Source organism: Podarcis filfolensis (assembly GCF_964270895.1).
Source record: "Podarcis filfolensis genome assembly, chromosome: 13".
NCBI lineage: Eukaryota > Metazoa > Chordata > Lepidosauria > Squamata > Lacertidae > Podarcis > Podarcis filfolensis.
In genome coordinates this window covers 47,728,925-47,801,013 of record NC_139615.1, presented here as the reverse complement: position 1 = coordinate 47,801,013, position 72,089 = coordinate 47,728,925, and the positions used below count along the sequence as shown (strand labels likewise).

Below are 72,089 nucleotides of genomic sequence, written 5' to 3'. Positions count from 1 at the left end.
ACCCAGGGGGGTGGAGTCAGAGGGACTATAAAACCAGCTCTGGGAGGGGCAAAAGGGGAGTTCATTGAGAGTTGGGTGGTTGGTTGGAGTGGGAGTGAATTGGGATAGTCTGTGGGTAGGTTGAGTTCCTGTAGCGAAATAAGCTGAGTCAGGAACAGTTAGGGGAAGACAAGTAAATATCTGAGAGGTGGTTTAGTGAGTGAGAGCAGGTAGCGGAAGTTATAGGTCTGGATAGGCACCCCATGATTGTAATTGACTGATACCATTTATGAAACCACACGCTTGTTAAACTGCAATAAATAAACAGAAGTTTATGTTCCAATTTAACCCTGACTGGACTCAGTATTGTACCAGGTAGGGCCTGGGTGGTGGCAGCGAGAAATAAAGTGGTGGCACAGGGATCAATAGATGGTGAAACGTCCGGGGACCCTGTGTGATCGCCACACCCATCTGCCCACCACCTTACTGGCTTAGATAGATAGATAGATAGATAGATAGATTTATTGCAGCCATTGGCCCATATCAGAAACAATACATCAAAATTTATCCATAAACAATACAATTTAAACAGTTCCAAAATTAAAACACCCATATAAAACCAATTTTACTTCAGTTAAGTAAACACTATACACAATAAGCTCCCTCTATGTAAACTGCAATTCAAATCCATCAGATTTTGGGGGGTATGCGTCTTGGTTCTGGCACTTATTGATGGTACTTAAGTTTAGCTAAGCTGTCAGAGTCATACAGAGATCCATTTCTCCTCTTTTGAAATAAAACATTAATCAGGTATCTAGCGACTGCAAGGGATCTACTTGTATCTTCGTCGTTTAATAAGTATATTATTTGGGCTTCCTGAGGTCTATCAGCTATTCTCGATAAATATGGGGCCAAAAACTTGGACCGTGAAGCCGAATGTAGTGGACAACAGAAGATTATATGGTATAACGATTCTATAGATCCACTTTTACAGTCACAGAGGAGTGAGATCTGTCCTTTGGAGAGTCTGTTACCCAACACGTTTGATGGGAAAACATTGAATCTAGCCTTTATAAAGGCATACCTGTGCGTCACCACAGATAAGGTAGTTAAATAAGATGGAAGTTTCGTAGGAGGTGTTAAGCCAAGGTTTATCGGCGAACAGGTGCCACCACCTGTCGCAATATTAAATTGTAAATCCATCTCCTCTAATTTGTGAGTTATAATTCTCTTGGCAGAAATTAAATCCAATTTTAATAGTTCAGATGGAGATAGTCCTAGGGACACAAGTTTCCCATGTAATATTTTTGCCCAGGGGCTAGGGAAGTCATCTCTCCAGAGACACTGTATCAAGAGGAGATTTGGAAGTTTATGCCATAATGCCAACCAGTAACAAAGGATGCATTTCCATAATGTGGTTTCTAGAGATGTAACATTTAGTTCCAGACGTATAGCAGTATTGCTTACACACCTGGGTAATTTTAGCAACCTTCTTAGAAGCTGGTTTTGGATTACCTCCAAATGGGTTAGATTAACAAAGGGCCCCCATATTGGGATTGCATATGCTATTGTTGCGATCACCTTTGCCTTGAAAACTGGCTTGTGTGTGTGCCCACCACTGCATGTCACCGCACACCACTGCCTCTTCCAAACAAAAACACTCACACAGAGGGCAGTGCTATACTTCAGGAATCTGTGGTTCTCCTCCTGCATGTGGGGCATGTGGCAGCTAGCCATTAAGGTGCGGAACCCAAAGATGTGTGTGGAACCAAAAGATATGTGTTTTTTTGGTCCCGTGTTCTTTTGGTCCCCCTTGGCTGAAATCCTGGGACATCCTAGGATGGAATCATAAGCCAGAGGGGGTTCTGTCATTCCAGGATGTGCCAGTAAAAATTAGACAGTTGGAGGGTCTGCATTTTCCTCTTCAGCACTCCCCTCTTCTCTTCTCTTCTCTTCTCTTCTCTTCTCTTCCCAACGTGGTTTAGGTAGGGGCATGTCAGGATGCTGCCAGCAGCTCCCGGCTGGTTGCCCAGCCTGTGAATTGCACAGTTTCGCTGGAATATGGTGCAAAAACCAATGTCTTGCCATGCAATCCATTCCTAGCCAGGACTGGCCCAAGACATTTTGCTGCCTGAGGGGAATGACAACCTGATGTGCTCCCCTCATTCCATGCACACAGAAGTCAACTTGGAAGATTTGCACCCTGCCTTACTGGCCCTTTCCCATCTGGACTGGGAGAGTGGAGTGCTGACTGACTCCAGCTACAAAAGCTGAGGCTGTTGAACAGATTCTTGGGCTGGAGTATTGTTTACAGGGGATTCAGAGAGCTGCTGCTGTTATTGATATTATTGTTGTATCTTTAGTTTTAGATCATGGGTAGGCAAACTAAGGCCCGGGGGCCGGATCCGGCCCAATCGCCTTCTAAATCTGGCCCGCAGACGGTCGTGGTTTTATATGAGTAGAATGTGTCCTTTTAATTAAAATGCATCTCTGAGTTATTTGTGGGGCCTGCCTGGTGTTTTTACATGAGCAGAATGTGTGCTTTTATTTAAAATGCAACTCTGGGCTATTTGTGGAGCATAGGAATTTCTTCGTTTTTTATTCCTTCAAAATATAGTCCACCCCCCCCACAAGGTCTGAGGGACAGTGGACCGGCCCCCCGCTGAAAAAGTTTGCTGACCCCGTTTTAGATCTTATGATTTATGTGGGAAATGTTTCCATTAGGTTGTGTACTTTTTGATGTGTTTTATTTATTGTTTATGACTTCTGTCATGTTTGTGATTATGTAAATCTTGTCACGTTGTAAGTCGCTGTGGCGTTTGCCCTCCTAGGTGTGTGACATCATACGGGGTTCATAAGGAAAGGGTTAACTAATTGTAAAATGACTAACCAAGGGGAACCCAAAGGGAGGAGTTAGAGTTAGAGTTGTTAAGAAGTCAGTCTGGAGTTAGAGAAGAGATGGAGAGGATAAGTCTGTGGGTTGGGCTAGTCTGATGTGAGAGAGTGAGAGAATCTCTTAAGAGGAGTCAGTCAAACTGTTGATATAATCAGTCAGAAGGTATTAGGAAGGTATAGGCTGGTAAAGAAACTAAAGTTAAGATACTGACAGGAATATTATCTGAGAAACCATAAACTTGTTAATGCTTATAAAATAAGCTTCTTTATTTGGTTCAGTTTTAACAACTGTCTTGACTCAGTGTTTTACCCGAGAGTATGGGGTTGGTGGCAGTGGGGAAGCGAGCACAGTGGTGGCACAGGGATCAATAGACTGTTAAACGTCCAGGGACCCTGTGTGATTGCCGCAGTCGCCTTGAGCATAGTTTCAACTATGGAATGGTGGCATACAAATGCATACATACATATATATGATACATCTTTTGATGACGGGGACCGGCACTTCAATGTTATTTCAGATAATGGAAGAGGAATAAAGTTCAATGGGTGGGTGGATCATTTCACGTTAAGAAGGCATCTCTTTTGCTGGCTGTGGTGATATTTAAACTGTTTCCCACAAATCAGATTGTTGCCATGTATCAGCATTGCCATCTAGTGATTCTGAAAAGCTTTTGCAACTTCAAGCTGGTTGGTGAGTGGAAGAGAATCATGAATTTGCCTACTTTGTTTCAGTATCCCGATCAATTTTTTTTTTTTTTAATATGGCCAAATGGAAAGAGATAACGTATTAAATTAATGTGATTCCTGCTTGTTGCCAGAGGTGTAGCGATAATAATATAAAATAGACCCACTACAGCAGACTACTAGAGTTTCTCTTGTTCCTGTGTCATCTGTTGCTGGAATAGGGAACTTCAACAATAATGTAAATTTCCCATATTTTCCCAGGAGGCAGGACAGCAGCATTTCCTTAAAAACCTTTTATTCCAAAGTGATTGCTTTTTTTAAAAAAAAAGGTCAGCCAGGATGTACTCCCTTACTAGTTGTTCTCCGCACACAGCCTTTGCATAAGAATCAAGACTTAGCCACTCATCTCATGTTCTTCTTACATTTTTAGAAATGCCAGATTTTCAGAAAGTATTGACCTGTTCCCTTCTCCCTGGCTCATGCAACAAGATAGCTCAGTCAGTAGAACACAAGAATCTTAATTTGAGGGTTATGGGTTTGAGCCCCATGTTGGGCAATTTCCTTTTTAAAAAAATCATTTTTATTTGATAAATATAAATTTATAACAATCCAAATACATATCTGTATATAGAGATTACTCTGAAACTCTAGACTTTCCCTGCATCCCCTCCATAGGTCCTATTGTCAAACCTTTACAACTTGATATTATTCCATAAGCTATATTTTGTATCCATCCATATTATCCATAGTTTTTGTTACATTACAAGTGGGATTAAAATCCTGCTAATGTTTTCATCTGCTTACAATGATCTCTTAAATAAATTATAATTTTTTCCCTTTCTTTTTAAGAAAAGTTTTTGTCATCTTGTTTCCTGAGCTTTCCAGTCAGTTTTGTCATTTCGGCGTAGTCCATCAGCTAAGCTTGCCATTCCTCTCTGGTAGGGACCCCTTCTTCTTTCCATCTCTTGGCTAGTAGCATCCGTGCTGCTGTTGTCGCATACATAAAAAGTCCTTTCTGCTCCTTTGGAATGTCATTACCTATAATTCCTAGTAGAAAAGCTTCTGGGTTTTTTTAAAAAACAAAAGTTATCTTAAACATTTTTTTCATTTCATTATATATCATCTCCCAGAGAGCTTTTATCACCTTACACAACCACCACATATAATATAATTCTTTTTCTTTACTTTTCTTTTCTTTTTTCTTCTTCATATAATTCTTTTTCTTTACATTTCCAGCAGGTATTTGTACTTGTTCTATACATTTTTGCTAACTTAAAGGTAAAGGGAGCCCTGACCATTAGGTCCAGTTGTGGCCGATTCTGGGGTTGTGGCGCTCATCTCGCTTTACTGGCCGAGGGATCCAGCGTACAGCTTCTGAGTCATGTGGCCAGCATGACTAAGCCACTTCTGGTGAACCAGAGCAGCGCACGGAAATGCCGTTTACCTTCCCGCCGGAGCAGTACCTATTTATCTACTTGCACTTTGACGTGCTTTCGAACTGCTAGGTTGGTGGGAGCTGGGACTGAGCAACAGGAGCTCACCCCGTCACGGGGATTCGAACCACCGACCTTCTGATTGGCAAGTGCTAGGCTCTGTGGTTTAACCCCAGTGCCACCCGCACCCCTTTTGCTAACTTACAAGGAGGCAAATACTACCGGTACATCATTTTCGTATAATTTTCTTTCAGCATACAACACGCCTTGACTTTCAGATCTGTTTTCCATGACCTTTCCCATTCTGCCATCTGGATAATATGTCCCAGATCCTTTGCCCAGCGTATCATTACAGATTTAACCTGTTCATCTCTTGTATGCCATTCCAAGAGCAATTTATACATTTTTGACAGTACAGTGGTACCCCGGGTTACAGACGCTTCAGGTTACAGACGCTTCAGGTTACAGACTCTGCTAACCCAGAAATAGTACCTTGGGTTAAGAACTTTGCTTCAGGATGAGAACAGAAATTGTGCAGCAGCGGCAGGAGGCCCCATTAGCTAAAGTGAAACCTCAGGTTAAGAACAGTTTCAGGTTAAGAATGGACCTCCAGAACGAATTAAGTTCTTAACCTGAGGTACCACTGTAATTTAATATTGCTTTCTCACAGATCTCACAGGATTGAAATTTAAGGTTTATAAACAGGAAATGAACTACCACAGGGGCCAGATTGGGTCAGATTAGGCCCCCGAAATGGACTTTGGACACGCCTGAAAGTCTATCAAAATTCGTAAATCCACAGCAGTACTGCATGGAACCTTACTACAGTGGGTTGACTGAGTAAATCTGGAAACTGAAAGTCCATTCGAAACAAAAGTGTTTTTGTACTGAGGAGGAAACTATTATTAGAACTCTTTGGCCAGATTTTTGAGGAGTCAAAATCTATTTTGTTCCTGTATTTGGCTTTTGTTCAAATTGCACGCATGTTTCACCCTTGGCAGTTCACTGAGTGTGAGCGTCCCTCATTCCTTGTCATGCCAAATCATGCAGCTTTTTTTAAAAAAAGGGGGGGGGAGATCTGCATCAGTGGATACGAGAATGAGTTCATGCAGTCCATTCTAAATGTAAACCAGGACTTAAGGTCATGGGCTTCAGAGATTCAATCAGCTGCCTATTCGGCGATATCTTGCAATCAGATAATTTAGTGGAAAGGGGGCACACAAACAGCTTAATTGCTGTCTGACGGCCTGCATGGAATAAGAAAATGGCCTCAAGTGCATTAGCATTTCGAAGACCAAAACACAAAATATTATTACATATAAAACCCTCCTAATGCACTAAGTGCTGCACAGCAATAAAATTTGTTTCTGTGTCTCAGTATGTGCATGTTTATGCCTAGAATATAGTTAGCAGACCCCTTAATATTTGTCTGAGCCTTTGTTAACTGCATGTGAACAGAAGCAGCCCTGGATGAAATCAGTACTTTCTGTAAGATTTTTCAAGTTTAATATAGATACAGTGGTAGCTTGGTTCTCAAATTTAATCTGTTCCAGAAGTCTGTTCCAAAAGCTGATGAGATGAGATGAGAGTTTGTTTGCTGCAAATTAGACCTCATATAAATTAGGCTACCCAGCAAAAGCAAACTCACACCTCTTGTTGAGTTTGCATATATACTTAAGGTACATATGTAAGAATCTTGTTTATAATTATATTTTGAGAAAGATTCGTGTTCTTATGTAGCTGCACTGTTTTACACTTTCTGGACGTCCCCTGATCATATTATAAAGCAGTTGTGTTCTATGGTATAAATCAAGCACTGCTAGGAGTTGCCTCTTTTTGTTTTCCAGTGTATTTCTTATCAATAAGATACTGGTGTACTAGTGTGGCATGAACGAGTTTTTATTCTGAAAAATAAAAAAACGTTTGAGAACCACTGATCTAGAGTCTGGTAGGCTGAATTGGTTTGGTAGGTCTCAAGTTATTTCACATTACTATGTGAGATTTGCCCTTCTCTAGATTCCAAGCTCTGCAGCACCCTGGGCTCCCCCATCCCCACCATAGCTGTCAACTTTTCCCTTTTCTTGCAAGGAATCCTATTCGGAATAAGGGAATTTCCCTTTAAAAAATGGAAACGTTGACAGAGCGTGTTCTCCTTCATGGAGAGCATGTGTTGCGGTGGGGGCCGACAGGACGCTCCAAAGTTGTGGGGCGGGATAATTGATCATTGGCCACTGTTGTGATTGGGCTTCCCTTGTTGTTGGGAAGATGTTAATGTTGCCATTTGATGATTGACAGCCAGAAATGTTAAAACTCCCTGCATGAGGCGTAGAGCTTCCTCTTTTTGCTCCGTGCATCGGATTGCCCGTCCCACCCTCCTATATTTAGGGTTGTTCGCTTTGACTTTGCTATGCCTGTCATGGGGTCGTCTGCTCTTGGGGCAGGGGCCCGGTAGGAATTTTGTCCATCTGGCTGATTGGCTGGGGCCATTTGGTTTTTGCCTACTGCGTAGCAAATCGTCTCAATTTGTAAGGTTGCGGTTAGGCATTGGTTTATGGTTTGGTTGGTTGAGGGGCATGGATTGGCTGTGCCTGCCCCTCTAATGCTGCTGCTGCAAGGGATTCCGTTAAAGGAATACAGGGGCTCACCATTGCTTTTGTCCAAACCCCGTCAAGGGGCTAGGGCCACACAAGAGCCCCTGGTTGCATTTGGGGAAGGCTGAGGGCAGGTTCCCTGCTCCGTTGCTACCCCCAAATGTACCCTTTTCTGACTTTCGCAGGCATGCGAAATGTCAGTCTGTCCCCCACTGGGGGGCAGATAATCGCAACCAATGCCTAAGCAACCACTCACATTTTTTGTATTTTAATAAAGTTGTGGCCAAAATTATGCCCAAAACCTTAAACAAAAATTCTGTGTGTTGTGTGAGTTATTTGGGGTGGCCCTGGGGACTTCGACACGCAACTATGATCCCCACTGGCCAACTGCAGACTTTGGTCTTTGCTGAATCTCTTTGCAGATTCAAAAGACATCATACACAAATTCTTCCATCTTCAGTGGAGGGTTACTGCTGCCTTAGAATCATAGAATCATAGAATCATAGAGTTGGAAGAGACCACAAGGGCCATCGAGTCCAACCCCCTGCCAAGCAGGAAACACCATCAGAGCACTCCTGACATATGGTTGTCAAGCCTCTGCTTAAAGACCTCCAAAGAAGGAGACTCCACCACACTCCTTGGCAGCAAATTCCACTGTCGAACAGCTCTTACTGTCAGGAAGTTCTTCCTAATGTTTAGGCGGAATCTTCTTTCTTGTAGTTTGGATCCATTGCTCCGTGTGCGCTTCTCTGGAGCAGCAGAAAACAACCTTTCTCCCTCCTCTATGTGACATCCTTTTATATATTTGAACATGGCTATCATATCACCCCTTAACCTCCTCTTCTCCAGGCTAAACATGCCCAGCTCCCTTAGCCGTTCCTCATAAGGCATCATTTCCAGGCCTTTGACCATTTTGGTTGCCCTCCTCTGGACACGTTCCAGTTTGTCAGTGTCCTTCTTGAACTGTGGTGCCCAGAACTGGACACAGTATTCCAGGTGAGGTCTGACCAGAGCAGAATACAGTGGCACTATTACTTCCCTTGATCTAGATGCTATACTCCTATTGATGCAGCCCAGAATTGCATTGGCTTTTTTAGCTGCCGCGTCACACTGTTGGCTCATGTCAAGTTTGTGGTCAACCAAGACTCCTAGATCCTTTTCACATGTAGTGCTCTCAAGCCAGGTGTCACCCATCTTGTATTTGTGCCTCTCATTTTTTTTGCCCAAGTGCAATACTTTACATTTCTCCCTGTTAAAATTCATCTTGTTTGTTTTGGCCCAGTTCTCTAATCTGTCAAGGTCGTTTTGAAGTGTGATCCTGTCCTCTGGGGTGTTAGCCACCCCTCCCAGTTTGGTGTCATCTGCAAATTTGATCAGGATGCCCTTGAGTCCATCATCCAAGTCGTTGATAAAGATGTTGAATAAGACCGGGCCCAAGACAGAAACCTGTGGCACCCCACTAGTCACTCTTCTCCAGGATGAAGAGGAACCATTGATGAGCACCCTTTGGGTTCGGTCAGTCAGCCAGTTACAAATCCACTGAGTGGTAGCATAGTCAAGACCGCATTTTACCAGCTTCTTTACAAGAATATCACGGGGCACCTTGTCAAATGCCTTGCTGAAATCAAGGTAGGCTACATCCACTGCATTCCCTTCATCTACCAGGCTTGTAATTCTGTCAAAAAACGAGATCAGGTTAGTCTGACATGACTTATTTTTCAGAAATCCATGCTGACTATTGGTGATCACAGCATTCCTTTCTAGGTGCTCACAGACTGTTTGCTTAATGATCTGCTCCAGAATCTTCCCTGGTATTGATGTCAGACTGACTGGGCGGCCTTACTCTTGGCAGTGTATTTACGAAGAAATAGACAGCTCTGTGCTCCTAGTTTATCGATTCTGCTTGCATAAAATAGCAGCTTTTCTCGCAAAAGCCATCTTCTTTCAGAAATTCAAAGTTACTGGGTGGGTTTGAGCTCTATGAGAGCATAATCACACAGCCTTCCTTCTTCGAGCCCTATTTATTTGGGGAAATGGAACCAACCATCCAGCATTTGTGTTGCTTTGAGGCTGCCAAGATCATTCATGCAAAAGAAGAAGAACCATTTGACTTCCAAAATGGTTCAATATTCAGACTGTCAGCGCTGTACAGTAATTTTCTGCGCGTGGACCATAAAATATTTTGATTCAACAATTATCACAAAAATGTTATAAAATGATGGGAGCAGGACATCACTGTCATTTGAATGAAGAAACCAATGAATTTCCCCCCTAATGGCAGCGCTATATTGCTGTGCATGGCTGTTCTATTGGCCTTGTTTGTTTAGCGGTTTTATTTCACGATTTTGATACATATTTTAATGCAAATTGTACTTCTTCGAATTGTGGCATTCTTGTAACACATTTGGTGAAGGGTGGGCTAGAAGCACACATAAGAAAGGAAACAAATAAGTCATGCTTAAAAGGTAAAGGTAAAGGTACCCCTGACTGTTAGGTCCAGTTGCGGATGACTCTGGGGTTGCGGCGCTCATCTCGCTTTACTGGGTACAGCTTCCGGGTCATGTGGCCAGCATGACTAAGCCGCTTCTGGCGAACCAGAGCAGCGCACTGAAACGCCGTTTACCTTCCCGCCGGAGCGGTACCTATTTATCTACTTGCACTTGACGTGCTTTCGAACTGCTAGGTGGGCAGGAGCTGGGATCGAACAACGGGAGCTCACCCCATCGTGGGGATTCGAACCGCCAACCTTCTGATTGGCAGGCCGTAGGCTCTGTGGTTTAGACCACAGTGCCACCCGTGTCCCATGTCGTGCAATGGATCTACTGGTCCTTGTAATCCAAAATCTGTTTTGCTTTCTCTCTTTCTTTTCTAGGGTTGTCATGCAACAAATATTTGCAAATCACATGGCCATCTCAAATCCCTTTGAAAGTCATGTGCATTGCGGGGAGTTCTTCAGTTTCAGTTTTGAGCTGTGGAGGTGGTGAGTGAGTGATAGTCAGCCACCCAAATGTTTAGAGTGATGAGTATTCTCTATTGGCAGTGTGAGATTGCAGCCATGTCCTGCCAAGTTTTCAGTCTCTCCTGCAGCCGTGGTTTGCCTTGCCACATGCTCACCCGAATCAACTAGGAGAGGCACGTCCAACTCCCAAGAGACTGCGATCTACTCTCAGTATAAAAAAACTGGCAGTGATCTACACATTGTCATTGGAGAAAGGAGGTGTGTGTGTGGGTTGGGTGGATTGTTGAGCCCAGAGTTGTTGAGCCCAGAGTTGTTGAGTTTTTTGGGGGTAGGATTGCCCAGAGTTCTTCAGCTTTTATTTGTTAACTTTCAGTAAACTTTATTTAATCCCATGATCGATAAGGGTCCTGCGATATACCGGGATCAGCCAGGGATCTACCAGTAGATTGCAATCTACTGGTTGTACATGCCTGAACTAGGAGACTCCCTTCTCCTTTATGTGATTGGCCATCTTCTTTGCTAGATACTTCCTCACTCTTTTTATAACACAAATTGTTTCCAGATCAAAGCTTTGTATCATAGTTGTTCTGCATCCTGTAAACAGATCAAGGAAGCAGGTGGTTGGCAGACAGACATTTAAAAAGGCCACATTTTATATTGTGCTGCCCTGGTTGTAGTTTAATTTCTATATCTTTTAAAATTGCAGTATACAGTGGTACCTTGGTTTTCGAATGTCTCAGAAGTTGAACGTTTCGGTTTTCGAATGCTGAAAACCTGGAAATTACTGCTTCAGTTTTCAAACGCTTTCCGGAAATTGAACGTGCCATGTGGCTTCCATATTGAGTTTTCCAGAAGCCAATGCTTTGGTTTTCGAATGTTTCGGAAGTCAAATGGTCTTCCGGAATGGATTACGTTCAAAAACCAAGGTACCACTGTATAGAGCTTATGTTTAAATAGATATAACAGCAGTTTGACTAATTGAATAAAAATTGTTGCTAAGGGATATATTTGCTACATATCTTCACCCATCTCTGTATATAATGTGGGTGAAATGATTTACAAAGTCACCTGCTTGGGTTTTTGAAAGGTGAGCATGCCACTTCACAGTGAGATTGCAACATTTGGGCTCAATTGCTCTCTCCTAGCCATGCTGGATAGCTCAGTCTGCAAAGCATGAGACTGTTAGGGCCATGGCTTCAAGCCCCACATTGGGCAAAAGATCCCTGCATTGCCTAGATAACACTTGCGATCCCTTCCAACTCTAGAATTCTATGATCCTGTGATTCAACACATGCTTCTCACAATGCTGTGCTGAAGAAGCGTTGCAAAGTGACACAACATCTCTCATTTAAGAAGGATTGAAGAGTGCAGCACAAACTCTGCGCAACTTGTGTGACCCACCAGACCAAAGGCAGCCCTACGGTCACTGTTTGTCAGGAAAACTGCAAAAACAGGAATGTTGTCAAGGTATTGGCAGCCCACGCTACAATGGCTAATGGGATGCAATAAACTTGGTGGATCAAAAGTTTTCAGGCCTGGTGTAATATTATCATCACATGTAACATAGACATTGCTGGAGGCTGACACTAACTTTTTGAATGTTCAGGAATAACTTAATGCCTTTCCCCTTCCCACATGTTTCTCAGTCATAAGATTACAGTGAGGGGGGAGGGGCATTCAAATTTCTGACTCTTTTGAAATTATGCAATTACATTGACCTGGATTATTCCCAAACAGAGCCACAGAAAATCTTGCCTCCAAACTCTGGGGGCAAAGGTTGCATCCCTACGCACACTTTCTTAGGCAATGAAACTTAACTTCAGAGTAGGGGTGCAAGAGAAATTCACTTAAGTTTGCATTCAAAAGCAAATGACCTAATTCATGCTTTCTGAAACAGAAAACCAAAGCACAGCCATCCTTTGAAATTTGTGCTTTTCCAGTTTTTTCAATGCATCTAAGTAACGTGTAAGGGACACGGGTGGCACTGTGGTCTATACCACTGAGCCTAGGGCTTGCCGATTGGAAGGTCGGTGGTTCGAATCCTCGCGATGGGTGAGCTCCTGTACCACTTTGGATTGCTGGTGGGACCTCATGCAACTAAGTTCTCCTCCATACAATAAATAAATATAAATATAAATATCTGCACATAGAAAGCTTGATTTCAGGGAGAAGGTTAGACTAGAACTCTTCTTCCATATACACTACTTTACTATCTTCAGGGAATTTTTCTTATATGGTAAAGGTAAAGGGACCCCTGACCATTATGTCACAGATGACTCTGGGGTTGTGGCGCTCATCTCCCTTTACTGGCCGAGGGAGCCAGCGTACAGCTTCCGGGTCATGTGGCCAGCATGACTAAGCCGCTTCTGGCGAACCAGAGCAGTGCACGGAAACACTGTTTACCTTCCCGCCAGAGTGGTACCTATTTATCTACTTGCACTTTGACGTGCTTTCAAACTGCTAGCTTGGCAAGGAGCAGGGAACAAGCAACGGGAGCTCACCCCATCACGGGGATTCGAACCGCCGACTTTCTGATCGGCAAGCCCTAGGCTCTGTGGTTTAGACCACAGCCCCACCCGCGTCCCATTTTTTTTTTTTCTTATATGGAGGAGCATTCAAATATGTTTGTTTGTTCCTGCAAGCAGAAGTGGTTGCAGCCCGGGCACAAGTTTATCACTTTGGCAAGAACTGGAGCTTCCAATCGACATCATCATGTCTTGTGATTAAGACATGCCAGAATTTATTGCTCTTAATAATCAGCCAAGACACTCACTTTTAGCAAGCCACAATGATAGCCATATCAGCACATTCTTTAAAGATCAGTGGAAATGCTTCAGTAAGCTTACTCCTGCTCATGCCAAAAAACAGATCTGAGGACAAGTGCATGACACAGCTATTAAAATGCAAGAAGTAAATTAACTTCTCAAAATTATTAAACATTAGAGCTACCCTTGGGGAAAACCAGGGGGTTTGGGCATGCCTTGTGTGAATTTTGACTTTCCCCCTTCTAGTGAAAATCTTCCTGATGCTATACATATACCATGGAGAGCTATTGTTTGAGAAAAAAGCACAAATCCCCCTTGGAGCACATGGAACCAGTTGTGTTGTTCACTAAATCCTGCTCATGTCTTTTTTTTCCCATAGGCACAATTTCTATAGCAAACGATTCGTCCCAACTGCATGATCAACAGCAGCAGCTTGGGCTCACCACCTCTGAAACTGGACGTCTACTCAAGTGCCTAAATATGTCGCAAAAGTGTTTAATTGTGGACTAATCCACACTTAAACCTTGGATCAGTCATAATAGATCTATTTCCCACCATGAGAAGGCAGCATTCATGCAGTGATTTCCCCTATCAGAGCGTCTGCACAGTAGGAAGCAATCTGTTTCCAAGAAGAAGCTTGGAATGTGTGGGGTACATAGTGATGGGTGATGTGCCATTGACAGAAGCAGTGAATGACAAGGCAAGTCCAAAGTGCCACAGATCAAAAGCAGAACACACATTTCTCCTAAAAAAGGAAAGAGAGAAAGGAATTTACGCTATGCTACGCTACACAGCAGTAGGCAAAAAGAGACAGTGCTGATTGCTACTCACCCTGACATTGCTATACAAAGAGGTGTTCGGATATCATTTTCATATGGCACTAAACTTTTTAATGTATTTTCTAGGGTGGAGTGAAAATGGGCTCTCAAAACTATCCATCTGTATTCCTGGTTAGCAAAATGGGAAGTGATGGAGTGGAGGGATTTTGCTGACTATTCTTGAGTGGGGTGTGGGGGGGAAAAAAATTCTTAAGGGAAGGGGAGAAAAATTACCATAAAATCAACATAACTCAGGTGGTCAGAAAGGCCCAACAGAGACTCCATTTCCTCAGGGTCTTGCAGCAGAATAATGTTAAACAACAACTGATGAACTCCTTTTACTGGTCCAGAATAGAAAGTGAGCTTTCATATTGTATCACAGTGTGGTGTGCTGGCCTGACAGCCACGGACAGAAAGTCTCTACAGAGGGTGGTGAATACAGCACATGATATCATGGGCTGTCCCTTGAGTCCACTAGATGACATCGCAGGGGATCGTTGCCTTAGGAGAGCAAGAAAAATTCTCAGGGATGACTCACACCCTGGCCAGCACCTCTTTAATCTTCTACCCTCGGGCAGGAGATATAGAAGTATAATCAGCCATACCAACAGGCTAAAAAATAGCTTCTATCCATGGGCTGTTAGGCTGTTGAACAAAAAATATCATAGCGAAATTGACTTGCGAGGTTGTGTGTTGTTTGATAAGAGATTGAGTGTTGGGGGGGAGGCTCATTTAATTTCATTGCACACAGTTGTACAATGACAATAAATGTATTATTATTATTATTATTATTATCATCATCATCATCATTATCATTATCATTATCATTATCATTATCATTATTATCATTATTATCATTATTATCATTATGTACCAAGAACGTGGTACGTGGGTTAAACCACAGAGCCTAGGACTTGCTGATCAGAAGGTCGGCGGTTTGAATCCCCACGACGGGGTGAGCTCCCATTGCTCGGTCCCTGCTCCTGCCAACCTAGCAGAAGTTCTGGTTCTACAGAAGCAGCTTAGTCATGCTGGCCACATGACCCGGAAGCTGTACATTGGCTCCCTCAGCCAATAAAGCAAGATGAGTGCCACAACCCCAGAGTCGGTCACGACTGGACCTAATGGTCAGGGGTCCCTTTACCTTTTTACCAAGAAAATTTGTGGTCAGTTAATAGTGAAATAAACTAATTCATTCCTATTTGCTGCAACTGCATTGATGGCACAGTTGGAGTCGGGCGTAGGTCAGCAACGAGACAATACATCACCCAAGACCAGTGAAGTTAACTCTTTATTCAAGGAAACAATCCACAGCTCAGGCCTAGTGGTCTCAACAAATCTTTTTAGGAGGTCTTTCCCCAATGAAGTGGTTGTGAGGACTGAAGGCTCCCGCCTTCCTGTGCTCATTAGGACTCCTCATCTCCAGGGTCTTTCCCACGCAGTTCCATGTTGTATGTGTCTGTGTATAACCACCCTCTGCACTGCCTGTTCATGTCTCGTTGTGTTCTAGGAGACCAGAGGGAGGGGAGCTGGTCACAGGAGGAGGGGGAGATTCCCTGGATTCTTCAGCAGGCCAGCCTCTCTGTCTCCTGGCCCCACTCCTCTCCAGACCCATTTGCATGTTCAAACCCAGAGACCTCCCCCCTAAATAAAGACACATTTGACTCAAATTTTAGTTTTGGTTCTTGGCAGAATTTAGGCCACAACCTTATTGATTACAGAAAGTGAGTGGTTGCATAGGCTCTGGTTCGACTAGCTCTCTACACCCTTGCAGGTAGCGCTGACCCAGAGCTGTATCATAGGTCAGTTTTATCATAGGTCAGCCAAGGGTGAACACCTGAGGAAGGTGAAAAGCCTGGGAGTAGACTCTGTTCACTCCCCAGATGCTCCCCTGGACTCAGGCACGGGCACAACCCCCTCTCGGGGGTTGACCAAACCAAGTTGAGTCCCTGGATTCCTTTAACGGAATACCCTTCACATAGGGATGGCGAGACCGTTCTCCCATTCCTATCACCTGAACCAGAGCCTATCCACAACCTTACAAGTTGTGATGAATTGCTACACAGCAGGCGAAACCCAAATGGCAACAGCCAATGAGCCATGTGGGGGAAATTCCTGCCATGCCCCTGTCCCAACGACAGATGACACACAACGGCATAGCAAGGTCAACTGCAAAATGCCCTAAAATTAGGGAGAGGTGGGCAGGTGGGCACGAGCTGAAAGAGGAAGCTCTGGGACACGTGCATGGATTTATATAGGTCCCTTGATCCATTTGGACTGCACCCCATTGGCCAGATTAAACCCAGCAACGAGGGACCTGCCAATCGGGTGTTGTGGCTATCCAATAGACCCACCCACAACCAGGAGGTCAGTCTCCAGGTCTCACCACAACACTTGCCCTCTTTTAGGGAGGACGCGATTTCTGCCTCAGCGTCTGAACTGTACTCTGCCGCAACCTCTTCCTGTTTACTAAACCCTGTTACCTCTTCAGCTTCCGACACCTCCTCCTCTCATTCTGCTCCTTCTTCTCCCTCTGACCACTCATTGTTGTCCCACCACCAATCCCCTGGCCCTGAGTCTTCTTCGGGGGGTGGGGGAGGATTCCCTAGGGAGTTCCCTGGCTGGTGCCTGGGAACCAGCCAGTCTGGCAACGGAGCTTTCATTTATTTGAATGTGTTCTTAATACTACTAAGGTGCTCAGGTTTGTACTGTGCTTTGGCTCGGGGAACTCTTCTCTGAACCATGTGTCAGTTCAGGGCACTGATGCCAGCAGCAAGAAGCAATAACGCCACATTCTCTGGGTCACGACCAGGCCATTACCCAAGGCCAGGAATGTGACAGCCTCTAGCCTGATGTCTGAACTGGGGTGCTTAATCCTAGGTGAAATGTGTGAGAGCATGCAGGAGTCTGTGTGCATGTCTGTATCTCGATCTCTGCAAGGCTGGGAATCAGGAAGCCTTCGCTCCTTCGCTTTGGCTATCGGATGACAGCACGGCACAATTAAAAATGGAAAGCCACCACCTACACAATCCCTCATGGAACGTTTGGCAGTTGTTTGACAATATTTGACCGGTTAATTGATCGGCATGCCAAGCTTAGTATAGACGTGCTCTGCATTAAGAAACATCTCCCACGCGGATGACATTTGACTTGCATTTTCATAAATGGACCTGTTTACACACCCGGGTTCTATAGATAATGATGACATTCCATTGCATATCACTTCTGGTTCCTTTATAGCTCTGGCTTTTTTTTCTTTTTTTTTTAAACGGACTGGCTTGTAATTATTAGCAAATGAAGATAAGGAACTGAACAGGACATGTTGTTTCAAACATTGTGTTTAAAATAAAAAAAAAAGGTAACACAGCACATTACAATAGCCCGCTAAATATAGTCACGGATTAGAGAGCCATTGTTTCCAATCCTGCTATATAAAACTAAGACTCTCCAAATGGAATGTCACTTGACCTTTCGTATTCCACTGGCCTGTGCTTGTATTTAACTGATGCCGGGACAACAGATTTCTCCTCAGAGGTGTCCAGCGTTGACATGACAGGCCTTAGCGTTTTGTCCCCACCATGTTCAGGAGACATAAGCCCAGCTCTTCGGAGCACAAGAGAGACCTTGGACCTGCACTGCCACATAATGACATGAGAAGTTTCTTCAGCTTGTCTCAGCTTGTCCTCTCGGCCGGCCACCTGAAACCGCCTCCAGTCTTAAGGCACTCCAAAACAACTTACTTTGAAGTGGAGATCCTTGATGCCCACAGCAAAAAACAGATTTGTGTAGTGGACAAGGTGAGTCGATGTGGTGTGTATGGTTTTTCTCACACACTACCTACTCCAGCACGCTGTGGGATGTGTGATCTTAAATGCATGACTTGCCCTGCAAGCCAAACTCCACTGACTTGGGAGTAAGCCCCACTGAATTCAATAGGACTTACTTCTGAGTAGACATGGTTAGGAGTATTCTGAGTCTTGTTTTCCTGCCTATATATATATATATATATATATATATATGGCTACATGCAATAATTTTTAACCTCCTTCCTGGACAAATTGTAAATGCATCTAACTCATTCTACAGCTTGATAGGAAGAATCAAATTGTGTTATTTTTCTGTGATGTTCATATTGCAGCTTATATTTAACTTTCCATAGGAAAGGACAGATTTTCCTTTTGTTTTTTTACCCTGTGGCACTGATGAAACCCTGTAACTTTCAAACAGGGCAGTGAATCAAACAGACCTAAGTGCAGAACTAGGCTTTAGAAGATGGGATGCATTTATCTGTAAATCTCAAATTCTGCTTTTCTGCCTATTCCCCCCCCCCCACACCACTATAAATGAATGCTCTTTTAATATTCTAGGCTAGATTTTTCCACAGTATTTGACTCCTACTTAGCAACTGTTATAGATTCTTCTGCAGGAAGACAGAACAAGTTTGCACTCGTAATGTCCTTTACTGCAGATTTCAACATTAAAATAATGCTGAATATTCAGAATCTGGCTGTTCAGTGCCAGTGTTTGATATCTGATGATATTTAACATTGGATATTATGGTAGCAGATTATATTTGACATGTGATGGTATTTTAATGTTTGATTTTCAGGATGTGCAATCCTATGCATATTTACTCAGAAAGTAAATCAGTAGGACTTAGTCCCGGATAAGCCTGCATACATCTATATTTATCTATATTTGTTATATATCATCTAGATTTACTACTTTAATTTGATAGGAGGTATTCAGTTTCTATAATAGTCTGCGTTTTACATTCTCATTTGAAACCAGTGTTTCTTGGATGCACTCAGGCCATTTTTGTGGTAGAAGGGTAATAATAACGTATTTGCACTGTACTTTAGAAGGCGCAAAATTCCTTCACCTATAATCCTTAGAACAACCCCGTATTGCAGCTCGTATGTTATAAAGGATTGACAGAATTGTTGGCCTAAAGGAATCCTGTGCCTTAGAGGTGAAATTTGAACTTACTGACTCATAGCTCAGTCATTCAGCCGCTCTGACACCAGCTCATGGGTTCATAGGAACTGAACACCTATCTACATGCATGCCTTAATGTGCATGATGTTACATCATTTACATGAGCCTGCATTTGTGAGATGTGTGTCCTTTTAAAAAAAATAAATAAAAATGAGAACAATTGAACTTAAAGTGCTTGAGTTTGGTTCAGTTGTGCCCAGTGAGTATGGCACAGTTCCGACTGAAAGCGAAATGTTTTAATCTTAAATACCTCTTTGGGCTCTGTTAGAAATACAAAAGCAAAGCAGAGTGAAAAACAAACAAACAGTACAACATATTTTCTTCCCCTCCAATTTTCAGATACCACCATCATCAACGCTTCTCGATGTAAAACATAAGTTTCACAAAGTATGTAAGTACCTGGCGGCGCCTTTGGCATAGGGAAAAAGCTGTCTCCTATCCTATCACCAAGAACTCAGAATAAACTGTATGTGTGTGTGTGTGAAAGAGAGAGACAGGCCCAGATCAAAGGGGTAGGCAAAAGGGGGCTTGTGCCCCAGGCGGCAGACCAAGAGGCAGCAAACAACATACCGTATTTTTCCGTGTATAAGACTGATTTGTTTCCCTAAAAAATAATGTCAAAAATTAGGGGGTGTCTTATACACGGGGTCATCTCCCCCCATTTTCTTAAATCTGAGTCCCCCAAAATAGGGGGCATCTTATACATGGGGGGCGTCTTATAGATGGAAAATATGGTAATTTTTCATACTTGCCACAGCCTGAAGCAATGCAGAAGCAAGCCCTTTTGGAATGGGCTTCTTTACAGGGTTTGTTCTCCACTGGTGGGGATGGAAACAGCCATTTGGGAAATGAAGGCATGGGAGAAGAGATGGGTAGTGAGGGCGAAAATGGTAGGGGAGAACAGCGAAAGGAAGAGCAAACAGCAAGGTAACTGGGTTGGAACTGGTTGAAAAAGCCTGCCATCGTAAGCAGGTCTACTCAGAAGTAAAATGTAAAGGTAAAGGGACCCCTGACTATTAGGTCCAGTCATGACTGACTCTGGGGTTGCGGCGCTCATCTCGCTTTATTGGCCGAGGGAGCCAGCGTACAGTTTCTGGGTCATGTGGGCAGCATGACTAAGCTGCTTCTGGCGAACCAGAGCAGCGCACAGAAACGCCGTTTACCTTCCCGCCGGAGCACTACCTATTTATCTAATTGAACTTTGATGTGCTTTCGAACTGCTAGGTTGGCAGGAGCAGGGACCGAGCAACGGGAGCTCACCGTCGTGGGGATTCGAACTGCTGACCTTCTGATCGGAAAGCCCTAGGCTCTGTGGTTTAACCCACAGCGCCACCCACATCCCTTACTCAGAAGTACTCCCTATTAAACTCAATGGAGCTTACTGCTAAGTGGATGGAGTTAGTAACGGAGGCATTTGTCTCCTCTTTTTGTGTGGGGGTGGGGAATGGGCTGTAATATGGTGCATAGTCTTGCTTCGCCGCATTGTGCACAATCTCAATGCAAGTTATATGAACTGTTGAAATTTGCTGCAATTTATTATATGTATGTGTCAAGAAGGCACATACCTGTAGGAGATAAATTCTGCCTGATGAGCAGCAAGTTTTCTACGAGCCATAGATATTTAGAGACAGCTGAGTGTCTTCTAGTGCTGGTGTTCATTCTATCTAGAGCTCATCCACATGGGAATTCAGAGACAAAAAAGCCCTCATGTGACTTATGAAGATGCAGAATGTTTATTCTCTGAATCAGAAAGTGTTTCTCTTTCCTCCCACTGCAGTCACAAATACTGGCAAGTTTTTAGAGAAATCCCAGTTGTAAAAGTATTGTATTTAGGGACTTAGTGCTTAATGCAATTGCCTTGAAAATATCTCTTTTTTAATTTAAGTGTTTAATTATATAGCTGTCAGTTTAATTCTGAAACTGAAAGGAACAATTTTTAAAAGTTTTACATCCAGGGCCAAATGAGAAGTGGAACTGGAGATCTTACGTTTGCTTTTTTTAAAAAAAGTTAATACAGTGGTACCTTCAGGTTACATACACTTCAGGTTACAGACTCTGCTAACCCAGAAATAGTACCTCGGGTTAAGAACTTTGCTTCAAGATGAGAACAGAAATCGTGTTCCGGCGGCACAGTGGCAGCGGGAGGCCCCATTAGCTGGTGCTTCAGGTTAAGTGGTGCTTCAAGTTAAGAATAGTTTCAGGTTAAGAACGGACCTCCGGAGTTAATTAAGTACTTAACCCGAGGTACCACTGTACCGTCAGCAGCAGACCTGAATCAGGTCAGGAGACCCACCCCACTTTCTGCACCCTTAAAAAAAAAAAGCCAAGCACATAAATCTGAATGTTAAATTCTTGTAAATTGCAGGTCTACTGTATTTGCTAAACCTTAACCAGCCTTTCTTCAAAGGAAGCTTGGGTTAGGTTTCCCTGCAAGCCTCTCATCTGTGTATTTGATGCAGACTTGTTTAATTTGATTAAAAGGGTGTAGGAAAATCCACCCTGATCATGGCTGTTCTTTAAAACTTGTTAAAGTGAATCCAAGCAAATAAGTACTGTAAAAGGCTTTCTGTAGGAATCTTTCATTTATTTACTTTAAGACTGCAAGATTCCCGGTTGAAGTTCACAACTGGGGAGAGGGGGGTAGCAGCAGTGCAGACTCCCTGCGACAGCAGCGCGGGAGAAACACATTGGCATATTGCATGAGCACTTTAGGCAGAATGTGCAAATATTGGAACATAAGGACATGTTGGTCCATTCTCCCCATCAGCGGTGATATACTTGCATCAGCATAATCCAGTGTCACACGTTTTATTAATCAGAGAAAAAGTGGGCTTAATCAGCTATATGCAATGTTGAAATAGAAATGTGTGCAGCTGCTATCCCAATATTATGGAGGCGGTGCAGATAAAATAGCTTTAATCACCACTCTTTCATACATAAAGCTCAGCCTTGATTGATTCCTGATTTGGTTGATAACTAAGAGGGAGCTAAAAATAAGCCACCACAATGCTGTGAAAAGGGGTCCTCTTCAGTGTTACAGCCAACCAGCCAAGCCACCTTTCAGGAAGCGCCATTCCCCTGCCCAGGGGTGTAGGAAGGGGGGTGCAGTCCACCCCGGGTGTCATCCTGGAGGGGGGGTGACAAAATGTCACACCGCAAGGGGGCAGCACTTACCGTGGTGCCTGGTCTTTAGCGCGCCCAAGCCACGCATCTCTCCTGGGAGTGACACGGTGACTCGGGACCCCATGCTGTCCGAAATGGCTGCGTGGGGCTTGTGTTCGCCAGGCAGACTATGCGTAAATCACCACGGCACCCCCCCTGGGTGGATCGCTGTGCCATCCCCGTGCATGGATCGCTGCCCCGCCGCTGTGGGCAGATCGCCCCACCTCCAACCCTCTGGATGCCGGAGCAGCTAGTTACACCCCTGCCCCTGTCCTCCTGGTTTTCATTCCCCCCGCCCTCATAACAGACACCCAACATTATTCTGCGCATACCGAGCATGCTTAGTCTGCATTAGTCTGGGGTGTGTGGTTTCGGGTTGCTTTTTTTGTTGTTCGCTTAGAAAATTTATTCCTTTACAGCGTTACCTCTAGTTACGAACTAAATTCGTTCTGGAGGTCCGTTCTTAACCTGAAACTATTCTTAACTAGAGACGTGCTTTTGCTAATGGGGCCTCTTGCTGCCGCTGTGCCGCTGGCACACGATTTCCATTCTCATCCTGGGGCAAAGTTCTCAACTCGAGGCAACTCTTCCAGGTTAGCGGAGTTTGTAACCTGAAGCGTTTGTAACCTGAGGCGTTTGTAACTTGAGGTACTACTGTATATATATATATATATATATATATATATATATATATATATATATATATTAGAGACAGAGAGAGAGAGAGAGAGAATTGAAATACTTTATTGTCACTTGTACAACTTGTATACAGTGAAATTACGCAAGCACCCCCCACTCAGCTCTCTTAGTCTTAATTCCCCTAATTTACTGATGCACACCCACCAAACCCGAAAGTCAGTTGCCCTGTTGTTATCTTTTCATTCAGCAGCCTAACAGCCCACAGATAGAAGCTGTTCTTTACCCTGTTGGTGTGACTAATCATGCTTCTATATCTTCTGCCTGAGGGCAGGAGATCAAGAAAGTGCCGGCCAGGGTGTGAATCATCCCTGAGAATTTTCCTCACTCTCCTGAGACAACAATCTTCCACTATTTCATCCAGCGGATTCACGGGACAGCCCATAATATCTTGTGCTGTATTCACCACCCTCTGTAGGCACTTCCTATCAGTTGATGTCAAACCAGCGTACCACACCATGATGCAGTATGAAAGGACACTTTCTATTGTGGACCGGTAGAAGGAGAGCATCAAATGTTGATTGACATCGTTCTTTTGCAATACTCTGAGGAGATGGAGTATATATTTGTACTTCTTTAAACATTTGGGTTTCCTCAAGCCTGTTGACATCTCGTCTTGTGTTTTGGCTATGTAAGGATTAACACTCAGAGAACCAATGCCACAATTAGGATTATACATGGGGCCTGCAACGAAATGTTACAGTAAGGAGCTTCTTCTGTTCAGGGATTCAGCTAGTCACTATATCCACCCACACAGCCCTATCCCAGATTCCCTGCCTGAATTCCTTCTTAAATGAGCATGCTTGGTTGGAAGGGGGACCACCCCTTGGAGAGGTGTTTATTATTATTGCTAAAGCGCTAAAGCGCTCTCTCTCTCTCTCTTTGTATTTCTGCAAACCTGAGATTTTCCTCCAGCCTGCTGAGAACACAATGTCAGTTGGATCTTCTCTGTTTATATACTTGTTGACATTCTCAAAGAACTCTAAATCTTATGGGAGACAGTACTTACCCTTGCAGAAGCTACGCTGGTTCTGCTTCAGCAAGACTTGTTTTTCTATATGCTTGGTAATTACATATTTAACAAAGCTTTCCACCAGGTTCCATGGGACAGATGTTAAGCTAACCAGCCTATAATTTTCAGCATCCTCCCACACAGCCAAACCAAAGTAGCCTCAGTATATAAATAGATGTGTATTTCATCCCTACCCCATCAGTTAAAATTGGTTGAGATCAATAAACTAAATTTTTAGTTGATTAATCTACCCATTTATAAGCTAGAAATCCTAGCTATTAAAATACTAAATAAATCCATTGTATTCCATTGCAGTGGGGCCAGATAATTTCTGGGGAGAAAACAAATATGTTTTCCTTTTGCATTCACATCTAAGCTCCCTGGTGTCTTGTTCATATTTTTTCATATTTTATAAACTTTTAACAATGACAGTACTTCAGTTCCTCTACCACAAGCAGCACAAATTTTAACAGCACTGTCCAGCCAAAGTGAAGCAAGCTCCCGATATATATATTTATTTTCAGACAGAAAGTCTTCTAGGTGGTATAGCTCCTTTCCAGGAGCGTTTTCCAGTCTAGGGGAGAATGAAACACAGGGTTGTCAAAATGATACCGTTATCTCTCTGCAGTTACACCAAAGTGTTCTTGAGAATTCTCAGACACTTGATTCCCATTCACCTTAAATGACATTTATGATGACCTTTGCTATTTAAGGCCTGGACAACCTACACATCAAAATTGATGTATTTCACATTCACAGAAAATATGTGCCCTGGTTGATATGAAAGACACATAAAGTAGGGGATTTAAATATATTTCTATTAGGTTAGCTGAGGTCTTTAAATCTCTACTCTGTTTTTGCACTGTGCTCTCATTTGTTTGCCACACTGTTCTTTCTAAGAGCAACCTTCTTATTCTTTTTTAAAAAATGTTTCAGAGTGAAAGGTACATTTTTCACTTATTTGAATGCAGGTCCCCAGTGGTCGCCATCTCGCATAGGCCTGCGACTTGAACGCAGTAAGTACTCGTTTTTCTGCCAAGGTACTCCCGAGCTGGGTTTTCCAAACTTGGGTCTTTAGCTGCTTTTGGACTACAACTCCCATCATCCATAGCTGGCAGGACCAGTGGTCATGGATGATGGGGATTGTAGTCCTCAAACAGCTATAGGCCCAAGTTTGAGAAGCCCTGCTCCAGAGCTTGTTTTCTGAATGAATTTCCACATTACCTTTCGTACGTGAGAACGAGCTTCCCAAAGTTTATAATATGGATAGACAAACCAAGAAATAAATGTTTTGCTATATTGACTGTGCCAGTTTAGATTTCCCCCAATATTTTCACAGATTTGCAAATGTGAATATTATCTTATATTTTATGTATGCATTGCCATCTTCAGTTGCTAGTCTTGCCAGAAGATCTTTGGAAAGTGAAGAAGGGGTGGTAGCCCCAAAGGTAAACTTCCTCTCTGACCAGAGCAAACATGGTGTAACCATGCTCTAACCAGCGCAAACATGGTCGCTAGCACTGATCCATCTTTGTTGTTCTGTTTCTTTCATGCTGGCAAGAAAGGAGATTGCTTGCCTGTCCTCCTTACCGGCTAGAACAGGGGTCCCCAAACTAAGGTCCGTGGGCTGGATAAGGCCTGAGGGACTCATTTATCTAGCCCACGGCGACACCCGCTGCTGATGCCCACTCTTATCGGTGCTGCGCTGCACGGCTGCCCACTTCCGGGTCAGAGGAGCACCGGAAATAGCTTGTGTGCATGCACAAGCATTATTTGCACATGCGCAAGCGTTATTTCCGGTGCACCTCCGGGTCGGAGGAGGCCCGTGCACATGCGCACAAGCTATTTCCGGTGCTCCTCTGACCCAGAAGTGCGCTGGAAATAGCATGTGCGCATGCGTATGGGCACGTGCTCCCCCACCCTCTGGCCCACCACGTGATTGGCGCTGGAGACACTGGCCCTAGACGCAGTAAGTTTGCTGACCCCTGGGCTAGAAGCGTGAATTTGAGCCATGAGGAACTCCCACTTTGCAAGTCCACCATTTGAGCAACATGAGCAAATAAATAAGACCTGGGACAATGCTCTCATGCCGCATCCTTAAATCAATGTCAAGTGATTTCTCTGTGAAGGTATTGCATCAAATGCTGACCACGTAATGTTTGGTCACTGTGGCATATACTCCAGTGACTGCCCTGCAGACTTGGTGTAATCCTGTGTTCCCATTCAAAAGTGATTTGTGGACTGGCAGGAAGCAAATGTGGTATGAGGCCATTCGAACGCTACCTAAACAGATTTGGCATTTCAGTGGCTGTATGTTAGTCGGACATCTCATGGAATTGGGTCGAGCATGTAACACATAAGCGGTGTTTCAGTTCAGACTGCATGTCACCTCCTTCTGTTTCTTTGTTATCATAGATGGGTCTTACTTGAGAGACTCTGTCAACATAAAGGCCCTTGCAGCTTCTTCTATCATTACGCTGTATTTCACAGACATGGGTCAGCAAGTCACCTGGACAACAGTAAGTTTAACTTTTGGTAAAATGCACACGGCAGAGTTGTGCATTAGCTTGAGAGGTGCTTCTTGCTTTGTTGGTTTTTATCATTTTCTTTTTTTATATAATTTTTATTTATTTTCCATTTAATGCTGTACATTCACATCATCATTGTCCACTATACCACCCTGGTTCTTTGGCGCCTATTGACTTCCTTCCCTCCCACCTCATGGCTTTCGAAATTAATCTTTATATCCTTGCAATTTATACGTTTTCCAATTCTAATTAGACTTGTTACAGAATGTCTCAAACTTTAAATAAATATAGAAAGATAGAAAATTTCTCATTACAAGTCATTGAACAACCCTGCTAGTGATGTTAATTGCTTACAACCATCTTTCAAATATCGTATAAATTTACTCCAATCCTTTTGGAATACTTGATCGTGCTGGTTTTGGGTTTTTCCTGTCAGCTTCACCAGTTCTGCAAAGTCTATCATCTTCATCTGCCACTCTTCTTTCATTGTACTACTTGCTGTTTCCATTTTTTGGGCTAAAAGAATTCTTGACGCGGTTGTTGCATACATAAACAGTCTTTTAACTTCCCTTGGTATCTCTTTACCCACTATACCCAGTAAAAAGGCTTCTGATTTTTTAATAAAAGTATTTTTAAACATTTTCTTTAACTCATTATATATCACTTCCCAGAAATCCTTTACCTCTTTACATGTTTATTGTACATTCCCGGAGCTCCTTTGGACAGAGGTTTCGGTAGATTGGAGCTGGCTTATCAAAAGAACCCATAATAGCTAAAAGCCTGCTACAAGTCAAGAAGCACCTGTTTCAAATTTCAACTCTGCAGTGACCTTACTAGGCAACTCACTTTCCCTCAGCAATATGGGGGGAATTCTACTGCTCTTCCTTATAAGGTTGTTGTGAGGATTACAGCAATACTCTGTTTTCGTGCTGCCTTCTGAATACAGTGGTACCTCTGATTATGTACTTAATTCGTTCCGGAGGTCCGTTCTTAACCTGAAACTGTTCTTAACCTGAAGCACCACTTTAGCTAATGGGGCCTCCTGCTGCTACCACGCCACCGGAGCACGATTTCTGTTCTCATCCTGAAGCAAAGTTCTTAATCCGAGGTACTATTTTTGGGTTAGCGGAGTCTGTAACCTGAAGTATATGTAACATGAAGCATATGTAACCCAAGGTACCACTGTATACAAAAGTGCTATATAAATACAACTTGTTCCACCTCGTATTCAGTGCATGCAGCGCAGTCCCTGGTCATCTGCAGCTCAGCCGCTGCAAAAAGTGACATGATTCATCTCTGTCCACCATGGTGAAACATTATGTCATTAATTACATGTTTCCACACCATTTCAGTGCAGAGGAAACGTAATGCAAATCGGAAAAAGAACATCTACAATTATGTATCATTGTACATCGTTCTCAGACTGAAAACAACAGCAAATATCAATTGTATTTGCTGGATTTATTCCCATTCCAAACATGGGACAAATAAGTGAGCACCAGCAATTTTCTGCTGCCATTTCCCTTGGAATTCTCTGACATCCCTAATCTGAGAAATGCAAATTTGGTCAGTTCATGGAAAAACACAGATCAAAGTACATCCTACAACTTCTCTAGCTACCACCCGGGATGTAAGAATTGGTATATGACACACATGGTAAGCAGCTTTCAAACATTACTCCTACCATGTTGAGCAGTACCATGCTGAAAATGTATTTGTTGGTCTGAATGCAGAGCTTTCATGCTTAAACTGATAAATGGAGGAAACCGCATTCGCCTTGCTAATGTGCATAGATATTACTAATCTATGAAAAACTTTACTGACCTATTTGTTTCATGTAGCTATGTGGCTCTATAGCCTGGAAGGAAATGAAAAAAAAAAGAACTGTTTGCAAATGCTTCCTAGCCAGGTCACCTAAACCAGTTGATCATTTTTTTTATCACCAACAGTATCACCAAGTAGCATTTGCATCACCAAGTAGCAAGAGAAGAGGTCAAATCTGTGTCCAGGGCAGCTGTTTACCAGCTCCACCTGGTACGTAGGCTGAGACCCTATCTGCCTGCGGACTGTCTCACCAGAGTGGTGCATGCTCTGGTTATCTCCCGCTTGGACTACTGCAATGCACTCTACGTGGGGCTACCTTTGAAGGTGACTCGGAAACTACAACTAATCCAGAATGCGGCAGCTAGACTGGTGACTGGGGGCAGCCGCCGAGACCATATAACACCGGTCTTGAAAGACCTACATTGGCTCCCAGTACGTTTCCGAGCACAATTCAAAGTGTTGGTGCTGACCTTTAAAGCCCTAAACGGCCTCGGTCCAGTATACCTGAAGGAGCGTCTCCACCCCCATCATTCTGCCCGGACACTGAGGTCCAGTGCCGAGGGCCTTCTGGCGGTTCCCTCATTGCGAGAAGCAAAGCTACAGGGAACCAGGCAGAGGGCCTTCTCGGTAGTGGCGCCCGCCCTGTGGAACCTTCCAGCAGATGTCAAAGCGATAAACAACTACCTGACATTCAGAAGACATCTTAAGGCAGCCCTTTTCAGGGAAGTTTTTAACGTGTGATATTTTACTGTATTTTTGGTTTTTATGGAAGCCGCCCAGAGTGGCTGGGGAGGCCCAGCCAGATGGGCGGGGTATAAATAATAAATTATTATTATTATTATTATTATTATTATTATTATTATTTAAGAAAGGTGAAGAAAGAGCTATTCTCGGTTAGTTAACCAGAACACAGGATGTGCCTTTAATACATGGTGGTGACTCAGAAACGCTGTGTCACCACCATCACTGTAAGGTGAGTTTCTCAAATTAATGATCTAGGCAGATGATGCTTATGGTCCGAATTGAAAATTCTCTCTGGCATTCATGGAATCAGGAATTAACGGAAACATCCAGCCCTTCTCTTCTTCTGCCACATATAAATAGATGACACACAGAAGCATACTAAGCATTCAGTACATTTTGTATCAGTTGGTCGGGACTCTTTTGTGAATACGCACCCTGCTCCAATTTCAGCAGGCAAGAAGCTAAAGCCAGCGCTTTAGATAATCTATAGCGCAGCTGCTTTTATCATTGTTGCTACTAATTTCTCCCCTCAATGTGCTCTCCTCCTCCCCCAAAGTCAATAAGCAACTTTAATAGTTTTCTGTTCTTGACATCACAGTGCCTCGACTGTGCAGCTGACTGATGCCACAGATGCCATTGTGCCATTGCCAAGCTTGACTAATTTATGCTTTCTGAGAAAAGGCTAAGGAATAAACCCCACACAAGTCCCTAAGAAGGTTGGATGGCATCTTGTATGTCTCCTTCTGGCAACTCCTGCGGCCAACCTGGTGCCAAATGTATGGCTCTGCTTTCCTTTGGACCACACCAGAAAAGGCTGAGAAGGGCGTCTTGTTGTCTGGGTAGCCCAGGACCTCCACACACACTGCCCAGGCTTGTGCCCCAGAAAGGTCACTTTGGTGCTTCTAATGCAGCAAAAACAACACAGGAGGCAGCAATTATGAGAGTTCGACTTCACCCCCCAAAGGTGTACTCTTCCATTGTAATCCAAGATAGACAGATGCCACAGCATGTTCCTATTGAGTATAATAGAGGGTGAAATACCCAAGAAAGCACTCAGTGTCTTTCTCTACGCAACGGCACCGGCCAGAATAATTTATGCTCAAAGGTGGAAAGACCAGGGCTGTCTTTACCTGGGGGTGCAAGGGGTGCGAGGCACCCGGGCGCCGAATTCTGGGGGGCACCCGCCGCTGAAGCTGCCTAAGCTCTTAACTATCTACCTGTAATGAAATAATAAATCATTTTGATCAAGCTAAAAAAACAAAATACATATATACCTTTTGTTGTTGTTGTTGTTTAGTCATTTAGTCGTGTCTGACTCTTCATGACCCCATGGACCAGCACACGCCAGGCACTCCTGTCTTCCACTGCCTCCCGCAGTTTGGTTAAACTCATGCTGGTAGCTTCGAGAACACTCTCCAACCATATCGTCCTCTGCCGTCCCCTTCTCCTTGTGCCCTCCATCTTTCCTAACATCAGGGTCTTTTCCAGGGAGTCTTCTCTTTGTCATGAGGTGGCCAAAGTATTGGAGCCTCAGCTTCAGGATCTGTCCTTCCAGTGAGCACTCAGGGCTGATTTCCTTAAGAATGGAACATATATACCTAGGTACAGTCATACCTAGGATTAAAGTAGCTTTGGGATGAGTATTTGCGGGTTGTGCACTGTGGTGACACGCATGCACAGACAGTCAGAATGACATCACGCGCATGAGCGGAAGCGGCGAATCGCGACCCGCGCACACGCGCAGACGTGGGTTGCGTTCGCTTCAGGATATGAACGGGGCTCTGGAACAGATCCCGTTCGCGTCCAGAGGCACCACTGTATTACCGAAATGTATACCTACTGTTTCGCTAAAGGACTTTCAACTTTGTGCGCTCATTTACCTAAGACTTGTCATTCACAATGGCGGCGCTTGTCAGACTCAACAGTGCCATGCACGCGAAATTAACTCTTAAATCAAAATATTATGTTACGTATTGTATTGAGGTGCTATGTGGCAGCAGGGTCAGCAGCACCTTTGACACGACTGATGTTTCTCCTAAGCAGGTGCCTAAACAATACTTGTAAGTTTAAGTGTGGTGGTGTTGTATACTTAAGTATAAGTGTATTGTAAATAAATGAGCAAATAAAAAAAATTGTTTCTTTTTCCTCCCTTCTTTCATAAACAAGAGATAAGGCATAAGCGTGGTGTCTGACATAAGCATAATAAAAGTTAATTTGGGGGCTAAGCTAAATTTGAGGGCGCTGGGCAGATCTTTGCACCCCGGCGGCGCATATGCTAAAGAAGGGAAGGACCAAAATAGTCCTACGAAAGTAGACTGGCAGAATATGCTAATAGAATATGTGGAATGAACCATGTCGACTGCATAGATAAAGAAATCAGGATAAGTCTGCGATAGAAGAGGAGTGGGACTACTTTGGAGACTACTTAAAGAAGGAAATAACCATATAAATTTCCAAGTAGGGCCAGATACATGAGCAGTAGTGAAAATCAGGAAAGGGGGGAGTAATCAAGGAGATACAGCTCAACAAGGATTAAATAAGATTCCATGGAGGCGTGTGTGGGGAAGCCAAAGAGTGTAGGATAAAGGATGATAACTGTATAACGGATGTAAGGTAAAGGTAAAGGGACCCCTGACCATTAGGTCCAGTCGTGACCGACTCTGGGATTGCGGCGCTTATCTCACTTTATTGGCCGAGGGAGCCGGCGTACGGCTTCCGGGTCATGTGGCCAGCATGACTAAGCTGCTTCTGGCGAACCAGAGCAGCGCACGGAAACTCTGTTTACCTTCCCGCCGGAGCGGTCCCTATTTATCTACTTGCACTTTGACGTGCTTTTGAACCGCTAGGTTGGCAGGAGCAGGGACTGAGCAACGGGAGCTCACCCCATTGCGGGGATTCGAACCGCCAACCTTCTGATCGGCAAGACCTAGGCTCTGTGGTTTAACCCACAGCGCCATCCGCGTCCCTATAATGGATGTATTGTTATGTAAAATGCATCAATAAACAAACATGTTCTTACCACAGTATTTATTTTTATTTATATATCTGACAAAATTCAATTACGACTTAATCAGCAAAACCCTGTAAGCAATTTATATATAACACTGCTTTTAATATTAACTAAAATAGCAATAGAATAAACTGTTTCAAACTAATTGACATGAAAATAGAAATAAATGCAGTTTTAAAACAGATATACGTCAATCCCCGGGATAGCTCAGTCAGTAGAGCATGAGACTCTCATGGTCGTGGGTTTGAGCCCCACATTGGGCAAAAAATTCCGGCATTGCAAGGGGTTGGACTAGATGACCCTCATTGTCTCTTCCAACTTTACAATCTTATGAGTCTATATAATTCCATGTTAAAACTCCATGTTGAAACTATGTATCTGGGTAGGCTTGCCGAAACAAAAAAGTTTCTTAGCAGGCCCTGAAAACTGGAGAATTTCAAAGAGTGAAAGCAGAGGACTGATTCCTTGTAAATATGGAATGGAAGGGACACTATTCATTCTGAATAATGTCAACACAAACTGAAGTGATTGATTGGGTATATAAGGAGTAAGGCAATGAGTAAGGAGTAAGGCCAGCTCACAGGTGCTTATAATATCAGTGGAAACAGTTGGTAACTGCCTTTAATTTTAACCTGAAGATTGCCACTTGTCCAGTTTTTATTTTAATTTGTTTGAATTAATTGTGGGATGTATCTTAATTTATTGATCACTTGTTTTTATGCATTGTCTTACTTGCATGATGTTAGTCGCTTTGAGCCCGGCTTTGGCTGGGGAGGCCGGGATATAAATAAATTATTATTATTATTATTATTATTATTATTATTATTATTATTATTATTATTATTGTAAACTGGTTCAAGGGCTTTATATACTAAGAGCAACATCCTGAATTTACCCAACTATTCCCCATGAAAACTAAAGGTGAACTTAAAAAGACTTGTTGACTTTGCATGCAGGCATACCTTCCAATGAAAATAGGGACGTCCCATTCCATAATAATAATAATGTTATTATTTATACCCCAGCCATTTGGCATTTGCCAGATGATATTAAGGCTGCACAGGAAAATATCACTCTATGATCCCATTAGCTTCAGATGACCTTTTTTCTTTCTTCTTCTTCTTCCAGGTTTTTCTAACCGAATATACCGGGCCTCTTCTAATCTATCTGCTCTTTTACCTTCGCCTCTCAAGTATTTACGATGCAAAGGAGAGCGCAAGAAGTCTACGCCATCCTGTAGTTCAGTGAGTAAGAATGGTCTGTGCTCAAGGATGGTATAATGTGATGATGCCTTCTTAGAGCAAAGACAGACAAAAATGTGAGTGAATTAAGTATAGTGGAGGTGGTCTACCATGGTTGCCTCAATCTGAATCATCCAGTGCTTTTTTTCCTGGGGGTACGCAGGGATACGCATACCCCTCAACATTTTGTGAATCTAACGGGTAAAGTTAAAAAGACCCCTGACTATTAGGTCCAGTCGCGACCGACTCTGGGGTTGTGGCGCTCATCTTGCTTTACTGGCCGAGGGAGCCGGTGTACAGCTTCCAAGTCATGTGGCCAGCATGACTAAGCCGCTTCTGGTGAACCAGAGCAGCGCACGGAAACACCGTTTACCTTCCTGCCGGAGCGGTACCTATTTATCTACTTGCACTTTGACGTGCTTTCGAACTGCTAGGTTGGCAGGAGCTGGGACCGAACAACGGGAGCTCACCCTGTCATGAGGATTCGAACCGCCGACCTTCTGATCGGCAAGTCCTAGGCTCTGTGGTTTAACCCACAGCACCACCCGCGGAATCTAACGGGAGAAGAAACTAAAAAAAATAAAATTTTAATTTCTTCTCTAGCATGGTGAATCATCAGTTGTGTTGAAGAGCACGGTGATTCGTCAGTTCCGTTGCTGCAACCCCCGATGACGGCCTCATTTCCTGTCAGGTGTATCCTGAGTCTCGGACGGAATGAGAGTACCCCTAAACATTTTTTTAAAAAAAGAAAAAAAGCAGTGGATTCATGAATGGGTTAGCCATGTCATTCACAAACACATGCACCCTTCAAATCTGTATTTATTTATGAATTTTATGCTGGGTGATATTTGTAAAGGAAAAGCCTGAGCCCATAAGCTTATGCAGGTTTTTTAGACACCCCCCCCCACTTTTAAACATAGGCATATAATTACAAGCAAACTTCAAGCTAAAAGTAATCACAAAAGCAGTCATAAAAGCAAGAAGAATAAAAACTACAAGATAATGAAAATATATTCCATGGTGGAAAACAAGGTTCACATTTATACCAAACATCAAATAATCATGAATTTTGGCAAATTAACTCATATTTAGTGGGAATGTGCCAACGATGAGATTGTTGGGTCATATAAATCCTAAACGTCCCCCAAGCAGAAGCAAAGTCATACATGGCGACATGTATGAATCAGTTTTTTTGGAAATGGCAATGAACATGACTTTCTATGGATCTACAGAATAACAAGATGCAGCCTTCTACCCTGGAAGGAGCACATAAGCCAATATGTTCCTCATACATGCCGTACAACCCTAACACCATAAGGGGGAACCAGACTTTACGATATGAGGTTTCTAGTGCATACTCTTTCCCTTTTAGAAAGGTTCAAGGAGGGTGAGGTCTGGATTGGTGGGCTTTTTAGATCTTGAGGAATATTTAACCTATACAGTGGTACCTCTGGTTGCGAACGGGATCCGTTCCAGAGGCCCGTTCGCAACCTGAAAGGAACACAACCCACGTCTGCGCATCTGCACACGTGCGGGTCGCGATTTCCCACTTCTGCTCATGTGCATGATGTCATTTTGCATGTCTGCACATGCACGGGTGGCAAAACCAGGAAGTAACTTCCGGGTCGCCGTGGGACGCAACCTGAAAAAACGTATCATGAAGCAAACGTGACAAAAGGTATGACTGTACCAGGCATGTCCAACAGGTTGATCGCCATCTACCGGTCAATCGTGGGGCGTCAGTGGTAGAAGAAGAAGAAGAGGAGTTTGGATTTGATATCCCGCTTTATCACTACCCTAAGGAGTCTCAAAGCAGCTAACATTCTCCTTTCCCTTCCTCCCCCACAACAAACACTCTGTGAGGTGAGTGAGGCTGAGAGACTGCAGAGAAGTGTGACTAGCCCAAGGTCACCCAGCAGCTGCATGTGGAGGAGCAGGGACACGGACCCGGTTCACCAGATTACGAATCTACCGCTCTTAACCACTACACTACACTGGCACACTGGTAGATCATGGTCGATCGTGGGACCGTTTGCAAAAGTCCCACCACCTCTGTTTTGCCTCCCCTTAAAAAAAAGCTCAAAAACTTTGGCTGGCAATGACAATGGGTAGATCGCTGCCAGTATTTTAATACTTTGAGTAGATCACTGTCTCTTGCGAGTTGGACATTCCTGACCTATACAATGCAGATTGTGGATGGCTTCCCTAAGATAACCTATTGAGTTAATGGGAGAGTAGGTGAGATTTAAAGATGGCTACATCAAACACTGCAATTAATTTTTTGGTTGGGTTTTTTTAACCTTTACTTCCTTCTCTTTCTAATTTCTGCAGCCTGGCCTGCTTCTGTCATTGTTTACACTATGCCAGACATCTACTGGAGACACTCTTTGTGCATAAGATTTCGGAAGGGCACACTCCCCTGAAAAATATGATCAAGGTGATTTTCATCTGTAACATATTGTACCGTAGAACTGATTGAGAAAAGCCACTCTGAGAACTTTGTTGCAGAGCAGCCTATACAGTAAATATTGCAGACAAATGAATGAATGAATAAGTGAATATGTGCTATGACTAATGTCAGTCACCTGGTTGTCGGGGCTGGGTAGGAATTTTTCCGCTTGGCAAATTGGCACCAGCCATTTGGTTTTTGCCAACCTAGCAGCAATCGTCACAACTTTAGGCATTGGGTAAGCCTTGTCATGGGAGGGGTATCCCGTTAAAGGGATCCGGGGTTGTGGTTCCTGTCCGAAGGCTGGGCGTGGGCTAGGGCCATGCCATGACCCCAACGGTGAACCTGAGGGTGCTCTTAATTGATGTATATCATAGGGCTCCCCCTATTGTGGTTGACCCTCGAGACTTCCTGCAGACAGGCAGGAGTCAGGATATAGTCTTGCTTCACCCAGTTACCTAAGCCAAACCGCTCACATCTATAACCGATAATGTTGTGGCCTAATTTATCCCATTAACCCAACATATTCGTGTCTGTGCGTTTGTTTCTAGGGAAACTGCAGGGCCCGGGGCCTTGCCACACAACTCACCTGTCTGGTGTTGATGCCCTCAGGCATCTCTCTTCTTTCCCAGTCAGTCTGCTGCCACTCCATTGCTTTAGGAACATTATCTCGGTGATGGTTACAACAACCCCAAAAGTCAGGCCGCTACTCCTATTCCCATATTACGGTTGGGAGAGATGTGTCTGAAAAAGTTCACCAGTAACTGCAACCAGTCTCCAGACACTTTTTTTTTTTTTTTAAAAAAGATATTTATGGAAGTTTTACGAAAACATAAGTTTACAAAATGAAAAAAGGTCATATAAAAAGAAAAAGGTACAAAAAAAGAACATAGAAAAATACATGAAAAAAAAGAAAATACAAAATACAAAAGACAAATAGCTAAAAAAGAATTAAAAACAAATCCTTTTTTTGTAACTTTAAACTCATCAACTTATTTCCTTGGCCTCCTCACACCTCCCCTTTTTGTATTCCCATTTAAATAATCAAATCAGCAAATCCTTACCCTCTTTCGTTTATCTTAACTCTGTATCTTAACATATTATAACTCTATATTTTCATCCATTACCAATTCATTTTTGCATATTCTTATTAACTTTGTTGCTAATGCCACTTATTTTCAATCCAACATCATTTTAACATTCATTAATTTTACAGTATTTCTGAAGATAGTCCTTAAATTTCTTCCAGTCTTCTTCCACCAACTCTTCTCCCAGGTCTCGGATTCTGCCAGTCATTTCCGCCAATTCCATATAATCCGTCACCTTCATCTGCCACTCTTCCAGGGTGGGTAGCTCTTGTGTCTTCCAATACTTTGCAATAAGTATTCTTGCTGCTGTTGTTGCATACGTCTCCAGACACTTATAAGAGCAGGGATTCCAGGTTAGGAGACGTTTTCCATTGGGGGGGGGGGGCGTGGGGTGAGAATCACTAGCTTTTTTCCTTTTTGGGGGGGGTAAATCCAATATCTTTTGTGCTGGGCACCTTTAACTTTTAATTTTTTAAAAAAATAGTTTTTCAGGTTTTAAAATTTTACAATCAATTATCCAACAATCAATATAAAAACAAAATTCCAAGGAATCTCCTGAACTTCCTTCCTCCCCTTTGTGGGTCCTTATATTAACCCTTTCCTCCTGCATCTTTTATATCAATCCAAATCTTTTGCATCTCCATTATATCCAAAATTCAACATTAAACAAGTGTTATTCCAATCCTACCAATGATTTTAGTTATTTACAATGGTTTTTAAGGTAAAGTATGTATTTTCCCCATTCCTTATTAAAATTTTGAACTTCCAGGTTTCTGATTCTTCCGGTCATTTTTGCCAATTCGGTATAATCCATCAACTCAATCTGCCGTTCTTCTCTGGTAGGGACTTTATCTTCTTCCCATCTCTGGGCCAAGCAGCTGTGGTCACATACATAAATAGTCTTTTTGGCTCCCTTGGGATTTCAGCGCCTAGAATTCCTAAAAGAAAAGCTTTGGGCTTTTTTTAAAAAAAGGGGGTGGAAATGGTTATTTTAAACAATTTTTTTTCAGTTCATTGTATATCATTTCCCAAAATTCTTTTACTACCTTAAATGTCAACCACATATGATAAAAGGTGCCTTACTTTTCCTTACATTTCCAACATGTATTTGACCCTGTTTTGTACATTTTTGCTAATTTACTAGAAATACCAACAATACGATATTTTCATATAAATTTCTTTCAGCGTATAGCATGCTGTAAATTTCAAATCTCAATCCCATAGCTTCTCCCATTCTGTAAATTGTATATTATACCCAAAATCTCTCGCTCAGTGTATCATTACTGATTTAACCAGTTCCTCTTTTTTATGCCATTCTAATATTAATTTGTACATTTTTGAAAGCAAATTTGTTTTGTTCCCTAACAGCTCTTTTTCAAATTTAAAGGTTTCATACAAAGCAATTCTTTTTGTCGATCTTAAATATATAATTTAATTGATGGTATTGTAACCAGTCAATTAATAATTATCTTATATCCTCAAACCTCTTCAATTTCAGTTGGTGTTCTACTTCCATTAACAGTTCTTTATACGTTCCCCAGTCATTTCTCATATTCAGTGGGTTTTTTAAAAGATATCACTTCCAGTGGGGACAGCCACCATGGTGTTTTTTAGTTCTAATAGATTTTTATATCTTTCCCATACTTCATAAACAGATTTTCTTAGTACATGATATTAAAAAGCTCTATGTACTTTAACTTTCTCATACCACAAATATGCATGCTAACTACATCTATTATCATGACATTCAATGTCTAAAACATCAGTATTTTTAAAAATAATATCCATTCCCTTAGCCAGCATAGACAGGATGCCTCATAATATAATCTTAAATCCAGTAGGGAGAATCCACCTCTGTCTTTAGAGTCTATCAGCAATTTATATTTTATTTTTGGCTTCTTCCCCTGCCAGATAAATCTGGTAATATCTTTTTGCCATTCTCTGAAGTGACCTGCATTGCTGATCAACGGTATAGATTGGAAAAACAACATTTTTGGCAATACATTAATTTTAATTACCGATATCCTTCGCAATAATGATAGTTCATCCTTCCCCACACCTCTAAATTTTTCTTTATTGTATAGTTATCCTTAAAAATATTCCACTAGCTAAATTGATGCAGTGCTTGAGGCTTGTCTGGTACCTTTTTGGGTCCCAGCTGAAGTGCCCTCTGAGAGGATGTTTTCTCCCATTAGGGTTGAGCCAGCAAAGGAAAGGAGATTCAATCCATACTCTGAGGAGTACATAGATGCCTTCATGTCCTCCTCCCGTATATCCTTGCCTTCCAGCCCAGGGAGTTTCCTCCTACAATATATGATGCACTCTAGACTACGTACCTTCCAAGGCCTCTCCTTTCACTCAGATCTAGGGACCCCTCTCCTTGGATTCTGTGCTCCGCCTTCTGCTCTTCACCACTCCATCCCCTTCTGAGGCAGCCTGGGAGATGGAGAAAGATGCCATCTCCATTCCCCACCAAAACGAGGACTGCAAGCTTCTCACCCTCAAAAGGTCTGCTGTACCAGCTGTCATAGCAAGGTTGTTATGGCTTGCAGAAAAGTGACAGGGGACTCGATAAGGAGTGATATAGTGAAAGCCTGGCTCAGTAACAGTGGTAGGAGAAACAGAGTCTTCATTTTCCTCTCATCTGTAAAAGGCGTCATCTTGTTCACTTTAAGAGCTTGGCAGGGTTTTGTGGCACAACAGGTGACAGCAGCGTTATCAAAGAGATTGCACATCCAACTGAATAGCTGGGTGTTGATCAGCAGAGACTGAGTTGGCTGCAAAGCATTATGACATCACAATGGGGACTGTTTCTCAGCCTCTGCTGTTGCTAGGCAAACTTTAAAAGTGCATTTTCTTGAAAAGGAGAATAGTTACGACAATTCTTGCTCCTCTGTTGAGTATTTTATCTACTTGGCAAAATTTAAATACTACCAGATTATAATAAAACTCCTGAGTGGTTTATAAAAGCACAACATTAAAATTATCAATATGACTGTTAAAAACATGTAAAAACATTAAAAATATAATTAAAACCAACAGTATATTATTATTGTTATAATATTATTTACCGTATACCCCACTTTTCCCCCTGACAGGGACTCAAGGCAGTTTAAAGATTAAAACAAAAACAGCTAAAAATTTAGGGGGGAAACCAAAGATTAAAAAACAATTAAACATGGATACAATTAAAACTGTATATATGCACATAAAAATATATTAAGAACATACAAATAATCACAATAAAAACAGCATGGCACCAGCCCCTTCATTAAAAGCAGTCAGTTCCCAAAATCCTGGTGGAACAAGAAAGCCTTCACCTTCCATCAGAAAGACAGCCAGGAGAGATCCAGTCTAACTTCTCTAATGACTGAGTTCCAAAGTCTGGGAGCATCCACAGAGAAGGCCCTCTTTGACCTAAACTAAAAAGCCTAAAAAGATTAAAACATATGCCAACCTTCGACGTGCCTGGGCCGCCTTTTACTAAACCAAAAGTGTAGGTGCTGCCATAATAAAATATTGATTTCTTACAAGTGCGGAACAAGTATTATGTGGCACATGTAACAGGACCAGTTCTGCAGATCAAAGTGGTCAAGTGGACATATATGGGGTATGTGACTTAATGGAAATTATGGGGCAGACTCTGGAATCTGAGAGTTCAAAGAGCAGTCCATACTGGAGAAGACTTATGTTTATGTCTGATACTGCTTGAGGGAGCCAAAGAAGAACAGGAAAACCTGAGGGGAATCTCAGCAGCAATGTGATGGAGTAGAGGAAAAATTCAGGGAGACTTGGGTTGAGTAAGAATAAGGCAGGTTTCCCCAACCTGGTGCCCTTCAGGTGTTGTTGGGCTACAGCTCCCAATTGGCCATGCTGGCTGGTGCTGATGAGAGTTGCTGTCCAAAACGTTTGGAGCACTGTAAGTTAGGGAGGGCTGAAACTTTGGCCACCTCATGAGAAGAGAAGACTCTCTGGAGAAAACTCTGATATTGGGTAAGATTGAGGGGACAAGGAGAAGGAGACGTCAGAGGACGAGATGGCTGGACAGTGTTATAGAAGCGACCAACATGGATTTGACAAAACTCCTACAGGCAGTGGAAGACAGGAGTGCCTGGAGTGCTCTGGTCCATGGGATCACAAAGAGTTGGACATGACTAAATGACTAAACAACAACAAGGAGCCAGGAGAAGACCTCTCTACTGGAAAGGACTTGTCACAAAGTAAGGGCAGCAGAGTCAGGCTTCAGGGAATCTGCTCCCCCTCCCTCATGGCAGGCTGCCAGTAACGGAAAGACAAGAAGCTCTTACCAAGGTCTTTTATTCCATTTTCACACAGAGAGACGTAGAAATGTCATCTCTTGGGTAATGGCATTACTCCAAGTAATCTCTTCCCCTCTTCACTTCTCAGTCATCAACAGCCCACAGCCCCCTTATGGTGTCTGCTTAGGGACAATTGCCTCTGGTCTCTCTGCTATCCTACTTTCATTGACCACCTGGTTCTGGGAGAAGGTAGGTCTAGAATGCTCTCTAGTGATAACGTGTCAGCTGGCTGTTCCTGCTCTGCTTCTCCCATTATTTCCCAGTTTTGCCCTTCTTCTATCTCTGAGCTGTGACCCTCTGCAAACCACCATTGTAAATCTATACCAGGCTTCCTCAACCTCAGCCCTCCAGATATTTTGAGACTACAATTCCCATCAACCCTGACCACTGGTCCTGCTAGCTAGGGATCATGGGAGTTGTAGGCCAAAAACATATGGAGGGCCGAGGCTGAGTAAGCCTGATCTATACTGTTCTCCTCTTCTCGGGAAGGTTCAGGAGAAAGGGGGTGTGTGGTCTCCACCATTCCTCCTCCGATGTGCAGTCCCTGACAACCAGTTGCCAGAGCATCACTATCCAATAAACAGATGTGTGTATCTGGTAGGGATCTGTTGACCCCATTGTGCCAACTATTGTGGAGACAGTAGTTCATTTTGGTATATCCTTTCATTATCTCTATGGTCTCATTGCAGGGTTGCACTTTTTACTGGGGGTTCACGTCTTGGCTTGCTTACTACATCAATCACCCACAGTACACTCCTCCATGTAAGTAATGCAAAGGGCACGTGTTGCACTAGAAACTTGTCTCGCGCTACATGAATTGGCCTATAGAGTTTGTGGCCTAGGACCCTCTTACATACGGTACCGCCTCTCCTGGTATGTCATTCAGAGGACCTTAAGGTCCATGAATAATAATAGATTAAAGGTCCCAGGCTCTAAGGAAGCCAGACTATCCTCCACCAGGGCCAGGGCTTTTTCAGTGATGGCTCCAACCTGGTGGAATGCTCTGTCCCACAAGACTAGGGCCCTGCAGGACTTGATCTCCTTCCGCAGGGCCTGTAGGACAGACCTATTCTGCCTGGCCTTCAATTTGAATTAGCCTGATCCTCTATTCCCTTTTCCCTTTCCTTTTCTATGAAGAAACCCTTTCTGGGACCCCACATTTAAATTCTTCCCTGGTCTCCTTGCTGGCCCTACTAGGGCCAACTTGGCCAGTTAGCCCTGGTGATCATTCAATGTCTACTGATTGGGGTTTTCTGTTTGTTTGTTTGTTTGTCCCCCCCCCCCCCAAAAAAGACCCCTGATTTTTTGATTTTTATTGATATTGATGCTGTATTTTTTATTGTATTTTATGCTGTTTTTAAGTTGCATTTTAATCAATGTTTTGTATCTGCTGTTAGCTGCCCTGAGCCCTGTTTTTAAACTGGGAAGAGTGGGGTATAAATAAAAAAGTATTAGTATTATTATTAGGGGCTGTTTTTCCTTTTTTTGAGTCAGGATTTCAGAATTCCATACCAAAACAGGATGGAAATTTCTAGCAAGATTTCAGATATTAGACGGGAAAGGAGGGAAGGAATGCAGAGGTCTAGCTTTAGACTCCAACCCAGTGAAGGGTTAGTAAAAAATACTGTCCCTGTGCTGAGGAGAGAATCAGAGTGGCTTCAATTCCCCACTCCAGAGCATTGACAGAGGATGATTTCAGACCATATTGTAGTTGGGGTATAACTTTCTCCCATCACAACAAGCCCCCAAGGGCAAAATTAGTTGTGAACTAGGAGACCTTATGGGGACGTGGGTGGCACTGTGGGTTAAACCACAGTTCATATAACTTGCATTGAGATTGTGCACAATGCGGCGAAGCAAGACTATGCACCATATTACAGCCCATTCCCCACCCCCACACAAAAAGAGGAGACAAATGCCTCCGTTACTAACTCCATCCACTTAGCAGTAAGCTCCACTGAGTTTAATAGGGAGTACTTCTGAGTAAGGGACGTGGGTGGCGCTGTGGGTTAAACCACAGAGCCTAGGGCTTTCCGATCAGAAGGTTGGTGGTTTGAATCCCCATGATGGGGTGAGCTCCCGTTGCTCGGTCCCTGCTCCTGCCAACCTAGCAGTTCGAAAGCACGTCAGAGTGCAAGTAGATAAGTAGGTACCACTCTGGCGGGAAGGAAAATGGTTTTTCCGTGCGCTGCTCTGGTTTGCCAGACGTGGCTTAGTCATGCTGGCCACATGACCCGGAAACTGTACACCAGCTCCCTCGGCCAATAAAGTGAGATGAGCACCGCAACCCCAGAGTCGGTCACGACTAGACCTAATGGTCAGGGGTCCCTTTACCTTTACCTTTAGGAGACCTTATACATGGAAATCAATATATTTTCATAAGATGCTGACAGCGTTTTCTGTCCCTTGGAGCAAAACATGCAGGAGCCATGCAGAGACATGGAGAGAGATTGCATTGATGTCCCACAAATTCTGGATTGTACCACTTTATTATAAAAGCGGGAGGCTGTTCATATGCCTTGCATATTATAGTAAACTAATACACCGGGGGGGGGGGAGAGGTTCAGCTAGCCCCCTCTATGCTGTTCTAGTTTTAAAACTAATCAGATTCTCAATCAGATCCAGAGTAGACCCTCCTAAGATGTGCTAAAGACAGTATTTCACCACAGCTTCTGAGGAACCGAGAAATGAAGAGAACTCAGCTCTGCTAAAAACTTCATTGAGTGTATACCATTGCATTCAGAGCTTTGTTGTAGCATCTCAGACTTCAGTCTCTGTCATGGAATTGCTTGGACCCCTCTCCATTTCTTAAGTTGCATGATTGAGGAAGGGCAGTTTTGGTGAGGGTTCAAAGGCACCAAAGGCACCGCCAGGCCCTGGCATGTTATTAATAATAATAATAATAATTTATTATTTATACCCCACCCATCTGGCTGGGTTTCCCCAGCCACTCTGGGCGGCTTCCAACAAAACACAAAAATACAATAACTTATTAAACATTAAAAGCTTCCCTAAACAGGGCTGCCTTCAGATGTCTTCTAAAAGTTTGGTAGTTATTTTTCTCTTTGACATCTGGTGGGAGGGTGTTCCACAGGGCGGGTGCCACTACCAAGAAGGCCCTCTGCCTGGTTCCCTGTAAATTGGCTTCTCGAAGTGAGGGAACCACCAGAAGGCCCTTGGCACTGAACCTCAGTGTCCGGGCAGAATGATGGGGGTGGAGACGCTCCTTCAGGTATACTGGACCGATGTCATCACTATGGGATGCTATAGGGATGCCATCACTGTGATTCAGGGTCTGCGGGACTTGATCCAATCTGGAGTCTAATTTAAATTCTGGGGTGACTGTCAGATTTCTAACAAATTAATATTTTTGCTCCAAAATAGTTTTTCTGAAATATGCAACCTCCTTTTGGAAACCCGTGGCAGTATAATAGTCTTCTCTATAAGGAGACATAGCAATAGAAGTTTCATAGCTAGGCAACATGGAAAATGAATTTGGTTCCTGCCTGAGTTTGTGAGGCATTGCTTCATAAGGAGAGAAAGACATAAAAAAAACTCCAGAGATGTCTAAAGATGAGGCTTCTAAGGAGAACAAGGCCTATTCACTATATAACAACATCAAAAAAGGCTTAAGTAGGCTTCACATTATATGTAAGACTAAGGTGGAATCTAGACACATATAAAAAACGTTGTGAAAATGCTTTTTTTAAAAAAACGTTTTGAAAAAATATATTGAATTTGCCATAGATCACCATCGCCATCTAGTGCCACATTTGTATAATGCACCTTACAACACACTTAAAACATTTTAATTGCAGCTGTATAGCTGAGTCCTAATTATGTTTTCATTTTGTTTTCTAGCATTTGGGAACAAGCAAGTTACTATTTCTGCCCTTGTGTTTCTGGTATGTATGGGCAGAACGTGAGGGAGGGTAAAAAATTGAATGTGGAACTCTCTCTCTCTCTCTCTCTCTCTCACACACACACACACACACACACACACACTTTTGCATATACTCTCCCAAGACCGGCGAACTAAGAAGGGAGACACTTTCATTTTTTGTGCCATTTCCTTGATGAATATGTATTTGCACTTGCAAAAGCAGCCTGATGCTCCTTTGTGTGTGCATGTACAGAATCTCCTTTTGCATTGCGAGCCAGATCAGAACTTTCTTCTTCGTTTTCCCCCCTTTTTCTTTTTGCCATTGTGTCTTTTATTAATGAAATTCATTAATGTCATTACAGATTTAACTTCACGCATACACATACACATACTATATCTATATCTATATCTATATCTATATCTATATCTATATCTATATCTATATCTATATCTATCTATATCATCTATATCTATATCTATATCTATATCTATATCTATCTATATCTATATCACCTATATCTATATCTCTATCTCTATCTATATATCTATATCTATATCTACATCTATATCTATATCTATCTATCTATATATATCTATATATCTATATCTATATCTATATCTATATCTATATCTATATCTATATCTATATCTATATCTATTATATCTATATCTATATACAGTGGTGCCCCACAAGACGAATGCCTCGCAAGACGAAAAACTCGCTAGACGAAAGGGTTTTCCGTTTTTCGATGCGCTTCGCAAGATGAATTTCCCTATGGGCTTGCTTCGCAAGATGAAAACGGCTTGCGAGTCTTGCGATTTTTTTTCGCTTCCCCCCCCTTTTTCTATTTTTTTTTAAAGATATTTATTAGAGTTTTACAAAAAACAAAGGTTTACAGAATAAAAGAAAAACCAAGAAAAAGAAAAATTTAAAAATACATAAAAAAGAAAAAATAGAAAAATACAAAAAACAAATCCCTTTTTTAATGTTTTTAAGCTCATTTGCTTGTTTCCTTGACCTCCTCACACCTCCCCTTTTTGCATTCCCATTTACATAATCAATTCAGCAAATCCTTGCCCTCTATCATTATCTTCTTAGCTCTATATCCTAACATATTATGACTCTATCTTTTCATCCATTTATCAATTCATTTTTGCATATTCTTATTAACTTTTGTTGCTAAATACCACTTATTGCCAATCCGAACATAATTTTAACATTCATTAATTTTACAATATTTCTGAAGATAGTCTTTAAATTTCTTCCAGTCTTCCTCCACCAACTCTTCTCCCAGGTCTCGGATTCTGCCAGTCATTTCTGCCAATTCCATATAGTCCATCACCTTCATCTGCCACTCTTCCAGGGTGGGTAGATCTTGTGTCTTCCAATACTTCGCAATAAGTATTCTTGCTGCTGTTGTTGCATACATAAAGAAAGTTATGTCCTTCTTTGGCACCAATTGGCCGACAATGCCCAGAAGGAAGGCCTCTGGTTTCTTCAGGAAGGTATATTTAAATACCTTTTTCAATTCATTATAGATCATTTCCCAGAAAGCCTTAATTCTTGGGCACGTCCACCAAAGGTGAAAGAATGTACCTTCAGTTTCTTTACATTTCCAACATTTATTATCGGGCAAATGATATATTTTTGCAAGCTTGACTGGGGTCATGTACCACCTGTATATCATTTTCATAATATTCTCTCTTAAGGCATTACATGCCGTAAATTTCATACCTGTGGTCCACAACTGTTCCCAGTCAGCAAACATGATGTTATGGCCGATATCCTGTGCCCATTTAATCATTGCAGATTTAACCGTTTCATCCTGCGTATTCCATTTTAACAGCAAGTTATACATTCTTGAAAGTATCTTAGTTTTGGGATCTAACAGTTCTGTTTCCAATTTTGATTTTCCCACCTGGAAGCCAATTTTTTTGTCCAAATTATAGGCCTCTCTTATTTGATAATAATGAAGCCAATCTCGCACTTTATCTTTTAATTTCTCAAAACTCTGCAATTTCAGTTTGTCTCCTTCTTGTTCCAATATTTCCCAATATTTCGGCCATTTGGCCTCCATATTGAGCTTTTTTTGAGCCTTTGCTTCCATTGGTGACAACCACCTTGGGGTTTTGTTTTCCAATAAGTCTTTGTATCTTATCCAGACATTGAACAATGCTTTCCTGACAATATGGTTTTTGAATGCTTTATGTGCTTTAACCTTGTCGTACCACAAATATGCATGCCACCCAAAGACATTGTTAAAACCTTCTAAATCCAAAATGTCTGTGTTCTCAAGAAGCAGCCATTCTTTCAGCCAGCAAAATGCGGCCGATTCATAATAAAGTTTAAGGTCTGGCAGGGCAAATCCACCTCTTTCTTTTGCATCAGTTAGTATTTTAAATTTTATTCTGGGCTTCTTGCCCTGCCAGACAAATCTAGAAATGTCTCTCTGCCACTTCTTGAAACAATCCATCTTATCCAAAATTTGCAAAGATTGAAACAAAAATAACATTTTTGGCAATACATTCATCTTTATAGCCGCAATTCTGCCTGTCAGGGAACTGTCATCTGAGACGAAGGAGGTGAAAGGGCTCATGGAGGGTGAGAGAGACCACTCAGCGGAGGAGGGGACCAGCAGGGGGAGAAGTGGAGTTACAAGGGAAAGTGAGTCGGAGGGAGAGCTCAGAGATACTTCAAGCGGGAACAGTGGAGAGGTTTCAGGACCTCCCGTAGGCACACCCACTCCTCGGCGGAAACTGTCACGCCGAGAGTCCAGAAGACGCGTTTCCGTCAAGGAGCTTTTATGCTGGAAGAAGTTCCGTAAACGCCCACTGTCCGATTCAACGAGCGATTGATGGAGCCATGCTTAAGGAGCTCCATCACAGACAGAGGTTTGGGAACTTAGCCAAACTCTGAGGGATCAGGATTTTACGCACAAGCAGCTCACCATCCCATCACAGCAATCGGACAGTCCCTGAAAGCAGCTTGTGCAGAGAGGCATCATGAGCAACCCAGCTGGAGCCGGAGGAGCAGCAGGAGCTGGAGAAGGTCCAACTCTGGAAGAAAGGTGCAGAGTTTTGGAACTCCAGCTAGCAATGCAAACGGCGAGGCTAGAAGAAAGGAGGGCGCAGGATGCGGAAAAGGCAAAAGGCGCTACACTAGCAAGAAAGATGCCAGGAATGGTGCAGAAGTTTGGGGGGGACCCCAGGAACTACCAAGCCTTTAGGACAGAGATGCAGTATGCTCTTGAACTGCAGTTTAACGACTTTCCCGATGAGGCATCGCGAGTGGCGTTTGTGATTGGCCATCTCGAAGGGGGGGCGAGAGACTGGGTCCGGCCCCTGATGGCAGGGAATAGTGACATGCTGAAGGACGCGAGGAAGTTTTTTCGCGCCATGGATTTGATGTTTTCCAGCGAGATTGAACAGGGACTGGTGCGCAGACAATTGATGGCTTGCAAACAGGGGAGCCGATCGGTTCGTGAGTACTGGACTGAGTTTACAATGTTGATACATAAATTGGGGTGGGACCTATCGGCGGAACCCATTCAAATGCTCTTTGAAGAGGGGCTTTCTTCGGCGGTGAAAGACGAACTTTCTCGGGCGCCCAGGGCGGAGTCTATGGACCAGCTGACCAAATCAGCGCTGACCATTGGAGCGCGCCAGGAGGCAAGAGCCTTGGAGAAGCGGGAGGGGAAAGGAGAGCGTTGGAGGGATTTCCGCATTCCAGAGATTCCAGAACCCAGTTTCCCGCCCGGAGAGCCGATGGAAGTTGGAACAGCGCGCGCGCGCGCAGTTTCAAATCCCAGTGAAGGGAGGAAGAAGGAGGGAAAGAGCGCCAAGAAATGTTACCTCTGCCAGCAGCCAGGTCACTTTGCCAGAGTCTGCCCACAAAGAAAGGAATGGCAAGGGATGGCGGGAGCTGTTGGGGGGAAGGAGGAGGAAGTCCAGGGGCCAGTAAAAGCCAAGGCCTGTCTGCCGCTGTCAGGGCACTGCAGACAGGCCAAGGAGCAGTAAAAGTGCCCACTCCGGAACCTCCAAGACCAGCTCTAGTAATAGAGGTGCTGCTAGAGCTGGCAAACGGATACCCACTAAAGACCAAGGCGCTGTTGGACTCAGGCAGCTCCTGTAATTTTATGAGCAAGGAGTTTGCAGCTGAACACCAGATACAGACACTCCCTTTAAGCAACCCCCTGCAGGTCACCACGATCGATGGGAGGGAGCTGTTGGGGGGAGAAGTTAGCCTACAGACCGTCCCAATGGTTATGAGGGTGGCAAGGCACACTGAAAGGATAGCGTTCAATGTAGCCACCCTGGGAGGGGCGCCAGTCATTTTGGGAATGAGCTGGCTAGCGTTGCATGACCCGCTAGTGGGCTGGCATCAGAGAGTGGTCTCCTTTGGGTCGGCACATTGCTTGGAACACTGCAAAGAGGGAAAGGTGCCAGAAGGGGCAAAAGCCTCCCTAGCAGGGATGGAAGTGGCGGACAAAGGGAAGGTGCCCAAACAATACGCTGACCTGAGCAAGGTCTTCAGCGAAAGGGAAGCAGATAAACTACCACCGCATAGAGACTTTGACTGCCAAATTAACCTGGTCCCTGGGGCCCAGCTCCCCGTGGGCAAGCTGTACGCCATGTCAGACAGGGAAATGCAGGAGTTGAGGGAGTTTATTGACAAAAACCTGAAGAGAGGTTTCATCAGAGAGTCCAGAGCGGTGGGGGGCAGCCCAGTGTTTTTTGTGGACAAAAAACACACGGATAAACCGAGATTGATCGTGGACTACCGGCGGCTAAATGCCGTGTCAGAACCAGTGACTTTCCCCATGCCCAGAATTGATGACATTTTGACCAGGGTGAGGAAGGGAAAGATATTCACGAAACTGGACCTGAGAGGAGCGTACAACCTGATACGAATAAAGAAGGGGGATGAATGGAAGACAACGATGTTCACCCCCCTAGGGGCTTTCGAATATCTCGTTATGCCCTTTGGATTACAAGCAGGCTCCGCCTGTTTTCAATCGCTCATGAACCATGTACTGGGACCTTTGCTCTACAAGAATTGCGTGGCCTTTCTCGATGATGTGCTGATATATTCAGAGAATGAGGAGCAGCATGTAAAGGATGTCAGGGAAGTGCTGAGCCGGCTGCAAGCAAACCAGTTGTGGGTGAAACTGGAGAAGTGTCAGTTCCACACCAAGGAGGTGGAATTCCTGGGGTACCGCCTATCAGACAAGGGATTAGCCATGGATCCAGGCAAGGTACAGGCGGTGCTGGAATGGAAGACACCAAAAACGAAAAAAGATGTGCAAAGGTTCTTAGGGTTTGGGAACTTTTACCGGAAATTCATCAAGAACTTTGCCCACTTAACGGCTCCCATCACGGACTGTCTGAGCAGCAAGAAGAAATTCGTTTGGACGGCGGAGGCGGAGCACGCTTTTGAGGAATTGAAAAGGGCATTCGCTTCGGAAGAACAGCTCCTGCATGTGGATTTACAAAAACCCATGAGAGTGGAAACTGATGCCTCAGACCGCGCGGTGGGGGCGGTGCTGCTTCAGCCAGGGAGCAATAAGTCGGAATGGAGACCGTGTGCCTTCTTTTCGCGTAAGCTGAACAAATCCGAGAGGAACTACACGGTATATGACCGAGAACTACTCGCCATTCACGAAGCGTTCCGGAGATGGAGACACTTACTAATTGGTGCACAGCATAAGGTACAAGTATGTACGGACCACAAGAATTTGGAGTATTGGAGAACGGCACGAGTGCTCAACCAACGACAAGTGAGATGGGCCCAGGAGTTCTCCAAATTCCATTTTGAAATCTGCTATGTGCCAGGCCCAGAAAACATCAGAGCGGACGCTCTCTCTCGCAAACCTGAATATTTGGAGGGGGAGGGAGCGCCAGAAGAGAGACATATTATCCCAGAGGACCACTGGGTGTGTGGTGCGGCCTGGGTGGGGCAAAGAGAACTGGTAGAGGGAACGGTAAATGATGAGTACGCCCAGGATAAGCTCAGAGGTTTAAGGGGAGAGGGAGAAGATCCCGGAGGTTTTGAAGAAAGAAACGGGGCATTGTATTACAAAGGGGCGCTATATATACCCGAAGGGGAATTGAGGGGGAGAGTACTCAAACAGCTGCACGACAATCCCACAGCGGGGCATTTTGGGCAACACAAGACCATGTGGTTGGTGACCAGGGAGTTTTGGTGGCCCAAGGTGAGGGAGGATGTACGGGAGTATGTGAGAAGGTGTGACCAATGCCAGAGAGCCAAAGGAGAAAGGCGGGCACCAGCGGGGTATTTAGAACCGTTACCCACACCAGAACGACCGTGGGAGGCGGTGTCGATAGATTTTATGACTGATCTGCCCAAATCCCAGGGGAAAACCGCCATACTAGTAGTAGTAGACCAGTTAACTAAGATGGGTCACTTTGTAGCTTGCTCACATGCAGTCACGGCGGAAGAGACAGCAAAATTGTTTGTAGAACATATTTTTAGGCTGCATGGCGCCCCCTTGAGGCTGGTTTCCGACAGAGGGAAACAGTTCACGTCCAGATTCTGGAGGAAGCTTATGAGCTTGTTGCACATAGAGGTCAACTTTTCGACTGCCAGGCACCCTGAGACCAATGGGCAGGCGGAGAGGGCAAACGGTATCCTTCAACAATACCTGAGGTGTTATTTCAATGACAGAGAAAACGATTGGGTCGAAAAGTTGGCACTAGCAGAATTTGCTTACAATAATGCAGAGAATGTGTCCACCGGGATGAGCCCCTTTTTGGCTAATTATGGGTGCCACCCCAGGGCGTTTCCAGGGGAAGGAGGAGAGAGATGGAGTGTTCCGGCCGCTGAACTTTTTGTAGAAGAAATGGAAGCGATCCATCGTCAACTCCAACACAACTTAGAAAGGGCCAAAGAAGAATATAAGAGGCAGGCAGACAAGAGCAGAAGGGAAGGTGAAACAATTAGGGTGGGGAGTCGGGTCTGGTTATCAACCCAAGGGTTGCCGTTCAAGGGTAGTTGCAAGAAATTGAGACCCAAAAGATTGGGACCATTTGAGGTCATCCCACAGGTCAACCCAGTGGCTTTCAGACTCCGGTTACCGAACCACATGAAACTGCACCCAGTATTCCACAGGTCATTACTGTCACCATACAGGGGGGAAGGTGAAGGGGTATCCACACGGGGGCCAGCCATAGAAGAAAAGGAAAGCCGCAACTATGTGGCGGAAATCATCGACTCCAGGTGGAAGGGTAATCAGGTGGAGTATTTGGTCGCGTGGGAAGGGGAACCGGAGTCGGAAAACACCTGGGTGAAGGCAGAGGAGGTCCATGACGAGGTCTTGATCGAAACGTTCCACCAAAGGTTCCCCAGGAAACCTCAACCAGTAGCGAGGTTCCGGAGGGAGTACTTTGGCACCACCGACGATGAGGAGGAACTGGAGGGATTCAGGGAATCGGAGTTGGAAGAGGGTACAGACTCCGAGGAGGAGGAGTACTTGGAAACCGGGAACAGCAAAAGGTGGAGGGAAGTGTTCGAAACTTCGGAAGATGAGGGAGGTTCCTTCAGGGGTTTTGCTCCCTCGCCTCCCGCAGAGGAGGGGAGGGAAGGGGGTGAAGGGGGCCCTAGAGGGGAGGTGGATGTCAGGGAACTGTCATCTGAGACGAAGGAGGTGAAAGGGCTCATGGAGGGTGAGAGAGACCACTCAGCGGAGGAGGGGACCAGCAGGGGGAGAAGTGGAGTTACAAGGGAAAGTGAGTCGGAGGGAGAGCTCAGAGATACTTCAAGCGGGAACAGTGGAGAGGTTTCAGGACCTCCCGTAGGCACACCCACTCCTCGGCGGAAACTGTCACGCCGAGAGTCCAGAAGACGCGTTTCCGTCAAGGAGCTTTTATGCTGGAAGAAGTTCCGTAAACGCCCACTGTCCGATTCAACGAGCGATTGATGGAGCCATGCTTAAGGAGCTCCATCACAGACAGAGGTTTGGGAACTTAGCCAAACTCTGAGGGATCAGGATTTTACGCACAAGCAGCTCACCATCCCATCACACTGCCCAACAAGGAAAGCTTCAAGTTTGACCATATTTCTAAATCTTTTTTCACTTCTGTCCAACATTTCTCGTAATTATCTTTAAATAAATTTAAGTTCTTAGCAGTCATGTTAACCCCCAAATATTTAACTTTCTTCACTAATGTTAAACCTGTCTCCTTCTGAAACCTCTCTTTCTCAATCGGTGTTAAATTTTTCTCAAGAACTTTAGTTTTTGACTTGTTCAACTTAAATCCTGCCACCTGACCAAATTCTTGAATCAGTTCTAAAACTCTTTTCGTACTAGATTCTGGCTCCTGTAATGTTAAAACTAGGTCATCTGCAAAAGCCTTCAGTTTGTATTGTTTAGCTCCGACCTGAATACCTTTAATCAGACGGTCCCTTCTAATCATATTTAATAAAACCTCCAGGACTGAAATAAAAAGCAATGAGGAAATTGGGCAACCTTGTCGTGTACCTTTCTCTATCTTAAATTCCTCTGTCACTACGTTGTTAACAATTAGCTTAGCCTTTTGTTCTGAGTAAATTGCACTTATACCATTTTCAAACCCTTGGCCCACCCCCATCCCCTGAAGATTTTTCTTCATAAAACTCCAAGAAATGTTGTCAAAGGCTTTCTCCGCATCTATAAAAATTAAAACTGCTTTGGTGTTTATGTTCACTTGCAGCTTCTCCAAAATGTTAATTATATTCCTCGTATTGTCAGACAGGTGTCTACCTGGGAGAAAGCCAGCTTGGTCCTTATGAATCTCTTCCACTAATACTTTTTTTAACCTATTAGCCAAAATATCAGCAAATATTTTATAATCCACATTGAGCAGGGATATGGGGCGGTAGTTCTTAAGTTGCGTCTTTTCAGACTCAGTTTTCGGTATAAGTGTAATGTAGGCTTCCTGCCACGACTCCGGCGCCTTTTCCCCCTCTAAGATCTCATTGCAAACCTCCTTTAGAGGCCGAATTAACCAATCTTTCAAAGATCTATAGTATTTGGAGGTTAAGCCATCTGGCCCTGGAGATTTGCCCAACTGCATATTCTGAATGGCACCTTCCACCTCCTGTTCTGTAATTTTATGGCTCAACATTGTCTTATTTTCTTGAGAGATTTTTTGTAGTCCATTTTTTCTCAAAAATTGGTCTAGATCAGTCTCTTTCTGTGGCCCTTGTGTATATAGTTGTTTAAAATATCTCTGGAAACACTTTCTAATTTTCAATGGATTCTGTATGTTCTTTCCATCTACATCCAAATTTGTGATGGTATTTAATTTCTGTCTTTTCTTCATCTGCCAAGCTAGCAGTTTCCCACATTTGTTAGCCGATTCAAATGTCTTTTGTCTCATCTGCTTAATTTTCCATTCCACTTCCTGGTTTATCATTTTCATGTATTGTACTTGACATAACTTAATTTCTCTCAGAATCTCTTGCGATTTTGGTTTCGCTCTTAGTTTCTTCTCTCCTTCTTTTATTTTTTCCAAAATTTTGTCTTTTTTCTCATTTTGAGTTCTCTTCTTTATTGCATTCTGTTGAATCAGAAACCCTCTCATAACCGCTTTGCTTGCGTCCCAGATTGTCCTTTTTTCAACCGTAGTATTCAAATTTATCTCAAAATAGTCTCTCAATGTTTTTTGGGCCTTCTTAATCACCTCCTGCTCTCTAAACAAGGTGTCATTCATCCTCCATCTGAAGGAACCGATTGGCGTTAATTTCATCTCCATCTTCACTGCATTATGGTCGGAGCAAGTTTTTGGGCAAATTTCCACTTTTCGAGTCTTAGGTGCCAGTCCTCTAGTTATCCATATTTGGTCAATTCTTGTCCAGGTCATATTGGCTTCAGAAAAGAATGTTCCCTCTCTTCCAAGGGGGTTCTTGGTTCTCCAAATATCAATCAAGTCCATATTGTCAGTCAATTCAAAAAAGGTTTTTGGTAATCTGCCATCTTTAGTTACCACCTGTCTCTGTGACTTATCCATGTTTGTAGATACCACTCCATTCATGTCTCCCATCATAATGATATTGTCGTCCATATAGTCCAACAATGTCTCGTGCAATTTCTTAAAGAATTCAGACTTCCCCTCATTTGGTGCATACACTCCTACGATCAAATATTTTTCTCCTTGTGATTGAATCTCAATTGCAACAAATCTTCCTTGTTTATCTTTAAAAACAGATTTCAGTGATAGGCTCTCTTTGGCATAAATAACACCTCCTCTCTTTTTAACTTTGTCCGATGAAATAAATTCTTGGCCCAATCTTTTATTAATCAGGACTTTCCTATGGAGCCTTATCACATGGGTTTCCTGTAAGCAAATTATGTCCAATTGTTCTTTTTTCAATAAATGAAATACTTTCCTCCTCTTCTCCGGGGAGTTAAAACCGTGAATATTCCAGCTTAATAGTTGCAGAGACATGATGTGTTTATTCTAATTTCCCCCAACTGCTCCCAGAAGCTCGTCTAATTCTTGCGGTGGTATCTTTTTTTTCGATTTGTCAGGTCCCAAAGGTGGTAGTGCTGTGTCTAAGACTCCTGGTCTCAAGGCTCTTGGCTCTTCTGTCGCTTCTTTTTGTAAGTCTTCTTCGTAGTCTCTCAGAAATTTTTCCTTGTCTTCCACTGATCTAATTTTGAACTTTTTCCCTTTAAAGGTAAAAGATAGTCCCTGGGGGAATTCCCATCTAAAGGCAATGCAATTCCTTCTCAGTAAGGCCACCAAGTCTCCGTAGTTGGTTCTCAAGTCCAAAAGATATTTTGGTATATCCTTAAAAATCTCGACTCTGGAATCGTTGATCTCTAAGGTCTTCTGAAAGTGTGCACTCAATATTTTATCCCTCTCTTCTTTCGTACGGAGGGTCACCAAACAGTCTCTCACCCTGTTTTTCCTCCCCCCTCTTCCAAGTCTGAAAGCGCTCACTATCTTAAAATCTTTTTCCAGCTCCAAATTCCAAAATTTCACAAATTCCTGTGTGAGATAGTCACTCAGATTGTCCTTTTCAAGTTCCGGCACAGCTCTGATCCTCAGGTTTGTCTGTTTCTCTTTCAATTCGATCATAGACAATAAAGCCTGATGATCCCCAATCTGTTTGCGCATAGGTTTAATTTCTTCCTCCACAGCCACAACTTTTTCTTTTGCTTCCTCAGCTATTTTTCTAGTGGACGCAGATTCCTCCAACAGTTTTTCAATAACTTTTGTGTTTGAATTAATGCTGGCTGTGTTCCCTTCAATTTTGGTTGATTGGTCTGAGACCTGTTTGCTTAGGCCTTCCAATTTCTCAAAAATTTTATTCAGTACAGATGTAAATTCCCCTTCTGAGGCCATTCCTTTTGTCTCAGTTTGCCCCGAATCTTCCTCCTGAGTCACAGGGAGGCCGGGCACAGATGCTCTACGTTGCTGGGAGACTGTACTAGACTGTTGCACTCTGCCCTTGGATCTTGTTGCTCTTTGTTCAGTCATCCCCTTTTATCTTCAGTCAAGGTCAGTCCCACGGTCAGGTCTTACTGTGGAAATTCCCTAATGTCAGCAATGGAAAATTCCCCCAGCTGGATGCACACTTCAATAGTCCTCTAGGGGGACACAGTATCAGCCATAGAATTCACAGTAGCAAAGTCTTTTTTAACTTTCCATGTCCCCTTCAATAAAACATGTAACAATTTGCAGTCCAAAGAAGACTCTCAAAATGTATCTCCTTGCAGGGTTAAACCTTCAAGATTACAATGTTCATAGGTAGTGCGAGTTCCAATGTAACAGTTCTCATAAACCTGGCAGTCCGTTCCCAGGGATTCCGAAAAGAAAGATTTTTATTTGATTTTCCCAGAAGAAATACAGTCACTTTCCTTGCTTCCCCCCCACTCCTAATCTGGGGGGGGGGGAGAGATCTTTAACTTTAATGCTTGGATTTAAAACTTTTGAAGCTCCGCTTTCAAAGTACTAGCATAAGACGTCTTTGCTTTGATCTATTACAAAACGGAAAGGCGGACTTCCTGTTTACACCTTTCCGCTTCAGTGCCAAATTGACGTTTTCAAGTCCAATCTTTTAAGTTCACCTACTCACGGATAGTCGTTTAGCAGCCAAATTTTCACAGGAAAAAGGCCAGCGCTCTCTGGCAACAGCTTACGCGGCTTCACCCCACAGAAGAAGCAGTCGACTCATAGCACCGTGCCGCTCCCGTTGCGCTCCGGAACCCCTTACAGGGCTCCCTCGCTAAATCGGGGGGCGCTAATGGTGCCCGCCGAGTCCCACGCTCGCAGGCTCCTTCTGCCTGCGATTTCCAGCCGGGTCTCCGCTTCGCCGTAGCGGACAGACCCACTTTCTGCAGGGCTTCTCCCTCCTACTCAGAAGGAGACCGCCATTGCCGTTGGCGCCGCCTCCGGAAGTCTCCCCCCCCCCTTTTTCTAAGCCGCTAAGCCGCTAATAGCCTTTTAGCAGCTAAGCCGCTAAGCCTGTAATAGCGCTAATCCGCTTAGCCGCTAATAGGGTTGCTTCGCAAGACGAAAAAACCGCTAGACGAAGAGACTCACGGAACGGATTCTTTTCATCTTGCGAGGCACCACTGTATCTATATATCTATATCTATATCTATATCTATATCTATATCTATATCTATACACACTTAAATTAGTTTAACTTAGAATGTAAATTTGACCTAATTCCACTTAGATTTCAGCTAAACTAAAATCATATAATGGTACATAAAACAAAACAACAACAACAAACTGAAGTAAAATAAATATAGACTTCCTATCATTTCCCAATATAGTTGACATTTGTGATTTTGAATGTACTTATAATTATTACCTTACATTTAATATACTTTCTAATACTTTCTTACAACCTAGCGTACCGATTTTCCTTTATTTCTTAATATTTTACGTTCACTGTTAAAATATATCTTCCATGACTCCTCTCTGGATCAGGTCTGCACAATGTATGACCATCATAGCCAAATATAGTCCACTAGTGATGAATAGCAGTGTATTCAAGACTTCGTAAATCTCTTGGCTCTGCTGCCTGCCTAGAACCGTAAAAATTGTGTATGTGTGTGAAGCATCTGGCTGGGAACAAATATTGGCTGGTGGCTTGTACGTAGGCTGGGTAGTCTTGAAAGTAAATGCCATTAATATCTAAGGGTTATACTTCAAAGTAAATTCTCTGAGGACTGGAACATCGATTCAAGAAATGGATGAGGTCATTTGCGCAAGTCACCTTGTTGTTGATGTAACCAGGGCTCTGCGATGTGTGAGCAGTATATTTTCCTTTCTTGATGCCCATGTTCTTTCAAATCGTGAAAGCTCTGTGTGGGTCCCCCTATCTCTCCCAGTGGGTGTGAATGGAAAATTTGATGCAATTCTCCCTGGCTGATCTTATTTTATATTTAGCCATTCCTCTAGACTGCCTTTCTTCTCAAGGGATCTCGAAGTGGTGCATAAAGCACCATCATCTTCCCCATCATTGTGGGGACAAGCTAAATTTATGATTCTACAGTTAAAGCCTGAAAATCTAATGCTTTTTTATTTTTGCAAATTTTTTTTCCAGTTGTGTGAAGCTGGGAATCATTTTATCAATGTTGCATTAGTCCATCAAAACCAATCAGGTCTGTAGTCTGTTTCTAATTGTTTACCTATGATAAACCTCCTAACGTTCTGTCTGTCTGGGGTAGAAATTCAAGTGACCATATCCAGGGGTGAACTTTGGTAATTTGGTAGCCCGAGCAAGGACAAAATTTGGCGCCTCCTAAATATTTCCTAAAAGGGACGCGGGTAGCGCTGTGGGTTAAACCACAGAGCCTAGGACTTGCCGATCAGAAGGTCGGCGGTTCGAATCCCCGTGATAGGGTGAGCTCCCATTGCTCAGTCCCTGCTCCTGCCCACCTAGCAGTTCGAAAGCATGTCAAAATGCAAGTAGATAAATAGGTACCGCTCTGGGCGGTAAGGTAAACGGCGTTTCTGTGCGCTGCTCTGGTTCACCAGAAGTGGCTTAGTCATGCTGACCACATGACCCGGAAGCTCCCTAGGCCAATAAAGCGAGATGAGCGCCGTAACCCCAGAGTCGGTCACGACTGGACCCAATGGTCAGGGGTCCCGTTACCCGTTACATTTAAATGTTTCCTATTTTTCACAATAATTCATTTGGGGGCACGTCTGTGAACACTCTCATGTGTCCTTATCTACATATGTAGAACATAAGAACACTCAACGTACGTGTGTCCCAATACAATGGCCTTTAACCCAGTCATAGTTTGACCCAGTAGAAACTTAAATTTCCAGGAAAGGGAATAGGCAGCAAGAGGACAAGCCAGAGTTTAGCATACTTGGAAACATAATTTATTACAGATATATAGGAATGGAGGACAAATGTGATTCACTACTCGTTTAAAACAAAATCTATCAAATTCATACTTTCCAAAATGGTATGTGAACCGCAACACATCTATTTTTGAAATTTTCACCCATCTGAATTTTGTTTTTGAAGTTCTTTAACCACACAATGTTTACAAAAAAACCATTATATTAGGGGAAATTGCTTGCAAAAAATAGTAAATTAGTCAAAACAGCATATTAAAATGTGTTTATTCGGAGAAATTCGTGCAAAAATGTTGATTGATTCTTTTTTCAATTGCAAATTGCTGTAAAATATTGGCAACAGAATTTAACATTGGGAAACTGAGAAACTGTGAGAGATTTGACAGGTCCCTTGATCCCTATATTCAACCAAGTTCAGCTAAAGCAGACCCATGGAAATCAATGCACCTAAGTTAACAGTGTCTATTAATTTCAGTGGGTCTACTCTGATTTAGTATGTCTAATCCCAGAATTCCCGCATCAGATTTGTCAAGCTCTCACAGCGGCAATACTGTGTGCTGCTCTTTAGTAGGAAATACGGTATGCTAGAATTATTTTGCTGCCAGTTCCCTATGGTGGGAGTACCACCGCACTATTGTACATTCTGCATCTATGCCATACAATTTAAAACACTTTGCAAATTGTTTAAAATAGTCCTTCCCCCCACCCACTCAAATCCTGGTAACTAAGATTGTGAATGTGAGAAGAATCCTTTTGTTAGTCCTTTCCATGTCGCTTGTTCTCAGGAATCCTTGGTTCAGAAGCTGTCACAGTTAAAATGTGTTTGAAGCTGACTTCTATCTGTAGTGTGGTCAGTAGACGACAGAAATTCATAGGCTGGAATTGACTTCTCATTCCTCAAACTGTTATAATGAAATATTGGTCTTTTTTCTTTTCCTTATAGGCAATAAAGGCTCTTTCCCAAGCCCATCAATCAACCCTTTCACATGGTTGTTTCTGTTCGTTTCCTGCCCAAACTATACATATGAGGTATTATTATTATTATTATTATTATTATTATTATTATTATTATTATATTTTCCCCCTTCTTGCCTTGCATCTGTGCTAGCTAGCTAAGCAAAAACTGTAAGTACTTTTAATTCACTTACAGATATCTCACTAGAATACCTAACTGTGAAGATACATAGAATTAAAGGGTTTAAGGTCAGTGAGAAAGAGGAGGCTTGGTTTGAGAAGATATTGAATTATTTGGGTAGGTTTGAACAAATTGGGGCAAGTAAAATGTTAAAAGTTAAATAAACCTTGTGGAGGGAGGAGTATTAAGGTATATAGAAGTGTACATATAGTTGATTTGAATATGTTATTATTGAATATTATTGAATATGTATATTATTGAATATGTATATTCAATGTATCAGCCACCTGGGGGGGTTTCACTGTTTGTGTTTTGGTGGTTGGTAAAAATAAAATATTTTAAAAAAAAACCTTACAGATATCTCACAGTGAGTTCTGCTTTGATCCAGGTCACTTACGCCTTCCAGAGGAGCTGTCTTTGAAAAGCTGTTGGCTTATAAAATGAGCTTGTTTTACAAAAAAATAAAACAAAATAAAAATGGTGTGGTGATCACACAGGGTCCCTGGATGTTTCACCGCCTATTGATCCCTGTGCCGCCACTTTATTTCTCGCTGCTACCACCCAGGCCCTACCTGGTACAATACCCAGTCCAGTCAGGGTTAAACTGGAACATAAACTTTTGTTTATTTATTGCAGTTTAACAAGCGTTTGGTTTCATAAACGGTATCGGTCAATTACGTTCATGGGGTGCCTATCCAGACCTATAACTTCCACTACCTGTTCTCTCTCAGATATTTACTCGTCTTCCTAGCCCCTAACTGTTCCCGACTCAGCTTATTTTGCTACACTAACTCAACCTACCCACAGACTCTATCCCAATTCACTCCCATTCCAACCAACCACCCAACGAACTCCCCCCTTTGCTCCTCCCAGAGCTGGTTTTATAGTCCCTCTGACTCCACCCCCTGGGTTCCGATTGGGTAACCTGTTTAACTATTTCACCTCCAGCACTCTCTCATATATGTTAACGTCACAAATGGTTTATAAGCTTTGTCCTGAATCTGTTGGAAGATTCGGGACAGATAAAGGAAAGTACCATATTTTTTGCTCTATAAGACTCACTTTTTCCCTCCTAAAAAGTAAGGGACAATGTGTGTGCGTCTTATGGAGCGAATGCCGGCTGCGCAGCTATCCCAGTAGCCAGAAGAGCAAGAGGGATTGCTGCTTTCGCTGTGCGGCGATCCCTCTTGTTGTTCTGGCTTCTGAGATTCAGAATATATTTTTTCTTTTTTTTTTTTTAAATAATATTTATTAAAATTTTTCAAAAATACAAAAAATATCACTTTACGGGACTCCCCCCTTCCCCCACCCCTACCATATTCCCCTTTCATATTGTTGGCCAAACAAGTTCCCCATTCAAATTGAAACTTAATTTGTTTTACAGTAAAAAAAAGAAAAAAAAAAACCCCCAGTGTTCTTTCCCCAAGACCCACCCCATGTCATTCCACAATTTCCATTTTTTAATAAAAGAAGCACCCCAGATAATAGAAACAGAAAAGGTAGAGAATAAAAAAAATATAATGAATAATAGACCAATTCAGCAAAAAATAACCAAGTTGGCAAGCCTTTGGAGTTTTAGTTCTCCCCCCCCTGTCCCCGGTTTAATTTCCCCCTGATCATCAACCCCTGGTGTCTGCCTGGAATTCTTAAGACCATAAATCACAACTTTTCCCCAACTCCTTGCTGGCTTTTTCTTTTTTAAAATTAAAAATAAATTTTTTTGAAAATCAAAATTATTATTATTATCATTATTTTTCAAAACTTTAACTTCAGTCTTTAATAAAACTGTAATAGAACTCCCTCCATTGTTCTTTCCAGGTTGTAGTCTGATTTCCCTTTGTTCCGCTGCTAAAACGTTGTAGTTCGAAAGTTTGGTAAGTCTGCAGGGATGGTTGTTATTCAGGGGCAAAACCTTACGTTCAGTCCCTTCCTTTCTTCAATAGAAAAATCTATTGTCTCCTTTAAAAAAACAAAAAAGAAAACACCCTGAAGACGAGATGTTATTTCCGTTTTGCAGCTTTCCCAGAAGATAACCAGTCCTGTAAAGTTCCATTGGTGTTTTTCCACTTTCCCAATCCTTGTAATGTCCCGAAACTCCTCAAGGGGGATTGTTGTATCTTTGTTTCCTCTAATCCAAAAGTCAATTTGTTATCCATATTCGCCATTTTGTATCCAAATTTTAACAAGTTGTAGCAAATTGTATCAAATTTAACCAGCCAAGTTCTCATAATAAAATCCACTCCGCTTTTCGACTTTGACAGCTATTTTGACAGCTGTCAAGATCTCCGACTCCTTTCACCAGGCTCTCTCTTCAGTCACCCCGGTTCCCAGGGGGGGGGGTTGCGTTTCCCTTCTCCAGTTCCTCCTCCAGCACAGTTCTTGTAGTTCCCCATCGTGAAATTTTGGATTTTTATCAGCAATGCAAGCCTTTTTGGGTCTTGGTTTCCCCGTCCTTGTTTTGGAAAGTTTACAATAGGGAGGGGACTGACTTCCTTTTTGGATCCCCCCCGCTCGTATCCAATTCGAAAAAAAAAATTTTTTTTTCCTCCTTTTGAACCCGATTTCCAAATTTACTCACGGGTTGTTGTTGAAAAGTCCGAATTTTCAATGGAAGAAGTCAGCGCTCTCCGCCGAATGGCATGCGGCTTCGCTCAGCAGGGGAAGCAGAGAACTCAAGGCACCACGCTTCTCCCCGGCACCCGATCCGTAGCCTTTAAAAAGGCTCCTTCACGAGTCGGGAGGGCGCTAACGGTGCAAGCCGAGTCTCCATGTCCACGGCCTCCGTGGCCGTGGTTTCTAAGGGTCCCCGCATCGCCGGTGCGGTAGAACCCAGCCCCTGCCGAGCAGACTCCCTCCGGAGCTCGGAGGGAGTCCGCCATTCGGCGATGGCGCCAACCCGGAAGTCTCCAGAATATATTTTTTCTTGTTTTCCTCCTCCAAAAACTAGGTGCGTCTTGTGGTCTGGTGCATCTTATAGAGCGAAAAATACGGTACTTCTTCACACAGCATATAGGTAAACTATGGAACTCACTTCCCCCAGGGGGCCAAGGCTGGCCTCCAACTTTGATGGCTTTAAAGGAGTATTAGACAAATTCGTGGAGGAGAGGGCTATCAATGGCTACTAGCCAGGATGGCTATACTCTGCTTCCACAGATGGAGGCAGCAATACCTCTGAATTGCACTTGCTTTAAACCACAGGAGAGGCAAGTGATCTTGTGCTCGGGTCCTGTGTTTTGGTTTCCCACAAGCATGTGGTTGGCTACTGTAAGAACACAATCTACGGGACCACCTCTCCTGGTCTGCCCTGCAGAGGACCTTAAGGTCCATGAATAACCATAGTTTAGAGGTCCCGGGCCCTAAGGAAGTCAGACTATCCTCCACCAGGGCCAGGGCCTTTTCAGTGATGGCTCTGACCTGGTGGAATGCTCTGTCCCATGAGACCAGGGCCCTTCAGGATTTAACCTCCTTCCATCGGGCCTATAAGACAGAGCTATTCCACCTGGCCTTTAATTTGAGTTCAGCCTGATCTTTTATTTCCCTTCTCTTCCTTCCCCCTCCCCTTTTATGAAGATTACTTGCTCTGAGAACCCACAGCTAATTCTCCCCTGGCCTCCTCGCTGGCCCAAGTAGGACCAATTCAGTAAGCCAGCCCTGGGGATTATCTAATTGATTTTTGAATTTTATTGTTATATACTGTATTTTATGCTGCTTTTATAATTAAGTGTTTTAAAGTGTTTTAAATTTGTTGTTATCTGCCCTGAGCCCGGTTTTTGAACTGGGAAGGGCGGGGTATAAATAAATTATTATTATTATTATTATTATTATTATTATTATTATTATTATTATTAATGCTGTATTAGATGGGTCATTGGCCTGATCCAGCCAGCTCTGTTGAAGCCCTTTGGTAATGTGCATGGTTTGCCTTCATAAGGCCATAGTTAATTTGTGTTCCCAGCAAGGATGCTAAGGAGAACCGCAACATGGTTTCTTGAGTGAAGCTTTGAACTCTGTTTTCCCTTCACCTTCCTGGGTCTGCCTTTGTAACACTAGTTCTTGTAGAATCCATTTCAGCTCCACTCCAAGTCTCCTCCCATCTGTGGTGCGTATTTTGTCACTCTTTGTGTCCACTCACCTACCAGTGCTTTGCTACTCGGGGGAAATTGCTACTTGGGACGCGGGTGGCGCTGTAGTCTAAACCACTGAGCCTCTTAGGCTTGCCGATCAGAAGGTTGGCAATTCGAATCCCCATGACAAGGTGAGCCCCCGTTGCTCTGTCCCAGCTTCTGCCAACCTAGCAATTCGAAAGCACACCAGTGCAAGTAGATAAATAGGTACCGCTGTGGCAGGAAGGTAAATGGGATTTCCGTGCGCCTTGGTTTCCGTAATGATGTTCCATTGTGCTAGAAGTGGTTTAGTCATGCTGTCCACATGACCTGGAAAGCTGTCTGTGGACAAACACTGGCTCCCTTGGCCTGAAAGCGAGATGAACGCTGCAACCCCATAGTTGCCTTTGATTGGACTTAACCATCCAGGGGTCATTTACCTTTTTACCTTTTTATTTTTTTTACTTGGAGGAATTACCTGTGTATTCAGAATGGAAGGACTGGCACTGCTGGAGTCAAGGGTTGGCAAGACCTTGTATAAGACAGACAGCTGTTTATCTTTAAGTGAACTGTGATTTTTTTTACATTTGCAACAGATTGGCTCCTGGATGAGCTTTACAGTGATGACACAAACGCTGCCAGGTAAGAGCAGAAATAGTGTCCAGCTGGGATCTTTGAATAAGCTTGTTCACCATCACCCAGAAAACATTCTAGATGAGAAAAATGATCAGCATGGCTTAGAATTAACTTCTGCAATTGAAGTAGAAATTATTAATATTACATATCCTAACTGAGTCAAGTATTTGTGGTTGATCATCTTTTCAATAATGAATTTAAATATACCTGTATTTTATCCATATACATTTAAGTGTGATGGAAGTGCACTTAGGGGTAGTGAATGTGCTGGCCTCTCATCTTCTCTGACCATTGACCATGTTGACGGAGGCTGATGGAAATTGGAGTCCACATTACATTGAAGGGCATTATAGTGGCTACCCTCTGGTGCAAATTAATTTTAGAGATGGTTGGAACCCACAAGTTTTGTTCTGCCACATTTTTGGTGGATAGAACAGGATGAACATTTCCTTGGAAGAACTCCATAGCTGACCCCAGCTATAGCTGACTGCCATCGAGACTTGTACAAAATAATTGTTGTGTACTGGTATTTCATGTACCTCTATACTATATCACTGCATATTTGAAACTACATTATTCCTGTACTTAAACGTTTTACCTTAAAACTATCGTACTTACACGTTGTGTTTAAATTTACTTAAAACTATCGTACTTACACGTTGTGTTTAAATTTACTATCAGCTTCAAATTGTTATTCTTAGCAGAATATACACGTTTTTCTTTTCAACTCTCGAGTAGGAATTATTCCTTATATTGAAACTTGTGGCCTGAGCTCTTGGTATATCCTTTTTAGTGTATTTCCAACAAGAACTCCAATTTCTTTAACGACCCCAGTGATCAGCCTTCTCTATGGTTCGATCACCGATGAATTGATGCTTTTGAATTATGGTGCTGGAGGAGACTCTTGGCTGCAAGAAGATCAAACCTATCTCAGGGTGGTTCACAACATAAAATCACAGTATAAAGAGCACAAAATGCATAATAAATTCATCAAGTGCATCCATAGCAAATGATTGGGGAAGATGCGGCACATGGGGAATTTCTACCTAGTCATTAACCACTGTTAATGCGGGAGCAATGAGCCACCTCCAGCACCATAATTCAAAAGTATAATAAAACATTAAACATTTTTAAAAATCCCTATACAGGGCTGCCTTCAGATGTCTTCTATCACCCAAGCTTCACATGCCCAGGTTCAGCATTTCCCATAATGTCTCAACCAGGAAGTTGTGGTTAAGGACTCCCCTCAAACTAGGATATGACCTGAATTGAATCCCAAACAGAACAAGGGAGATCATGTCAGGCAGCAAGAGTCTTCCTCCCATCTCTATGCCTTACTCATGAGGAAGAAGGAAGATAAGCTGCAGCTGCTGGACTCAATTAAAAAGAAGAAGTTTTACACCCCCTCCAGAAGCTATTCCTGCACAGATAGGGACGGGCAAGACTTGGCCATATGCTTAAAACAAGTATGTTATGTTTTGTGTCTTCATTATGTGGTTAGATAGGAAATGATTCTTCTGACATGCCACTGTCGATACCTGGAGATCAGTAGTCTTTTTCTTCCCTCTCTCTTCAGTTGGAGTTTTTGCGTTACTAATGGCTATCCAGATGGCTCAATGGGCCCGAAAGAAGCACCAACTTTACCTGAAGAAGTGTGCTACGTACAGATGGAGAAAAAGAGCCATGATTCCATTTATACTGTAAATGCAAGCAGAAATGGCCTGTGGTGATCCAGGATGAAAAGTAAAACAACAACAACAACAACAACAACAACAGAAATTTGATTTGTTTAGTTATGGAATGGGATGCCGTAGACTTGCTTTCAGACACACCTACATCTAAGTTTTTTGTTTAAGTGAAATGCAAATACCGGGCCCAGGATCCAAAGCACTATTTTAAGTGCTAGACATACAAAATGTCACGCCGTTCAACTTGGCCATCTGCAGCTCAAAAGAGTTGTCGGGAGCAGGTTAAATGGTTTCTGCCCCTGGAGTCACTGCTAGTAGGAATTTATAACATTGGACACAATGTACCAATGGTCTGACACTGTGGGCTTCTTTGTGTGTCACATTAATTGTAGAAAAAGGACCCTGTTCCCCCCGTGGACCCCCCCCCCATCTGCAGGTGCCACGTTGGACTAATAATAATAATAATAATAATAATAATAATAATAATAATATACCTTCCCATCTGGCTGGGTTTCTCCAGCCACTCTGGGCTGCTTCCAACAGATTAAAACCGAATAAAACATCAAACATTAAAAACTTCCTTAAACAGGGCTGGCTTCAGATGTCTTCTAAAAGTCAGATAGTTGTTTATTTCCTTGACATCTGATGGGAGGGCGTTCCACAGGGCGGGTGCCACTACCGAGAAGGCCCTCTGCCTGGTTCCCTGTAGCTTGACTTCTCACAGCGAGGGAACCGCCAGAAGGCCCTCGGAACTGGAGACACTCCTTCAGGTCTACTGGGCTGAGGCCATTTAGGGCTTTAAAGGTCAACACCAACACTTTGAATTGTGCTCGGAAACGTACTGGGAGCCAATGTAGGTTTTTCAAGTCCGGTGTTATGTGGATAGAATCTCACATGCAGACCAGGTTCTAGTTTTTTGTTTCAAATAAACCATTGGCACGAATCTAGAAATAAACCAAGAACACAGGCAGATTTGCATGACATACACAAAATCAGGTTTTAGTTTGCTTGTGTAGTGCATGGCACTAGGCCTGCACAGGGCTTTTTGATACCCAGTGTAATAACTCTTCAGCTTAAACCAACAAAGCTAAGTCTAGAATTTGATATCGCCCTGTTTAGGAGATAAATCCCATTGCACTCTCTTGAACTTACTTGTAACATGCTTTGGGTCAGGATACATCTTGCTTTAAAAAATAGTGTAATGGTTATAGGGGTTGCTCGTGCATAAGTTGCCGCCACTCCTGGCTAGGTTACCTGGTTGAACCCTTTCTGTCTGGACAGCCCTTCACTTTGTGGCTGTTTCAGTCGCTGGCAGTATCCGTCAGTGGGCGTTTCTTGAACTTCTTCCAGCAAAGAAGTTCTTTGACGCCAAGTCTCCTCCTACTCTCCCTGCGCGGAAGTCTTCTGCGCAGGAACGGTGTGGGCAGCGGAGCACCTGTGCTCTCTCCGCTGGTCTCCGGTGAAGAGTCCTGGAGCCTCCTCTCCGATTCCCCCATCTGCCCCCCTTCTCCATTGGTGTTATGCTGATTTCCTTCCCCAGCAGATGGGCTGCCTCTCTGCCTGCTGGGACCCTCTCCGGCATCCCTCTGGAGCCTTCCCTCCACCTCTGGCTCCTATGGCAGTTCCCTGACACATAGTCACTGAGCTTCACAGCTGCAAATACATATTTTTTTCATGTTCTAAACATGGCAATGCATCCATGCAATTATTTTGTTTACTGTCCACCAGAAACAAGCTAAGGTTCATATAAGAATCTTGCTTGAATGGATTACAGACTTCTTATTCTTTTGGGGTTTGGAATTAATTTGCCTCTTCTGATTAGGTAACTCTTGAATGAATGAGCAGATACAAAAGCCATTGTCTGAATTAGTAATTAATGGTAATTGTGATTAAATATGCTTCTGTTCCTAGGTTATTACGGAATTAGACAGGAAATGGATGGATTAAATTAGTTTAAACTTAGCAGACTAAGTAAAACTTTTTATTTTCAAATGTATCGAGAATCGATCTAATATAGTTCAATTGTGTCAATAACATATTCATTATTTTCTGTATTACAGTACTTATTCTTTAAATTTTACGGGAGTTTTAAATAAAAAATGCTATTTTTTGAAAGCTGTGTGCAACATGCATTCTTTCCCGCCCCGACCTGGCCACAGTGATCTATGCGACGGTCATCTCCAGGCTTGACTACTGTAATTCGCTCTACGCGGGGCTGCCCTTGAAGCTGTCCCAGAAACTCCAGAGGGTGCAGAATGCTGCAGCGAGGCTCATCATGGGGTCTCTGCCATGGGAGCATATTCACCCAGTGCTTTTCAAACTGCACTGGCTCCCAGTAGAGTACAGGGTCAGATTTAAGGTGCTGCTTTTGACCTTTAAAGCCCTTCATGGCCTAGGACCCTCGTACCTACGGGACCGCCTCTCCCGGTATGCCCCACGGAGGGCCTCAAGGTCCATAAACAGCAACACCCTAGTGGTCCCGAGCCCTAAGGAAGTTAGATTAGCTTCAACCAGAGCCAGGGCCTTTTCAACTCTGGTTCCGCCCTGGTGGAACGCTCTGCCTCATGAGACCAGGGCCCTGCAGGATCTGATTTCTTTCCGCAGGGCCTGTAAGACAGAGTTGTTCCACCTGGCCTTTGGCTTGGAGCCAATTTGATTCCCTCCCTCTCTTTCTTTTTTCCTTCCCTTCTCCTCCTGCGATGAGGCTACATTTTAATATTTTAATGTTTCAATATTTTAATGTTGTATTTTAATTTTGTTTTTAAGTTGTAATCATTCAACTTGTTTTTATTATTGCTTGTAAGCTGCTCTGAGCCCGGCCTTGGCTGGGGAGGGCGGGGTATAAATAAAAATTATTATTATTATTATTATTATTATTATTATTATTATTATTAAATATTTTGACATGCATGGAAGACATCCATCAGTATCTGCGTTCCTCTCCCAAAACTGTAATGCATGACCAGTTGTCAAAATGACTTCAGCTGGATCCAAGTCAATGTGCTTGCTTATGGAAAATGTTATTTCTAGAGTAATAATAATAATAATAATAATAATAATAATAATAATATATTATTTATACCCCGCCCATCTGGCTGAGTTTCCCCAGCCACTCTGGGCGGCTCCCAATCAAGTGTTAAAAACAATACAGCATTAAATATTAAAAACTTCCCTAAACAGTGACCTCCTAGACTGAATAGCTGAGAAAACAATTGTAGTTATGGAGAGATGTCATACGAGTCAAGAGGTTTGGCTTTCAGCACCCGAAAGCAGCGGCAAACGGTTCTCTATGAAGAGAACAACAGACTGCAAGCCTCTTAGATCATCTTATTGGAGGGCAGGAGAGATCATGCAGTTCCCAGACCTTCTGAGATCTAGAAATGCTGCTGCTGTCTGAGTTCATTATTTTAATCTGTTCTGCTGTTATTGCACTTTTAAAAAAAGAGAGAGAGAGAGAGAGAGAGAGAGAGAGAGAGAGAGAGAGAGAGAGGTAACAGCAGTTAAAAAGCCTAAATAACTAACTGCCATTCCAATTGAAAGACAAGTAAGTTAACAGTACCCTCTAGTGGCTAAAATTTATACACTACACACACACACACACACACACACACACACACTTTTATTACAATAGATAGGATGAACAAAATCAGTTTACAAAAACTAATTCCTTCCCAACCTTGTGCACAATGTGAATCCACACAGATCTGTATTACTGCCCTGATATTTCACGTTACAGTAGTATTGATATGCTTTTATAAATAATAAGCGAACAGATAACGCTGCGACTGATCCACCTGTCTGTCTGTCTACCTGCCTCACACCTGACACTACATTGTGACATCAGGTGTGTGTGGGTGTGGGGGCAGCTGAGTGTGGTTTGTGGAAAACGGCCTTGTGGGCCCAATGGAAACCAGTGCCAAAGGTCCAGTATATTTCCAGTATAAAACGGCATGCAATCTGACATAATATAAGTCTGTTAGTGGTGGATTTGTACTGGATCAGCAGCACACACTTTATTAATTAATTAAGTTCATCTATTTCATAAGTCAAATACACTGCTTGAATGTAAAACACCGTGAGGAAACCCAATCTTTACTGTTGAATCGGAGCAAACGTCAGACAGGTTTTCTTTGAATTGACGTTTGCTCTGATTTATCGCTGAAGAGCGGATTTTCCCAGGGAAAGCAGAGGGGCAAAGACCAGACTGCTTGGACCCATGCCTAGAAATTGAGAGACACGCGAGAAACCACTCAGACCTGTGAAGCGCAAGTCTGGGTGAGCTCTTACTTTAAACATCCCAACCCAACTATCTCCTTCTAGTGATATACACATATAGACCAGGGGCAGAGGAAGGAGGGTGTGGTGGGGGTGGGCCGCCCCGGGTGTCACCACTGAGGGGAGTGTGGTGTAGTGGTTAAGAGCGGTGGACTCGTAATCTGGTGAGCTGGGTTCGCTTCCCCGCTCCTCCACATACAGCTGCTGGGTGACCTTGGGATAGTCACACTTCTCTGAAGTCTCTCAGCCCCACTCACCTCACAGAGTGTTTGTTGTTAGGGAGGAAGGGAAAGGAGAATGTTAGCCGCTTTGAGACTCCTTAAAGGTAAAGGGATCCCTGACCATTAGGACCAGTCATGGCCGACTCTGGGGTTGCGGCGCTCATCTTGCTTTATTGGCCGAGGGAGCCGACGTACAGCTTCCGGGTCATGTGGCTTGCATGACTAAGCCGATTCTGGCGAACCAGAGCAGCGCACGGAAACGCCGTTTACCTTCCCGCCGGAGCAGTACCTATTTATCTGCTTGCACTGGCAGGAGCAGGGACCGAGCAACGGGAGCTCACCCCGTCGTTGCGGGGATTCGAACCGCTGACCTTCTGATCGGCAAGCCCTAGGCTCTGTGGTTTAACCCACAGCGCCACCCGCATCCCTTTTGAGACTCCTTAGGGTAGTGATAAAGTGGGATATCAAATCCAAACTCTTCTTCCTCTTCTGAGCCAAACGTCTCTCCTGGGTCGGACGCAGTGGCTTGGGCGCCCGCAGGCTCCGCGCTGCCCCAAACAATCTGCTGTAGGGCGGCTGAGTGGAAGGAGGCAGGCAGATTGCTCGGAAGCATCTGCCCCAG

General features: G+C 43.3%; 1 protein-coding gene across 1 annotated transcript; it reads left to right on the top strand.

Annotated features, from left to right (window-relative positions):
• The first annotated feature begins 17,576 nt into the window (after positions 1-17,576).
• Positions 17,577-69,086, top strand: TECRL (trans-2,3-enoyl-CoA reductase like). Its single transcript, XM_083583430.1, has 13 exons — positions 17,577-17,921; positions 19,462-19,513; positions 24,964-25,008; positions 26,408-26,511; positions 33,227-33,342; positions 35,671-35,776; positions 41,885-41,957; positions 45,057-45,100; positions 58,643-58,700; positions 60,353-60,438; positions 65,244-65,289; positions 66,860-68,169; positions 68,609-69,086. Exons 1-12 carry the CDS (start codon positions 17,703-17,705, stop codon positions 66,985-66,987), a joined length of 1,077 nt encoding a protein of 358 aa, XP_083439556.1. The 5' UTR covers positions 17,577-17,702; the 3' UTR covers positions 66,988-68,169; positions 68,609-69,086.
• Positions 69,087-72,089: the final 3,003 nt, after the last annotated feature.

Bases quoted from the DNA above. Each gene is read 5' to 3' on its own strand.
- TECRL (XM_083583430.1), top strand. From the start codon at position 17,703: ATGTTCAGGAGACATAAGCCCAGCTCTTCGGAGCACAAGAGAGACCTT. The intron at 41,958-45,056 runs GTAAGTAATGCA...TTTGTTTTCTAG, and splicing joins CCCACAGTACACTCCTCCAT to CATTTGGGAACAAGCAAGTT. The intron at 58,701-60,352 runs GTCTGTAGTCTG...TTTTCCTTATAG, and splicing joins AGTCCATCAAAACCAATCAG to GCAATAAAGGCTCTTTCCCA.